At 40.9% G+C, this 72,089-nt stretch overlaps 2 protein-coding genes across 3 annotated transcripts; one reads left to right on the top strand and one right to left on the bottom strand.

The window, feature by feature from the left end:
* The first annotated feature begins 22,688 nt into the window (after positions 1–22,688).
* Positions 22,689–42,161, top strand: LOC108710087 (ligand-dependent nuclear receptor-interacting factor 1). Of its 2 annotated transcripts, XM_018250486.1 has the most exons (5): positions 22,689–23,051; positions 31,264–32,647; positions 37,339–37,497; positions 40,592–40,798; positions 41,765–42,161. In XM_018250486.1, exons 1-5 carry the CDS (start codon positions 22,993–22,995, stop codon positions 41,852–41,854), a joined length of 1,899 nt encoding a protein of 632 aa, XP_018105975.1. In that variant the 5' UTR covers positions 22,689–22,992; the 3' UTR covers positions 41,855–42,161. The 2 variants fall into 2 exon arrangements, with proteins under 2 accessions (XP_018105975.1, XP_018105974.1); XM_018250485.2 differs by having other exon boundaries at positions 40,592–42,161.
* A 6,962-nt stretch (positions 42,162–49,123) lies between these two features.
* LOC108709061 (short transient receptor potential channel 2-like) lies at positions 49,124–55,560 on the bottom strand (the record flags this gene model as incomplete). Its single annotated transcript, XM_041584772.1, has 12 exons — positions 49,124–49,518; positions 49,772–49,904; positions 49,987–50,056; positions 50,595–50,722; positions 51,032–51,224; positions 51,715–51,807; positions 52,345–52,507; positions 52,878–53,078; positions 53,324–53,498; positions 53,791–53,955; positions 54,153–54,356; positions 54,853–55,560. Coding segments are annotated over 12 exons (2,577 nt in total), but the record flags the coding sequence as incomplete, so codon positions are not given.
* Between the last annotated feature and the right edge of the window lie 16,529 nt (positions 55,561–72,089).

The raw sequence follows: 72,089 nt of genomic DNA on the forward strand, positions 1-72,089 counted from the left end.
GGTGATGTTTTGTCAAGAATTGATTTTTGTTTTTTTTCTAGGTCAATAGAGATTTTAAGTTTTGAAGTGGAGAAAATGTCCTTCACAGATCATGGATGTGTGAAAGTATGTATAGATATAGATGGTGAGAAAGAATTTGGAAGGGGCGTATGGAAGTTAAATATTTCTGGTGGAGGATGAAAATATAAAGAATAAATAAAAGTGTGGTTTGGGAAATGGGAAAAAAAGGCGTGGGGATTTTTATAATGTGTGTGAATGGTGGGAGTGGGTAAAAAGAGAAACAAAACATTTCTTTGTAAAAAAAAGGGGGTGAAAGAGTGAGGTGTGAGAGAAGTGGCAAAAAAGGTTACAGTATTTGGAAGAATTATGTGCTTTAGGTGAGGATGTAAAATATGAGATTCAAGAGGCCAAAGAATGTGTTAAAAAATATTTTGATGCTAAGTGAAATATAATAATTGTGCAAGCTAGAATGGTGGTGAAAGATTTGGATGAAAAGTGTACAGATTTTTTCTTTAAAAAGGTTTATGGAAAAAGGGTTGGTATGACATGTTTGCTGAGTGATAGTGGTGATGAAGTACATGGGAATACTGAAGTATTTAAAACAGTAAAAGATTTTTATCAAGATTTGTATACCGGAAAAAAACAAGATAAAAGTTTGGAGAATGAGTGTTTGTCAGTGATTGAAGATGCTTTATCTATCGAAGATAAGGAAAATTTGTGTGAGGATTTGGGAAAAGAAGAAATTGAGGAATGTATGAAAAGTATGAAAAAAAAGAAGGTGCCGGGGAAGGATGGTTTGCCTGTTGAGTATTATTGTGAATTTTGGGATATGATTAGTAGGTATGTGTTTGAAATATGTAAGATGTTACTAGAGGATGGAAGGTTATCTGAAAGTATGAGAGAAGGTTTGATAGTGTTATTGCATAAAAAGGGTGATAAAAAGAATTTAAAGAATTGGAGACCTATCACGTTATTAAATACTGATTATAAGATTATTGCTAGGGTGATAACAAATAGACTAAGAGGAGTGATTGGTAAGATGATAGGTGAGGAACAGGTATGTGGAGTGCCAGGGAGACAGGTTGGAGAATGTTTGTGTTGTTTGAGAGATACGGTATGGTATGCGAGGGAAAGGAATCAAGCTGTGGCAATTGTGACTGTGGATTTTGAAAAGGCATTTGATAGGGTTGTGCATGATTTTATGTTTAAAGTTTTGGAAAGAATGGGGTTGCCTGAGAGGTTTTTGGCATGGATTAAATGTTTGTATAGAGATTTGGTAAGTATGGTTCAAGTTAATGGTTTTTTGACTGAGGGTTTTGGGGTTGAATCGGGTGTAAGACAGGGATGTCCTTTGTCCCCAATGTTGTTTATTTGTACAATTGAACCCTTGTTGCGTGTGATTATGAGGGATAAAGTTTTGCGTGGGATTGAAGTGCCAGGAAGTGGTGGAAGAGATTTGCGTGTGATTGCGTACATGGATGACGTTACTTTGGTGTGTAAGTCGCAGGCTGCTTTGAGAAGAACAAGGTTGCTAATAGGGATGTAGCGAACGTCGGAAAAAAAGTTCGCGAACATATTCGCGAACTTGCGCAAAAATGCGAGCGGTTCGCGAACGGTTCGCGAACCCCATAGACTTCAATGGGAAGGCGAACTTTAACATCTAGAAAAGACATTTCTGGCCAGAAAAATGATTTTAAAGTTGTTTAAAGGGTGCAACGACCTGGACAGTGGCATGCCAGAGGGGGATCAAGGGCAAAAATGTATCTGAAAAATCTGCCTGTGTGTGCTTGGAAGAGATAGTGTAGGGGGAGAGCTGTTAGTGATTTCAGGGACAGATGATAGTAAGTTTGCTGGCTAGTAATCTGCTTGATACTGCTCTGTATTGGAGGGACAGAAGTCTGCAGGGATTTGAGGGACATTTTAGCTTAGGTAGCTTTGCTGGCTAGTAATCTACTGTTCTCTTTAAACAACTGCCATACGTTGACCTTGTAGGCATTGTTTGGTGTTTTTTCTGGAGACGGTAATATTATGGATATTTAGACAGAATGTGAACAAGGTCACACAGCTCGATGGCGGGTTGAAGAAAACAGTGTGCAAATAATGCCTACAAGGCCAACGTATACACTACTACAGCGGTGGATACGGATTACGTAAAATATATTATGGCTGCTTGAAAAAAGTGACTCCGGTGTTTTTTCTGGAGACGGTAATATTATGGATATTTAGACAGAATGTGAACAAGGTCACACAGCTCGATGGCGGGTTGAAGAAAACAGTGTGCAAATAATGCCTACAGGGCAAATAATGCCTAAAAGGTCAACTTATACACTACTACAGCGGTAGTAAAATAAAAAAAGTAAAATAAAAAAAAAATGAATATTAAAAAAAAAAAATTAAAGTTGGTGCTGCTGAACTACTAGGAGCAGCAGATTAGCACACCAGTCCCACTCCCCAACACTGCTAGACTAATAGCACTGGGCTCTTATAGTAGTAGTAGTAGTAGTAGTAGTAGTAAAACAACAAAAAAATAAATAAAAGCAGTCCTTACAAGGACTACTGTTATTGCAGCAGTCAGCAGATGAGATCAGAAGCAGGACAGCTGCCCACTGCAGCTACATACAGAGCACTGCAGTAGAAGGTAGATTACTAGCCAGCAAAGCTACCTAAGCTTAAATGTCCCTCAAACCCCTGCAGACTTCTGTCCCTCCAATAACAGAGCAGTATCAAAACGATTACTAGCCAGCAAACTTTCAACTGTCCCTGAAATCACTAACAGGCAGCAGCTCTCTCCCTACACTATCTCTTCAGCACACACAGGCAGAGTGAAAAAACGCTGCAGGGCTTCGGTTTTTATAGGGAAGGGGAGTGGTCCAGGGGAGAGCTTCCTGATTGGCTGCCATGTACCTGCTGGTCTGGGGTGAGAGGGCAAAAAAAAGCGCCAACAATGGCGAACCCAAAATGGCGAACGTCGCGCGACGTTCGCGAACTTCCGGCGAGCGCGAACACCCGATGTTCGCGCGAACAAGTTCGCCGGCGAACAGTTCGCGACATCTCTAGTTGCTAATAGAATATTTCTGTATGGTAAGCGGTTTTAAAGTAAATCTGGATAAAAGTGTATGTAAAAGTTTTGAAGCATGGGCAGAAATTGATTTGAGTGGTTGGAAGGTATGTAGAGGTGGGATAAAAGTGCTTGGAGTCGTTTTTGATTTAGATATGAGAGGATATGAAAGTTGGCAGAGGGTAGATGAGCGAATTAAACAAAAATTAAATTTTTGGACTGTAAGGTCTTTAACTCTGGAAGGGAAAATTTTGATTATAAAAGCGGTTATTATGCCTATTTTGTTATATATTAATATGGTCTTTCCACCTACAGATAAAGTTTTACGTAGAATTATTCGGTCCATTTTTTGTTTCCTGTGGAATTCCAAAATGGAAAGATTAAAAAGAGAGAAAGTGATGAAGAAGAAATTGAATGGAGGAAAAGGGATGGTTAATGTGGAACTTTTTTTGGCTGTCAAGTATGTAAGTATGTGTGTGAACTTGAGTAAGAAAGAAAGTTTGGCTGGGTGTATGGTGAGATATGTTGGGGGAGTGTTTTGAGAAGATATAGTTTATGTACTGTTGATCTGAGGAAGCCCCTATGTTTTGAAGCACCTTGGTTTTATGTGAGAGTGGGAAGATGTATAAGACGGAATGGTTTGGAAAGTGTAAGTGCAGAATCTTGGTGTGAAAAAAAAAGGGTTTTGAGTTTACTGGATGCTAAAGAAGAGATGGAAGGAGTGGATGGATTGACATTTGATAAAAGTAAGACTGTATGGAAAAACGTTTGTAAAAAAGAATTGACAAATAGACAGAAAGATTTGGCGTGGATGTGTGTAAAATCTTGTCTTCCAACTAGAGTGTTTCAAAGAAGGAGGAACCTTATAAATAACTAACAATGTCCCAGAGAGACCTGTGGAGGAACAGAGCATATACCACACATATTTTGGGAGTGCGGATACGCAAAAGAAGTGTGGAGTCGTTTGAAAAATCTGATAAAAGGTTTAACAGATGTTGAATGTCTGACGTATGAAATGGTTATGTTTGGTTTGTGTGGACTGAATCATGATAAAGCTAGAGTGTTATGGTTCTTAGTGAATTGTGTGAAAGAAACTTTGTGGGATTCTAGAAATCTATATGTATTTAAACAATGTGAAATTAATGTGAATGATTGTATAGGTTTGATTTGGGCAAGACTTTTCCTTTATGTAATTAGTGACAAGAGGAAACTTGGTTATGATGCTGAAGGAATTTGGAAAACAAAAAAATGGAAATCATGGATTTTTTCTTAATGTCCTTTTGCTTTTTCCATGTTTTGTTCAAAGACTATGAAAATTTTGTGTGAAATGTATTATTAATTTTGTATAATTTTTAATAAAAAAAAAATTAAAAATCGCTTGTCGGTCTATCCAGTTTCTGGTGTGCTTCCCTTCTATGCTGTATTAGTGATTCAGTTTCTCATGCTGCAAACTTTCTCTCACAGCGTGTCTCTCTCTGGGCGCTTCCTGGATGACATCACCAAGCTCCGCCTGACGCGTTTTGTCACTTCAACTTCATCAAAGGCTTATCCTCCCCCTACAGCGCATGTCCTATTTAGCTTCCTCCGTGTCCATGGATACGTGCTTATAGTCCTTACAGCGCATGCTCAATTCTCCACTCTCTGTAACATGGACACGCATCTCCTTTGTCCCTCACCAGACACGTAACCATGGTTTGTGAGTACCTACCCTTCCTTGGTGTAGGAGTGATTTAAAGGGTAAGTTAACACTGTCTTTAAAAAAGTCGCTGGTGCCTTCCCGTTCCGAATCTGCCTTCCTGTTCCAATGCCCTGCATCAATAGGAGCAGTGCAGTTGCATCTAGGAAAAAAATACTCATTGTGGCAAAGGCACATGGCAATTGTGGTGGAAATTGCACTTTTCTCACTACACTTATTGTTGTCAATTCAACCATTACATTTTTTAATAAATCCTATTTCTAAACCTAGTTTCCAGGGTTATTCAGAAATTCCATCCAAACCAAACCCTCTTATTTCCAGTGTGACTCAAAGTACTTTGATTTTAGCAATTTTTATGGCTGAGCTAAAGTTGGCCACAGACGCAAAGATCCGATCGTATGAATCGTGGACCAGTAGTGGAAGACTGTGGAGCCGCGGCTGCAGCAACAAAATAGCCTCCAACGTATGTCCAACATAGGATTGCCGAGCTTCCTCAGTGGGCTCCATGGCCCAATTATAATGTCAGGGGGCCTAGCAGCTCCCAAAGGGAGTAGTCCGGACCAAGGAGGAAGCCAGGAACAAGAGTCCAAGATTGTGGTATCCGAGGGGTTAAACAAGAGAATAGTAAAAGTCCAGGCAAAGTTTCAGGAGGCAGGCAGATCAGGTTCAAAGTCAGAGTTTCAGGCAGGAATCAGGATCAGGATAGCAATAGCAAAAACACACCCAGGTTCTATAGCACAAGAAACCTATAATTGGGCAGGGTTTCAGTGTCCAGGGTGCCCTTTTGTGACAAAATCCCGGCACCAGTGAAGCTGAACACATGTGATCAACATGGGCGCTGCCATCTTGGATTTTCATTGCAACCGCTGGGAAGGTGAGCAGCGCCGTCAGGTGCTTCTGGCAGTCCTGACATATAGGAGGTTTCAGTCAGTCTTTGCTTTCATATCACTCTTGTCCTTAAGGGAAATCCTTTCTATCCTTATCAGACTTTGGTCCTCCCTTAAATACAAACTGGATACATACAGTGCATCATTACAGGAAAGCTGGCTCCATCTCCCCAGGCACATTATCAGACTGTAAATGACAAAGCATTTGGTGCTTAATGCTTATAATAGTCAAAGTAACCATAGCCTCTCACTGTTGTTTTCTCAGTCTCCACCCCTAATCTCGTTAAAGCCAGGTGCTAATTATGTTGCCATCAAGTCCCTATATAAGCCAGTACCGACATCCCAGCTATCATTGTTCTAGCTCCTTGTGTCTGAGTTCCTGATTGGCCCAGTCCCTGCTTATCCCTCAGTCATGTTAGTTCCTTGTTCCTGCTACCCATCCTTTATCTGATCTCCTGGTTCTGACCCCTGGCCTGTTCCACAGACTTGTATTGCCTGACGTCCACCAAAGTCCTCTCGCCTTGCTTCAGCTTGCAACCAGCCCTGACCTCTGGCTTGTTATACTTCTCTTCTATTGTCTTCTGCCTCATCATTGTCATCCGTTTAAATTATTAAACCAAGTTATAAGTGCATTTACGTATTTTTGTTTCTTATAAACACCAAACATGGAGACATCATGTTACCAAGCACGTAGGCTCCTACCTGCCAGCCACTCACCTGTGGCCCAGCCTGAGAGATATTTATCAGCTTTCATCTGCATTATTCCTCCAAATACAATGTCCCCAGACTGGTACAGATGATGATTTCAAAACTAACCACTTAAAGAGCATTGGGGATTCACTTTTACTTCAACAGTGGAGACATGTAAGATGATTAACAGATACAGGAGTTGGGTTTCCCGGAGCAGCAGCTTCATACAAGGAGCATAGGGATCAATAATGTAATAACAGTAATCTGTCTGTCTGTCTGAGCAATGGGAATTATTAAGAGTCAGATGGAAGTCACCTGCCTTTCATACTAATCATGTTTGTCAATTCAGTATAAGTAATAATTATAACTCAGCCATGGCTCAGAAACATCCATTTATATAACAGATTCAGTGCATTATTCTCTCTAACCTGTACATTATAATAACACTGGTTTGTATTTCTAAACAAAGAAACTTCCCTGAGCTGTTGCCAAAAGTGTCTCCTGTAATAAAGGTTTAATTGCTGCTTAGCATCTGGAGCCACACATTTCTCTAAGGAAGCAGAAATTAAATCATAATTATTAAATAATAATAATTAAATGATTCCTCCTTTTTATGAATATAGTTTATCTGGTTTTTTGGTAGACAAGAGTTTAAGTCTAGAGTACAGACTATGATGACGGCAGGGAGGGCTTAGAGTGCAAAACATTGGAAATCCCCACAGAACAGATTCTAGACAGAATAAAATGTGCACGTAGGATTGGGATGGCTGACTGCCATACGTTGGTATCACTGTATTGGATCCCATTAATGATTATGTTCAAGCATTCTACTGTTGGCTTGTGAAACAACAAGATCCACTAGCATCAAAATATCATTATGTGGGGGTGAATCTGATGTAAGATTCCTTAAGAAGTCCAGCAGGAACAGGATATTGGCCAACAGCTCTGTAGCCTGACTGAATCTCTACATGGGATTATACTTGTATTCAGAATTGGGGGAACCCAAACTTGTGTAAATAAATAACCACTTTGCTGCATCATTGAAGCAGGTGAGAACTGCGTTGAAGTGTTTGTGAGAGAAGGTTTAGGTTGTCCAAAAGGTTCACCATATTTTTTGAATTTCCCATTGCGGAAAGGATAGGCAAAGTAGAAGTCAGTTTGGTCGCTGATGAAGGATACACTAGATTGTGTACATCTGTATTTCCAACATACTCCTCTTCTAGCTTAAAGGGATACTGTCATGGGAAAGTCACATGACATGGGGCAGCTGGGAAATTGACAAAATGTCTAGCCCCATGTCAGATTTCAAAATTGAATATAAAAAAATCTGTTTACTCTTTTGAGAAATGGATTTCAGTGCAGAATTCTGCTGGAGTAGTACTATTAACTGATGTGTTTTGAAAAAAGCATGTTTTCTGATGACAGGATCCCTTTAATTGGAGAGAGTCTCCAATTGATTGTGCTTGCCTTGGAACTTGTTCTAGGTCCAACTGTGCTCCATGCTTCAAAGTCATCATTACTCTGTGAGCTAGGGCTTCCAGACCATTGATCCAGGGCTATCACTACTGCCATCCTGGCCAATCTGCATTGATGCCCTTTTCTTGGCAGATCTTGCACTACTTTTGGCAAATTTGCTGTTGTTGTCCATAGAAGCGGCACTTCTTATGTATCAGATTTACAATTTCCCCCCATCAGGGTTGAGGATGCACCAAGTTCCTTCATTTTGTTCTCTCACAAATTTACTATGCAGGGCTAGATTATGGCAAATAGAATCCAGTAATGTCCAGAATAAAAATGTAATGTACAATTATATAAATATATATATGCTTGTTATAGTTTTATCTTTGTTATGCTTTTATCTAAAATGTAAAAATGGAATGATATAAAAAATCCTGTGATCAAATTAGTTGGACAAGTAAAATTATAGATCATTATAGAGATGTAAACATTCTAGAACAACTTTACCATGGAAAAACTAGACTGGTTTCCTGGTATGACATTCATAGAGGAAAAAAAACGTTTTTGGGTACATCAGGACAAAATTTTGATGTAAAATCCGGGAAAACATTACTTAAAATCAGGGAAATGCACTCATCAAAATGAATTATAAATTGGTAGGACCACAAATAAAAAATGTAAAATGCGGGAAAACTTAAAATCAGGGGACTTAAAATCAAAGTTTCCCTGTACAATTCAACATTTTGACTTCAAAATTCCACCAGCCTTTTCGTCATAATAAAGGCAACAAAAAAGCAGACAAATCATGTGATTTCATGCAAAAGAGCTTGATGTGTTTTTGCTATTTTATCATTTATTTTAGACTAATGTCCAATGTCATATTCGTACTGTACTACTAGGTACCTCTGCCAGATACTGGGGCAATGAAGCCACAAATGAGTCCATGTTTAGGTGACAGAGTCCTGCAAGAGAAATGTATTCTAGTGTAAAGTTAAGGCACCATAAAGAATCTCCTCATGGGATTATACTTGAGCTTTTACCTGACACACGTTCAAACAAACCTGAACAGAATAACAGTTAATGGGGTGAAGCAGGCCCGGACTGGCAATCTGTGGGTTCTGGCAAATGCTAGAGGGGCTGCTGTAAGGTGCCATAGAAAGTCAGTATTTAGTGGGCTGGTGGGGGCTGTTTGGGCCTCTTTGTGGGCTGATTGGGCCTTTGTGTACCTGAAATGCCAGGGCCTATTTTAATTCTCAGTCCGGACTTGGGGTGAAGGCTGCGCTCAGTCCGAGGGTGGGGGGAAGAGCTGCACCAATGTTCAATAAATGGATCCACTTATCCACATGTCAAATAATTCGGAAAGGAAAATGAAAGGTGCGCTGGAGATACCTATAGAAAAAGGAGATAAAGCCTCTATGGTGTAATATCCTCTGTACACGGAGCCGGTATTTTGTATTTAAGTCTACTCACATTCGTGAAGAGATCGTGTCACAAACAAGAAATCCAATCGCGTCTGTTATCAGTCAGTCTTGCGCCTGTCGGGTGAGAATGCGGGATAGTGTAGTAGCGTCACGTAAGGTTAGGCTGTTAGCCGCTAATGCGCTTACCTGAGGTTAGTGTAATGCTGGCGTATAGATCACTGTCGGTGCGCTCGCTGTTTAGGAACGGTTCTATTTCAAATCAGCCTCTTCAAAGCAGGTTCAGTAGCACTTTCGACTGTGATAGAAGGAATACGATCCTTTGTGTCAGACGGCTGTCGGATGTTTCTGCGCTGGAAGGAATGCAATCCTTTCTTGCGGACAATGATCAGGTGTTTCTTGTAGTCCTTAATGTCGGCGTTCTGAGACACGTTTCATTTTGCCAATAATTTGCCGCCAGCAAAATGTCACCGACGCCAATTAAATTCTAAGGGAGTCAAAAAAATTTTGACGCGCGTCTTTTCGGTGACAAAACAAGGTGTAAAAATTCACCCATCCCTACCCATTACAAGCAAATGATTCTAGTTTTTAACAATGATTTCCTTTTTCTCTGTAACAAAACAAAAGCCTGCACTTGACCCTAAATAAGATGAATAAATTCATATTGTTGGCAAAACAATAATATTGGGTTTATTTTATGTTTGAATTTTTTTTTAGCAGACTTAAAAGTATATAGATCTAAATAATGAAAAGATCACTTATCAGGAAAATGTTAGGTGCCAAGCATTCCAGATAATAGATCCTTCTTACTAACTGCCATTCAGAAAGGAAGACTTTGCCCTATAGCTCACCCTTCTCTTTTTTTCAGGTGCTATATCATAAAAAGAGCAGAAATAAAGAAAAGGAATCTACTGATATATCTATTTATTTATACTGTGTCTGATGTGCAGTGATTACCAATAACTACAGTAACAAGTACAGGGGAGGTGCCATTAACCTTTCAGAGTTTGGGGTGTATTAATGTCCCACGTATAAATAGACTTTTTTTCAATCACTTTTTTTCAATATTGGCCTTCAGGCTAGGTCCCCTTAACTCTTGCTCCTTTATGTGAATTTCTATATATCTGTAACCTTGTTATGAGCTAAGGGGGTCCAGTCTGAAGGTCAGTTAGGAGGAGATTTGGGGTGAGTGTTTATTTGTACCCTGGGTACCCCTGGAACTATAGCAGGGTGACTGTCACCCCAATGTTTCTATATATCTGTAACCTTGTTATGAGCTAAGGGGGCCCAGTCTGAAGGTCAATTAGGGGGAGATTTGGGGTGAGTGCTTATTTGTGCCCTGGGTACCCCTGGAACTATAGCAGGGTGACACCCCAATGTTTCTATATATGTGTAACCTTGTTATGAGCTAAGGGGCCCAGTCTCAAGGTCAGTTAGGGGGAGATTTGGGGTGAGTGATTATTTGTACCCTGGGTACCCCTGAAACTATAGCAGGGTGACACCCCAATGTTTCTATATATCTGTAACCTTGTTATGAGCTAAGGGGGTCCAGTCTCAAGGTCAGTTAGGGGGAGATTTGGGGTGAGTGTTTATTTGTGCCCTGGGTACCCCTGGAACTATAGCAGGGTGACTGTTACCCCAATGTTTCTATATATCTGTAACCTTGTTATGAGCTAAGGGGGTCCAGTCTGAAGGTCAGTTAGGGGGAGATTTGGGGTGAGTGATTATTTGCACCCTGGGTACCCCTGGAACTATAGCAGGGTGACACCCCAATGTTTCTATATATCTGTAACATTGTTATGAGCTAAGGGGGCCCAGTCTGAAGGTCAGTTAGGGGGAGATTTGGGGTGAGTGCTTATTTGTACCCTGGGTACCCCTGGAACTATAGCAGGATGACTGTTACCCCAATGTTTCTATATATCTGTAACCTTGTTATGAGATAAGGGGGCCCAGATTATCAGAGCTTTATTGATTGTGGATTTGTGGATAAGAAATTTCACATTGGTAGTATATGTATAACATCACTCCTTACTGATAGTTTCATATAATGAAAATGCCTTTATTCCTGTAATTGGCACAGAGAAGCACAGCAACATCTCCTATTGGCACACGTGCTGCACATGCCATTAGTTATAGTGTGGAACACAGCGCCATCTAGTGGCCATACAGTTAGTTGCAAAAACGGACAAATCAGACACAGTAGCAATTTGTTACTATTTTACATCAATCCATTTATTTTGTACAAACAGCTTCTCACTACTGCATTCAACACCTACACACTGGTATACAGAAATATTTCACTTATCTACAAATAGAAACAAAATCATACTCTTTATTCATCTCATGGGGAGTTTGGGTTTCAAGTCTCCCAATACACATCACCTTATGGCATTGAGATCTTTAGCCCTATTTGCCTCACAGTGCAATTCATTTATCGCATCAATTATTTGAAATTTTAATTGATTTACCCCATGATTATATTCTAAAAAACATTATCTGAAGCTGCATTAATAGCTGCATGTCCTATTTATTTGGCATTAATAGCAGATTTATGTCCCCTAATCCAGATGCAGACGCTGCTTGTGGTTTGAGCCACATATAATTTGTCATATGGGCATTCCATTACACTGCAATAGTTGTACAGGTATGGGATCCATTATCCAGAAAGCTCCCGCTATCCAGAAAGCTCCGAATTACAAAAAGGCCATCTACTATAGACCCCATTTTATCCAAATAATCCAAATTTTGAAAAATGATTCCCTTTTTCTGTGTAATAATAAAACAGTCGCTTGCATTTGATCCCAACTAAGATATAATTAATCCTTATTGGAAGCAAAACCAGCCTATTGGGTTTACTTAATGTTTATATGATTTTCTAGTAGACCAAATTAGGTAAAGATCCATTTTCCAGAAAACTCCAGGTCTCGAGCATTTTGGATACCAGGTCCTATGCCTGTATCACATGAGCCATGCATGCGGATCCCCATAGTTGTCCTTTTTCAAAGGTGATATACATTCAATTAAATGATGGCAGCATGTGGAAAAATATGTTTTACTCCTCCTTCTGCCCCTAACAGAATAGTAACCAGCTCCCCCAGCCTCACAAACAATCTCACACACAACTCCCTGAACCTTTACCCTAATGTACAAGTCTCAATTCTTTTGGTATGAGATAAAATGTTTCATCTTTGTGTAGAGGGAATGGAGGGGACAGCTATGGGGAAAGACAAGTTGGGATTGGTTACACTGGAGAAGAGACAGTTAAGGGGGATATGATCACTATATATAAATATATAAGGGGATATGATCACTATATATAAATATATAAGGGATATGATCACTATATATAAATATATAAGGGGGATATGATCACTATATATATAAGGGATATCATATAAAAAAGGGGATATGATCACTATATATAAATAAATAAGGGGATATGATCACTATATATAAATATATAAGGGGGATATGATCACTATATATAAATATATAAGGGGGATATGATCACTAATATAAATATATAAGGGGATTATGACCACTATATATAAATATAAGGGGGATAATGATCACTATATATAAATAGTATAAGGGGGATATGACCACTATATATAAATATATAAGGGGACTATGATCACTATATATAAATATATAAGGGGGATATGATCACTATATATAATATATAGGGGGATATGATCACTAGATATAAATATATAAGGGGATATGATCACTATATATAAATATATAAGGGGGATATGATCACATATAAGGGGATATGATCACTATATATATATATTGGATATGATCACTATGATATAAATATATAAGGGGATATGATACTATATATAAATATATAAGGGGATATGATCTATATGGGGGATATGATCACTATTATATAAAATATATATATGGGGATATGAATATTATATAAATATATATAGGGGATATGATCATATATAAATATATAAGAGGGATATGATCACTATATATAAATATATAAGGGGGATATGATCACTATATATAAATATATAAGGGGATATGATCAATATATGTAAATATATAAGGAGATATGATCACTATATATATAATATATATTGGGATTATGATCATTATATATAAATATATAAGGGGGGATATGATCACTAATATAAATATATAAGGGGATATGATCACTATATATAAATATATAAGGGGATATGATCACTATATATAAATATAAGGAGATATGATCACTATATATATAAATATATATGGGGGATATGATCATTATATATAAATATATAAGGGATATGATCACTATATATACATATATAAGGGGATATGATCACTATATATAAATATATAAGGGGATATGATCACTAGATATAAATATATAAGAGGGATATAATCACTATATATAAATATATAAGGGGGGATATGATCACTATATATAAATATATAAGGGGATATGATGCACATATATAAATATTATAAGGGGATATGATCACTATATATATAAATATATAAGGGGATATGATCACTATATATAAATATATAAAGGGGATATGATCACTATATATAAATATATAAGAGGGATATGATCACTATATTTAAATATATAAGGGGATATGATCAATATATGCTAAATATATAAGGAGATATGATCACTATATATATAAATATATATGGGGATATGATCATTATATATAAATATATAATGGGCGATATGATCACTATAATAAATATATAAGGGGGATATGATCACTATATATAAATATATAAGGGGGATATGATCACTAATATATAAATATATAAGGGGGATATGATCACTATATATAAATATATAAGGGGATATGATCACTATATATAAAATATATAAGGGGATATAATCACTATATATAAATATATAAGGGGATATGATCACTATATATAAATATATAAGAGGGATATGATCACTGTATATAAATATATAAGGGGGATATGATCACTATATTAAATATATAAGGGGATATGATCACTATATATAAATATATAAGGGGATATGGATCACTATATATAAATATATAAGGGGATATGATCACTATATATAAATATATAAGGGGGAATATGATCACTATATATAAAATATATAGGAGGGATATGATCACTATAATATAAATATATAAGGGGGATATGATCACTATATATAAATATATTAAGGGATATGATCACTATATATAAATATATAAGGGGATATGATCACTATATATAAATATATAAGGGATATGATCACTATATATAAATATATAAGGGGATATGATCGACTATATATAAATATATAAGGGGATATGATCACTATATATAAATATATAAGGGGGATATGATCACTATATATAAATATATAAGGGGATATGATATGATCACTATATATAAATATATAGAGGGATATGATACTGTATTAAATATATAAGGGGGATATGATCACTATATATAAATATATAGGGGGATATGATCACTATATATAAATATATAAGGGGATATGATCACTATATATAAATATATAAGGGGGATATGATCACTATATATAAATATATAAGGGGATATGATCACTATATATAAATATATAAGGGGGATATGATCACTTGATATAAATATATAAGAGGGATATGATCACTATATATAAATATATAAGAGGGATATGATCACTATATATAAATATATACGAGACAGTTATGAAATAGAGAAAGTACAGAGAAGAGCGACTAAGCTGATAAAGGGAATGGAAAGTATCAGTTATGGGGAAAGACAAGTTGGGATTGTAAATTTGTACAAAGAAAGGGACTTAATCTCCAACTACTAGCCCATCAATATGTCAATGTTGCAATTAATCAGAACATCAATATGAAAATAAAGTTAAAAGGCAATATTTATACACCACCATGCCTATGTAAATTAAAAACACCTAAAAACAAGCAGCGCTGCATTTAAAATGAGGGATCCCTCTACTCTGAATATTAGATCACTAACCGATTCATTGAATGCATGCACAATTGTGATGTAATATATGCCCAGCTGAACAAGCTCATATTCTTCTTGTATTTAACATTCTCCTGGTTCATAGAGATTGGCCCACCCAGACATCTCACTATGCCACATAAAGAGGCCCTCACTTGTAGTGACCATTTACTGTATGGACTTCTACTAACTGACTATGGCAGAGATGGTTGCACTGCTTGTTCAGACTGTTGATACCATGTAAAACAAGGCAGCTGCTTTCAATAACAATTGTTTTATATAAATAGCTAAAAGAACATTGACATATGCATATTGAAAAGGTGCTTAGAATTAGGTTTTCTTTTACTAGCCAATTTTTTGGTTGGGGTTGACTTGCCCTTTAATTTATAGATTGAGACCTTCATGAAGATTATGGCCTGAAATCATTATATATATATATATATATATATATATATATATATATATATATATACACTGTATATACTCGAGTATAAGCCGAGTTTTTCAGCACCCAAAATGTGCTGAAAAAGTCTAACTCGGCTTATACTCAAGTCAATGGGCTTCCGCCTATAGTTAGCTGCCTGCTGCCAGTACTTTTGGTTGGAGTTGAGGCTGCTGAGGACCCTGCTATGCATTCCCGCTGGCGATTGGCTGCACTGCGCCTGCACAAAAACGTAATGCTGTCCGCACATGCGCATTCTATTACGCGTGGCTATTACGATGGAGCGCAATCAGGACTGGTACTTTCCGTGTCTGCACCCCACCATGGTGAAGCTACAAATCTGCTCCTGACTCCTAGCGTCCGGTAAGTGTGACTTGTAAAGGTTTTGCAACTATCCCAACTTTGCACCTGTGTTACTGCGGCGCTATCCGGGCGCATTTTCATTGCGCATACTTGCGCTGGTTGCCGCTTTCTCTTGTCCCACTCGGGTCTGGTGCGGGGCTTGGGGTGACAGAAAAGGGGGGCAGGCTGGAGCACTGCTAGAAAAGTGGCACGCCAGCAGCTGTGTGTTAAGGAGCACTAAAGGGGAAGCACTGACCCTGTTCACCTAGGTTCCCCTGTCACACACCCGCACAGTGTGCCCGCTCACACTCCTGTGCATAGGAGGATGGCTCTCTCACTTGCACAGACGGTCCAAAGCCCAGTCCATAGCAGCAGCAGCAGCGCCCTCACTTACACCAGAGCCCTTAGGGGTGTGATAGTTAAGAAGAGGAAGGAAGCCAACAGAAAAGCAGGAAACGCTAGCGTGGCTAGTATAGTGCAGCACTAGCCCGACCCTTGCTGTATGTTTGTATGTATGTGTATGTAATGTATGTATGTATATATGTATGTAAATAATGTATGTATACCCTTTACAAGAGCAAGTGTGGGCAGCACAGAGCTGTGACTGCAGCCTCTTCAGATCAGTAAGTAAGAGGCGAGTTCTTCCCTAGCAGAGCGCACGCGGGAGCATGTGTTCTGCTGAAGATGTCCTAAAATGCATTTCTCACCCCTAGGCTTATACTCGAGTCAATAAGTTTTACATGTTTTTGTAGGTAAAATTAGGTACCTCGGCTTATACTCGGGTCGGCTTATACTCGAGTATATACGGTATACGGCACTCACAGGGACTTGATGCAAAAACAAAAAATCTTTATTATGTAACCAGTTATTATCATACAAAAGCTTTCATCCAGCAGCGGTGAAGAAATCCATTCCCACTAGTCAATTTACTAGGGTACATTGGATTACAAATGAGCCAGCCCAATTATAACAGGATCTAGATAAAATGAGAGGCAAATTATCAGATAGAGGTTACCTACAAGAAATTTTGGATACTAGCCTAACCAAAGCCAGAGAAATTTTGAGAAGAACATCTTATAGAAACAAAACTGGAGACAGACAGCTATTGGTTTTTATTGGGCAATATCATTCACAAAGTGATAATTTTCAACATATTTTATGGAAGCATTGGCATTTGCTGAGGGATGCCTATCCCACAATTTCAGAATTTGAACAAAAGATTATGATATCGTTCAGAAAGGGTTGTAATATAGGCACAAAGTTACACAGGCAGAAATAACACCTTCACCCAGACAATACACCCTTATGGGGCCCCCAAAGGTGGGTATGTTTCGATGTAGGGGATGTGCACAATGCCGGTTTGTTTTAACTGGAGCTATTTTACCAATCCAACAATGAACAGGGAAAATATAATTTGGGGATATTATAGCTGTGACACTAATTTTGCAGCGTACATGTTAGTCTGCCCTAGCAATCTTGTATATGTGGTTGAATATTGTATAAGCTGGCTGCTTATACACTTCATTTTTGGGGGAATTAGCTATGGTAGGTGGATAAGCATCTTTAGACAAAACACAGGTTTATTTTCCAAACTTTTCAACAAAAAGTATGTTAGTGTTGCATCAGCACACATTTGTCTTTGTCATTTTCACTTAGTCAGTTTAATCAGACACAGGGATGACAATTTCAGCACAAAACATAAAAATAAAAAATAACTCCTGCCCACTGGGCGCTGCCTTCCCTCACCTTGTGAACTACCAGCAAAACCAGATTAGTTGGGGTCACATTAGCTAATTTTGTTTTATGGCTTTATAAGCTTTGTTTTGTACTTTTGTACCTGCACTTTTTGTACTTTGTTTTTTTAGGCAAATATCAATTTTTACCCGATTTTTTGTGATTGACTAACAAGTCCTAAGTGGTGATAACCTACGAATGGTGCTTTTTAGGTTTTTATATTCCTATATCTGTGATATTGAACAAACCTATGGCTGTGTGCTATAGCACAAAACGCATAATGCTTTTTGTATCTAGTGGGGCTCATTTATAAACACTGGGAAACCTGCACCAGGGCAGTAACCCACGTAATCAGTGTATAACAGTACATTATAGTTTTTTTGCTTGAGGGTGCCAAACGTTAGGCACCCCAAGTGATTGTATTTACTTACCTGACACCCCCTATAAGCAGAAAACTGCACTGGCCATGTTCTTCCAGCAAGCACCACAGAGCCATCCTCTTTCTTCTCACAGCTGGGTATGGGCAGTATAGCGAGATGCAGAATTTTAACAAAAAAGCCGACTTTTCATTGTACTGTGCAAGCTTCTGCCCTGGGAAATTTGAAGAACGAAGAAGTGAAGAAGACAATCACTACGTGGTACTTGGTAGCAGAACCCAGGGTAGGTGCAGTTTTCTGCTGATAGGAGCACCGGCCCAGGGTGTCAGGTAAGTAAATTCAACCACTTGGGGTGCATCCTCATGTTAAAACGACTTTCCTTCTCCTTTAAAAAACTTTTTAGATGTTACTGTTCCTTTAAGTTGACCACACACTGACTGTTCCATTGATGTGGTGGGGTAGCCAAACTAGCAGATCTTTATCTGATTTGGTCGATTGCACGTTAGTCAGAATCAAGCTAATTTGGTTTTATGGCTTCCCACAGGAGCCCTTTGGCGATCAATTGCTACACCCACATCAACATTCATTTTTTATGGCTGTCACATCAATAACATGATCTGTATTATGAATGGCACTTTTGTAACTCTCTTTTAGTACTGAAATCATAACTTTTCAAATGTAATATTTATTAAGATGTTTCATAAATAAATTCTATGTTACCTTTTGTTGTTGTGCTACTTGGGTCACCTCCACTGTATTTTGTAAAAAGTATTCAGCCAACGCAACTCTAGAAGCACATTCTGCAATGACAAGGTGGAGCATATACTCTGGAAATGAAGAGACCAACTTCTCTTTTGGGCATGTTTATGGAATACGGGGATCATCATGATACACCACCAAAATGGGAGACACAAGACTATCTATTGGTCATTTTCATGCAGTCCACAGTACAAAGCTATGACTAAGATCATAAAAAAAATCATTTTAGACACAATCTTAAAAAAATATCTTGAGAAAAGAATGAGATTCGTTACGGGAACATCCAAACTTTAAGTGAAATCCTCACTCTAATTAGTGAAGAGAAAACAACTCTTGGCTCACACATAAAGGTGACTATAAATGTGGATCTGATAGATGCATTGCATGCAAACACCATTGTATCACATATACATGACAAACTCTATATGGTTTTAAACTGCAAATGCTTTGAGACTTGTGGCTTTGGAAAGACTCAAAATCAGACTCCACAATCATCCGTTCCTTTACCCCAGATCTTCCTCCCTTTTCCTTTTCTCCCCCTTCTGCCACAGACAAGATTTTATTTTACTGTGTTAATTTTTGTTTTTAACATTACTCAAAATCCTCAAAAAGATATATTGAATTTTAAAAAATTTCTTTGTTGAAAACCAAAATTTAAACTCAATGCAACGGAAGGTATCCCAAACCCAGAACAAAACCCTAGGTCCCGGCCTTGGTTCACACTCCCGCCTATAACAGCCACCTTTTTCTTTGGGAGGAGCCCGCTGCTACTCTGAAGCCACCAGTTCTTATAGTGAGAGGACCAAGGAGTGAGTTCTGGACGAGAAGGGAATCAAATGTGTGCTGAAAGGACGGAGAACAAGGAACATGGTCAAGGAACAGGTTGGGTCAATACAAATCAGGTAGAGCAGTACTAAATTGAATGTTAGGAACATAGAGGTCACAGGCCAGGGTCAAACCAACAGTAGCGGAGTACAGAAACGGGATCCAAGAGGATGGTCAATAAACAGGAATAGGTCAGGACAGGCAGAAAACTAGGGGTCAGGAAAAGACAGGAGAGACCAAGGAACTATTAGAAAAAGACCTACGTTGGATGATTGGAAATAGGACATTGCTACTTTAAATTAGAAGGAAAGGCTTTGTGCACTTGGGGGTGACAAATGTTAGGCATCCCCAAGTGATTGTATATAGTTACCTGAAACCCTGGGCCGGTGCTCCTATCAGCAGAAAACTCTACTTGCCTGGGGTTATACCAGTGAGCACCACGGAACGATCCTCTTCTGTCTTTTACTTTCTTCATGCAGCTGTGCATGCCCAGTAGAGCGAAAAGCCAAACTTTAACTAAAAAGTCGCTATTTAGTCCTACTGCGAATGTGTTTGCCCTAGGAAATTTGAAGAAAGAAGAAGCTGGATGAGGAACGCTCTGTGGTGTTTATTGGTATTGGGAGCACCGGCCCGGGGGTTTCAGTTAAGTACTATCACTTGGGGGTGTGTAACATTTGGCACCCCCAAGTGCAGCGTGCCTTTCCTTCTCCTTTAAATACTTTATTTTGTGCCAAGTCCGTTGATGATCTGCATGTCAAAGCTGGAAGAGACACTATTAACACTGCACCCTTAAAGTGGACCTGTCACCCAGACATCAAAAGTGTATAATAAAAGTCCTTTTCACATCAAACATGAAATTCAAATTCTTTTTTTTAGTAAAGCATTCATAGCTGTTGTAAACTGATTTCAGCTGTCAATCAAATATTGTCTGCCCCTCCTCTATGCGTTAGGCCAGGGGTGTCCAAACTACGGCCCGCGGGCCAAATGCGGCCCGAAATCCATTTTTAATTGGCCCGCAGCAATTGAATTCAGCGACTCTACTGCACATGCGCCGGAAAGGACTCTAACCTGATAGCGCAGCCTTGCAAACTTCAGCCCACATCCGCGCTCTTCAGTGTTAATCCCTTTTTCATGAGCGGAGGGCAGAGATGAGGCAAAAGCCTAACAACAACAATAATAATAATAAAAGCCCTGGAAGCCGATGAGGTCACTGACTGCGCATCATGTGACCTGGCTGTGCAAGAGGCTGAGTGGAGCTTGGCCAGGAAGGAAATGTTCGCTCCCGAAACAAAAGCCATAGCGAGAGGGTGAGCAGGGAAATTAGGCGCTAAATGTCCCGACATTTTTCACTGTGTCACTGCTAACAACACGCACCCTCACGCACGCACAGTCATTTATCTTTATCTCTGGACTTTGGGAGCCATTACTACCCCCCAAAACGAAAGGCTTTAGTGAGCATCCTAATCATCCCACCCCCAGGCAGCATTGAGATCTTCCCCCCTACGTCCAAATGATGCTGCGGCGGGTTGCACGCTGCCAGTCTGCTGCCTGATAAAACTTTTCTGCCCGTCATTCCCTGGCAGCTTCCCCCTTGTTCTGCAGGTAATGGCTCTCTGGCATGTTACAGGCATATTACAGACATTCTAAACATGCGCACGATACGCCTTCAGACAGGCTCCGTTGTACCCGCATCGCCTTCGCATTGTCTAGGTCTATGACTGCCAGTGTAGAGAATGTCGTCTCAGATATTAGTTTGGAAGCGAGGCATTCAAAGTAAATTGTCCTCTAGCCTGGTAGTAGTGCGGGTCTCCCTTCAGCGGCTTACATCTGCTTTCAGTCATTACAGAGACACATAACAGGAAGTATCGTACTTCACCTCGAGTGAGTGGCCGTCTGTTTAGTATGGCCCTTGATGAAAAAAGTTTGGACACCCCTGCCTTAGACAATTACTTTCACTTTCCATTCAGCACTTCCTACATGTCACTGCTCTCCTCACATTCCCCCCAATCTCTTCACCATTTAATTGTGTAACCAGGACACGGGGATGGACATCAGCTCCCCCATTCTCTTTACCATTTAATTGTGTAGCCAGGACATGGGGATGGACATCAGGTCCCCCATTCTGGTGCACAAACAAGATTCTGAGATGATACAAGACTTAATAACAGTGTCCCACAATATGGCTGCTGCCTGCTTGTTATAATTATGAATTCCCAGACTGAAGGAAACAAGATTCAAATCATTTATATAGTGTAATGTAAGTTCATTTTGCTTGACTAACGTGATAACATAGGATTTGCATTTATAGTTTTGGGTGATGGGACCCCTTTAACCTTGGGGACCATGTGAAACTGGAAGGGGAGAGTTTTAGTCCAAAATGGCAGAAGAGTCCCTGGATGAACATTTTACTGACAGGATTCCTGGGGCTTTGGATGCAGAGGGCAGAGCATGTTCTGGAGAGACAAGAGCAGGCCCAGATACAAACAAGTCACATGTTGCCCTTATAGGTTCTGTGTCTGGAGACAACCCTGTGTCTGTTCCCTATGAATATCACTGACAGGCAGCAGCCTCTCCACACAAGCCTCAGAGCTAAGCCAGGGCTCCAGGAATAGGGAAAACCCCTTCACAAGTAAATATTGAGGGAACAGGAGGAGGAGCCCTCAGGTCTGACACTTGAGAACATTCACGTGTCAAAAAGGAAACACCAGTGATGCTCAAATCGCTCAGACCAAGTGCAATTAATCTTACAACCAACTCAGTTCAATTTCAAAAACAATGGCTCGGACTTCCAGTCATTTGGAGGCATCATTGATACCATAGACTTCTATCAGAGAAAAAAAGATCTACATCCGTTCAGCAAACCGGAACTTCGATTTTTTTTCCACCGCTTCCCGGAAATTGCGTTGGCGGAAATGGAGACTAAAAGCGAGGTACTATTGGACGTGACGACAAGGCGCTCGCTCAACAGCCAATGAGACCGTGCAACGAAGGCGTGGCTTCCGGTAGGCTGCGCTCGGAGCCCAGTAAGTGTTACGTACGTTACAAGGGGGTTGGGGTTAGAGCTGCGGGCTTTTAGCGACGGCTTTTACGGGGTGTTGAAGAGGCGCTGAGCGGGTGTGTGAGCGTGAGGCGGGTCCGGAGTGGGTGGGACTAAACCCTGGGCAGAAAGGGCGGGAATTTGTGTCTCTATCAGGGGGCGCCGTGTTATTGTCTGTCAGGGAAGTGGGCGGTGCCGCTGTCAGACCTATAGAGGGCGCTGCTGGGAAATGTAAGTGAGGGGAAGTCTTCAAATTCCATTGGATCTCCTGCGACTCCTCAAAACTAGACCCACCGATGTCTCAATTCCAGCAGCTGGTGCTGAACTCCACAGAGCAGACCAACCCCGCCCAGAGGTAAGTGTCAGTCTACTGACCCCGCCCCCTGCGCTCACTCTTACACCCGCCCCCTGCACTGACACCAAAGCACCGCCAGGGCGGGTTCTAAAGCCAGAGAGAGAGAGAGAATATGCGCCTCAGGGCTGCTCCGTGTGGCTCCCACTGTCTCTGCGCTCTACGACCCTGTCACTGAGACACTGTGATTGGCGGAACCGGGGGGCGGGGCTTCTCTGGGCGTTGCCTTTAGTTTGACACACAAAGAGAATGCGACTTCCTCATGGTTCGCTGGAGGTTTGCCTTGTACCATGTGACGCATAGACTGATAGTTGGGGGAGGAGCCTGTAATAAATAATCTGTTCATCATGTCTATAATTGTGTGTCTTTAAATGAACTATTAGTATAATGTACAGAGGGACATTCTGAGACAATTTGATTTTATTATTTCTGGTTTTTGACTTATTTAGCTTTTTATTCAACAGCTCTCCAGTTGTAATTTCAGTCATCTGGTTGCTAGGGTCCAAATTCCCCTAGTAACCATTCACTGATTTGAATAAGAGACTGAAATATGAATAGGAGAGGGCTGAATAGAAAGAGGAAGATTAAAAAGTAACAATAACAATACATTTGTAGCCTTACAGAGTATTTGTTTTTTAGATGGGGTCAGTGACCCCCCATTTGGAAGCTCGAAGGGGTCGGAAGACAAATAATTACAAAGATATTAACAGATATAATGAAGACCAATTTAAAAGTTGCTTAAAATTGCCCATTGTATAACATACTGAAACTTAACGTAAAGGTGAATCTCCCCTTTAAAGGAAAACTATATCCCGGAAATGAAACGGTTGATATCATACCCAAGGGGCATGTTGAATCTTCCCATTCTGGAATATGTATTTGAAATATTGCCATTTTCCTTCTGCCCCAATTTCATGATGGTCTGTGATGCCTCAGAGATCACCTGACAGGAAGTGATGCGACCATAACAGGAGTTAACAATTGTCAGATCCCAGGGGGTTGCGCTTAGTTCTTAAAGAAACACTTCGGTATAAAAATAATGCTGGGTAAATAAATAGGCTGTGCAAAATAAAAAATGTATCTAATATAGTTAGTTAGGCAAAAATGTAATGTATAAAGGCTGGAGTGAGTGGATGTGTAACATAATAGCCAGAACACTACTTCCTGCTTTTCAGCTCTCTTGCTTTCCACTGATTGGTTACCAGGCAGTAACCAATCAGAGACATGAGGAGGGGCCACATGGGACATAACAATTTACCTGGTTTTTATTTTTACACTTGTTGGTTCTGCTCTATTTTGGGGTGCCAGGCTAATGACTTGAGACAGACTGATCTTTAAATATGTGGTATTTATTTACAAAGGAACTAAAAGTTATAACATAAAAAGGGAACTAACTAAGAAGGAGGGATGTAGAAAGGGATAGGGAAAGATGCAATGGAAGGGAGTGGAAAGTGACCAACTAACAAAGTATTTACAATGCTCTTTATATACACGTAAGGAAGACCATTCAAACCAGCATACTACCCTTTTCACAGTACAGCCACACCCAAAACACAGTCCCAGCCAATCAGGTCGATGTTAGCTGTTCTTGAACATGGTTCATCTCTTCTTAGATAGACAAGGGAGTGAAATCAAGTTAGGATGCACTGTGGAAGAAATCCCATAATCCAATGCTCCAGGTATCCCTTTGTTGATCCAGCAGAGTGTCATTCCCTTGGGAACTCTTGCTATCCCTGCACCCACACCAGTGTGTCCAGTTATTTGCATCTCTTTGATATGGACATTACTGTAGCTGCAAGGATTGCTTTATGGCAGGATGGCTGTTGTCCAGGCTTGCACCTTCACAGTTGCCATTGATGGAAAGGCAGATATCTGTTAACCCATTGTGTGTATGGGCTTATTGTTGCATATCCAAAATTCAGTACTACAACACTGAACAATTACTTTAAGAACTAAGTGCTGCCCTCTGGGATCCGACAATTTTTGCTTCCTGTTATGGTTGCATCACTTCCTGTCAGGTGATCTCGCAACACACAGACCATCATGAAATGGGGACACGGAAAAGGGCAATATTATTTCAAATATATATTACGTTATTTTACATCAATTTTTGTGGTCCCACCAATATATTATTCGTACTTCATTTTCTCAGATTTTACATCTTTCTTTTCCAGTCCCCAGAAAAACGTAAAATGGGGGTGGTACTGTCCATATATTGGTGCTGTTGTGCTGACTGTATACAAGTCATTTATTCCATAGATTCCCATAAAACAGCACCCAGTGCAGGTGATTCTAGGAGGATGCTGCTGTATGACTAATTGAATAATACATTAATGCCATATATGCCACATTCCCCTAGCAAACATGCATTGTGAATAAGAGACTGGAATATGAATAGGAGAGGCCTGAATAGAAAGATGAGGAATAAAAAGTAACAATAATAATACATTTGTAACCTTACAGAGTATTTGTTTTTAGATGGGGTCAGTGACCCTCATTTAAAGGCTGGAAAGAGTCTGAAGAAAAAGGGAAAATAACTATAAAATTATAAATAATGAAAACCAATTGAAAAGTTTCTTAGAATTAGCCGTTCTATAACATAATAAAAGTTACCTTAAAGGAGAAGGAAAGGTTGAAACTAAGTAAGCTTTATCAGAAAGGTCTATATAAATACACCAGTGAACCCTCAAAGTAATGCTGCTCTGAGTCCTCTGACAAAACAAACAGCACATTTCTTTCCTTCTATTGTGTACTCATGGGCTTCTGTATCAGACTAACTGTTTTCAGCTTAAACCTCCAGGGCTAGGGCTTGAGCATGCTCAGTTTGCTCCTCTCTCCCTCCCTGCTGTTATCTGAGCCCAGAGCTATGAGTGAGCAGGGAGAGAGTCAGGCAGGAAATGATGTCACATCAAGCTAATATGGCAGCTGCTATCCTAAACAAACAGAGAGAGCTTCTAGAGCTGTTTACTCAGGTATGGTAAAGCATTCCACAGAATAAATATAGCATTCTAGCTTGCACTATTGCAACTAATCTATTGGCAATAAAATGCCTCCATAGCTTTCCTTCTCCTGTAAAGGTGAACCACCCCTTTAAAGGGGACCCATCACCCAAACAAAATTATCCAAATCCTATTTTATCATGTTAGTCAAGCAAAATGAACTTTAATTACACTGTATAAATTATTTGAATATTGTTTCCATCAGTCTGGGAATTCATAATTATAGCAACCATGAAGGAGCCATTTTGTGGACACTGTTATTAAGACAAGCCTTGTATCATCTCAGAATCTTGTTTGTGCACCAGAATGGGGGACCTGATGTCCATCCCCATGTCCTGGCTACACAATTAAATGGTTAAGAGAGCTGGGAGAATGTAGGGAGAGCGGTGACATCTAGGAAGTGCTGAATGGAAAGTGAAAGTAATTGCTTGCCCCGCCTCTATGCCTAGGCATAGAGGAGGGGTAGGCAATACTTGATTGACAGCTGATATTTTTTAATGAGTTTACAACAGCTATGAATGCTTTAATAAAAAAAAGAAATTGGATTTCATATTTAATTTAAGAAGGACTTTTATTATACAGATTTTTATGTCTGGGTGACGGGTCCACTTTAAAGGGGACCGGTCACCTTAAGAAATAATTCCAAATTCTTTTCTATTGTGTTTGTCAAGCAAAATCTTGTAGCATCATCCCAATATCTTGCCTCCGGATAGTGGAGTTGAGACCCGTGACATGTAGGAAGTGCTGAATGGAAAGTGAAAGTAATTGGTTGCCTAAGGCATAGAGGAGGGGCAAGCAATATATGATTGGCAGCTGAGAATTTTAAATACCTTTATGGGTATGGATGTGTTCATTTAAATGGGGAACTAAAAAAAATGAAAAATTAATAAAAGCTTCCTCATACTGAAATAAGTAACTAAATACAATCAATTAAATATTCTGCATTGTTTCTGAAATAATCAAGTTTATGTTAACTATTCCTCTCTCAGCATCTGTTTCTCTTCATTCTCTCTTCATGCAGCAGTTGGGTGTCAGATATTCACTGACAGTTACATCCAATATATCTTATAGGGGGGCTCCTTTCCTAGCAGATTTATTAGAGCTCACTCAAATAACTGATTCTAGTACAAACAAAATCTAACAAAACAACTGCCTTTTGCACAAATCCTGCATGTAGAGAGACATGATGTCTGGTGAGTTTAATAGAGTGACCTCTAATACATCTTCTAGGCAAAAGGAGCCCCCCTATAAAATATATTGGATCTAACTGTCAGTGAATATCTGACACCCAACTGCTGCATGAAGAGAAACAGATACTGAGAGAGGAATAGTGAAGATAAACTTGATTATTTCAAAAACTGTACAGAATTTTTAATTGATTGTATTTAGAAAGTTTCTTATTTCAGTATGAATAAGCTAATATTTATTTTTGCAATAGTTCCCCTTTAATGAGAGTCTGGCCCTCCCCAACTTTCAATGTCCAAATGTATGCTTACTTGGGTCTATCATCATACCAACGGTTATGCTATCTCCAGCTGCTGTTTTATGTGAAAAAACCTATATTGTTGACTTGGAAATCTACATCGGCTCCAGCATTTGCAAAAGTTGGTGTAGAGAATGCCCAGCTAAGTTCAATGCAATTTGGGACACTTGGTTGATCCGTATAAAAAGACATGACTCTCAAAGGCTTAGTTAGCTATATTCTCTTTTATCTCTGCCTTTCTTTCCCCGTTTTACTAATTTTGTAACTTAAAAGCAATAAATAAAAACTTTAAAAACATTTTTTCAATAGTTCCCTTCAATTTTAAAGAGACGTGTATTATGCAGTTTTTATGTTAGGTAACCGTTCCCCTTTAATATTTTGCTCCTTTTCAAGAATTTTGGAAGTTTAGACAACTGTCTACCTACGTTTTCGTCCTCCTGATATGTATTTATTTGTCACTTAAATAATCGGGAGTATTTTTTTGTGTTTGCAGCTTTAGAGCTGGATAGTTCCACTTAGTATTCCTTTTATATATTGCTTCCAACCTAAACTTCTCTTTGTTGAGTTTTCACCAGGCCCTTTAGAGACACTGATTTTGCTTGAAGACGGGTCCCCAAACTTTTTTGAGCCACATTCAAATGTGAAAAAAGTTGGCGAGCAACATACATATGCAAAAAGTTCCCGGGGTGTTCCAAATATGGGCTGTGATTGACTATTGGCCAACCCTGTGTTTACTGGCAGCTACGGGAGACTGTTTGGCAGTACAAATTTTATTTATTTATGTACCAAAACTTGCCTCCAAGCCTGGAATTCAAAAATAAGCACCGGCTTTGAGGCCACTGGGAACAACATGCAAGGGGTCGGAGAGCAACATGTTACTCATAATCCACTGGTTGGGGGCCACTGCTTTAAGAGTACATTTTTGATAACGCATACATGAAGAAGTGAACATGGCCGGTCACTTCTTATCTGACCCAGGGGGAGTGGGGTTTATACCATTTTACTGGTGTGACATTGAGAATGGAGTCCCTACCCTGAGCCTCAGAGTCTACGAATGAAACCTTGAAAATAGGTTCTGTTGTTGCCTGGGAAGGATATATGGCTCCTTTTTGTAATAACACAGGGATCCACAGTCAGTTTCAGAACTTATAACAAAACTTTAGTTATTAAAGGCCCATTAAAGTTGTACTTGCAGTATATGATTACACAAATCAATAAGTAAGGAGTATTGGGGAGCACCTACCATCAAATAGAAAATAACCGATGGTGTGCAAGGTCAAATAATTAAAGGAAAACTATACCCCCCAAACAATGTAGGTCTCTATTAAAAGATACTGAGTAAAACAGCTCATGTGTAAAACCCTGCTTCATGTAAATGAACCATTATCATAATAATATACTTTTTTAGTAGTATGTGCCATTGGGTAATCATAAATAGAAAATTGCCATTTTAAAAAATAAGGGCCGCCCCCTGAGATCGTAGGATTCACTGTGCCCACATACAAACCACATGTAAGGTCACATGAGTCAATTAACAGACAGAGTTGTGTCTTTTGCTTCCTCACTTCTTCCTGTTACAGTTAGAGCTGCAGTATTTCTGGTCAGGTGATCTCTTCCTGTTACAGTTAGAGCTGCAGTATTTCTGGTCAGGTGATCTCTTCCTGTTACAGTTAGAGCTGAAGTATTTCTGGTCAGGTCATCTCTTCCTGTTACAGTTAGAGCTGTGGTATTTCTGGTCAGGTCATCTCTTCCTGTTACAGTAAGAGCTGCGGTATTTCTGGTCAGGTGATCGCTGAAGCAGCACAGATAGAGTCACGAAATGGTGGTTCAAGGCAAGAGATATAAAATTTATGTAAATATATATTCCAGTTTGGAAAGATTCTTTAATATGTCATTCAATTTGATATAAACTATCTGTTGCTTAAGTATTCATTTTGGGGGTATAGTTTTCCTTTAAACAAATATAGAAAAGAAAAAGAATTGACCTATTGCTTTGCACCTTCCCATCCCTCTTAGTCCAAAAACACAGTCCTATGTCTACCCCACAACATGTGTTAAAACATAACTTTTAATAAATATCATTAAGAAAGAAGTCCAGATTAACACCATTAAAAATACATTAGGTACAGGGAGGCGAGATGCCACAGGATAGTGGGTTTAAAACAAATCTCTGCGGCAATATATATGCCGAACAATCCCACAAAATAATATGGTGGTGTGTTGTTGTGTACTGATATCAGCCTTATATACATAGACAATGGTAATCCACCATGCATAGCATCTTATACATTTAATTTGATATTACCGCAGCATATAACTTCTAAAATATTAATATCATAGCAGACTGCTGCGTTTAGACCGAAAGAGGCACTATCTAGGTGCGACTCTTAGATTTATTGTGGCGGTAGCAGAAGTAGCTTCCGTTTCCCAACCATTCCGAACCAACCCCTTCACCCACAGTATAAACCCTCCCAGGTACTGAAAGAGGTAATAAGTAAGTGCAGCTCTAAGCTTGCTGCGGTGATGAACTTATGATTCCATTTACCCACTGTTGCCAAGCTAACCCCTTCTCCCGCAGTGAACACCCTCCCGGTCGTTAAATAGGAGCAAAAAATGGACTCAATGGTAAAAACATTAAGGGGCTGATTCACTAAGGGTCGAATATCGAGGGTTAATTAACCCTCGATATTCGACTGGGAATTGAAATCCTTCGACTTCGAATATCGAAGTCGTAGGATTTAGCGCAAATAGTGCAATCGTACGATCGAAGGATTATTCCTTCGATCGAACGATTAAATCCTTTGAATCGAACGATTCGAAGGATTTAAATCCAACGATCGAAGGAATATCCTTCGATCAAAAAAAGTTAGCCAAGCCTATGGGGACCTTCCCCATAGACTAACATTGACTTTGGTAGCTTTTAGATGGCGAACTAGGGGGTCGAAGTTTTTTTTTAAGAGACAGTACTTCGACTATCGAATAGTCGAATGATTTTTAGTTTGAATCCTTCGATTCTAAGTCGTAGTCGATGGTCGAAGTAGCCCAAAAAATACTTCGAAATTCGAAGTTTTTTTACTTCGAATCCTTCACTCGAAGTTAGTGAATCGGCCCCTAATTGTGTTGTAGGATATAAAAGAAGCCGGTCCCAGCACCACAGCCACACCAACCCCTTCACCCACAGCGTAACAACCTCCCAGTGGTGATAATTATCCCATTTCTTTCAGGGAACTTGCAACGCCCTGCCTAACGAAATTAAAATCTTGAAAGAGTATGCGCCTATGATTACACAAATAAGATGATTCTGGAAAGTCCGTATACAGTAGAACCCCGATTTTACGTACTCAGACTCCCGATTTCCCAGAATTGACATTCTCGTGTGGGCAAGTGGCATTACCTCTTGCCCCACACACCAAATTTACGGACAGCGCACTCTCAGGAACCACATCAAGGAATCGCATGCTCATCAATTCATCGATAAAAAAAACTTCATTTTATTTGTTAAACATATTGACAAACTGTTAACCCTTGAGGTCTGATGCGTTTCGTGTCACGGCACTTCATCAGAAACCTCTTGCCCCCCCAACCCCGTTTTAGTTTTTTTCTTTTTCCCAGAATTTACACCATTTTGATGAAGTTAAATCTGGGTTCCACTGTATATTCGTATTAAAGACCAACTTTTTGTGTTTTGGGCTTCTTTTTTTTATTTTACTGATCATGTACATTTCTTTTGAAGCCTTACAGGTTGTGTGTATCACGTCATTCAAGGTGTTGGGCTTCCTGGACAAAATGTTCTAAAACTGATACCGGTGTCCAAGCCAGCGAGCAATTTAATCCCAGTGTTTCAGCAGCCTGTGATCTCCGGTATATCGGCACAAAAGCTAGCGGTGCTGCCTCCTGTGCTTTCAAATTCCACCTTGCCCACCCCAGTAACCTTGCCCGTGTTACAGCAACCTGCTTTTGGCAATTATATCATCACCGCAAATAGCAGTCTTCCAGAAAGTGCAAAAACTCTCCGCGTTGACCAGACATCTCCCCTTCAGAACGCAACTGTGATTCTTGAGAAGCCCCATGTGACTGTTCCATCGAGCTTTCCTCAGACAGCAGCACCAACATTTGTCATGGTGAAACCGACGCCAGCCGTGGTTACTGTAAATTCACCCCCCATGTTGCCTTCGGGACATCATCTCCAAATTCCTGCCAATGCTGAAGTGAAATCTGTCCCAGCTTCTTCCTTGCCTATCGCTATTCAGCAGAAGATCATCACAGCAGCTAGCCGCGGAGATGTCAATAGAAACCCTTCTGTTATATACGTTTCCCCAGTTAACACTGTGCGGACCCTGGCTGCAAAACCATTGAGCCCTCTGAGCCCCAAGACTGACACAACAACCCCAGCGCCAGTAGGCGTTATGGTTCCAGCTCCTAAACCTTTTCAGTCAACTGCAGAAGCTCCAAATGCACCAATGAAATGGATTGTGCAACAGAATACAGAGTCGGCAGCCTGCCTTGTTCCAGTAAAATCCTCCAATGACACTGCTTCAAAGATTCTAAAACTGCTTTCAGGGGCTCAAAATGACCAAAACAACCTTGCAAATGTTTTGCCCGTGTCCAACAGCCCTGCTAGTTCTACTACAAAAGCTATTAATATTAAAGATAATGCTCTTGTTATGTACAATAATAAAATTTACCTGCTGGCCAAACGGGGGTCTGAAGTTTTCGATTCAGAAGCTAAACAACCTGTGTCATCAAGTCAGGTTTCTCCGGAAAAATTAGTGTCAAGTCCTGACAAAGATATCTCCAATAAGGTGGTGGAAGTAGTACTTTCAAAGAATAAAACTTCCGGGTCGTACGGCAATCAACAAATAAGTTCTACTGCAGAGAACACTACTCAGAACTTGAACATAAAACAGACCTTTACTCCCAAACCTTTGCAAGGGAACAGGGCTATGACCAATGGCATTTCTGTAAACAATGATTCCATCAAAGAAAAGCACTTGATTATTCCTAGATCTCCACAACAAGATCGCATTTACACGCCTCCAAAGCAGACGCCTGCAATTAACATGAACTGTGTGAAAGATGAACCCGAGGATCCTGTTCCCATTGCACAGACGAACCAGGTAAATGGAGCGTAGATGCTAAATTTGAGTTTCAAATATTTAATTTTTCACCACTGTAGAAAATAGGTAAAATTGGTGACTGTTCTGAAGTTCAAATAACTGTCCGCTATCTTCTCTCCACTGACCCAGTATTCTCAAATCCAACCACTTTGAAATACTGTGTTTTGGTATTTTTGTTTATTTGGTTTGGTTTTTCTTTTATTTCCTTGGGGGGCATCATGGAACCTTGGGATTCTACCAGCAGATCAAATCAAATTCTTGTACTTGAGAATGGCTCCTGAATTTCAAATTGTGCATGCAGGTTATTACATAATTGGTTGAGAACCCCAACTAGGTTTGCAGGCAACTGTTGCACCACCATAGACCCATGAATTTGGAGTGCAGAAGTAGCAGCCAATATTATACTAGTTTTACTACCATTGGTCAGGTAAGTTGGAAATCTTGGACATCCCCATTCCCTGGCCTACCTATAGGCTCTCCAACCCTTTCCATGCACAGAATCTGATCACATTGAGTGTCCCATGGTATTTACCAAGAACTTTAGTCCAGCAGGCACATTGTTAGGGACAGGACTTGTAGTTCCCACAGACATACTTCAAACATAATCACAAATGTGTCACCTCCTTCTTACCATCCCCACTCATTTATAGTCAACTACAAGAGGTCCTCTGCACTCAACCCATTATCAATATATTTAAGACAGAGACATTTTGTGCTACTGCTACTAAAAAATGCCTTACCCTTTAAACAGCACAGGGATTGTTTGTCCATATATTGCAATATATTTAAGCTGAACAACTACGTCAAAGTCATCCCTTATCTGGCCAGTCCTACGCTCAATTTTCATCTGATTCATTAAGAATTCTATTGCTTCATTATACATTTTACAACATTTATAACCATTAAAGGGGAAAGAAACCTAGTCGGCGTAAACTAGATGCAGACAGTATTGCATGTTTTTCTTGCATTACATAATTTTTGCATGTGGCCCACAGCTGGTTTAGTCATTGACATAAGCAACCAGATCTTCACAGGAGGAGCCTTCTGAGAGTTCTTTCTGTAAGGACCTTGGGTCACTTGATTCAGCTTCTGCTTGGGAGCCACAGACATTCCAATCATAACGTGCAAAGCTTATCTTTCCCACTCATGTTTTTGGAGCAAATATCAGAGGCTGTGCGTTCTAAGCATTATATACACTGGTCATCTTATTATAAGCAAGTATCCACTATCATCTTAAAATACACTGGATAATTGGGGATAGTCCAATCACAGAGAAATCATCATCCTTCAGAAGTCATCGAGGACTATTCGATTGGCTTAATAAAAGATTTTAGAGAATCCTCCAAATACAAAGGAAACCTTGATATCTTCATCTACCTTTAAAGGCCTGTACAAGACAAAAGGAAAATGCTATCATACAGTCATAACTTGGGAACATTGTGCAGCATGATTTTTTTTTCTCCTTCCACCGTCCAAATCATGTTCAACCATTCAATCAATACTCCAAGATCAAAGTACTGGCACTCCATAGCAAATGCAAAGGGATACAAAAACACAACGTTTCAGGCGCTTGCCCCTTCATCGGGTCCCGAAACGTTGCGTTTTTGTATGACTTAATAAACACGTAGGGGATTATCTTTTTGCATTTGCTATTGAGTGCCAGCACTTTGAGCTTGGAGTATTTCTACATTGTGGCAATTGCCGTATCCACCAAGGACTGGGCACCTAGCAGAATCCTTACAGGAGGGCCAGGGAGTGCAAGCGGATTCGTGTTCTACAACCATTCAATCAAAGCATGGAATATTTCTTTAAGATCTGATTGTGATTTCATTCCTCCAGCGGTTGTTCACCAACGTTCTCACCAAACTCCAGTAGTTTCACTTCAAGCAGATAACTATGTTACAGTCTGTAGGCCAGGTAATTGTGCTTCATTGCTTCAAATCCAAAGAATGATCAGGAGAAACTCCATTCTCTGTACATATTGAGGACCTGTTTGAAGAGTCACTTTTTGTTGATCCTTTCTGGTCCTATAATGGGTTCTGTAACATCCACTGCAACTAGTTCAAGATGGATGAAAAGTCTTTTGTGTCAGAATAGAGTTTACTGTGCCAGGGCTGTGAGCACCTCTTGGGCTTGGGGAAATGACGAATCTGCTGAGCAAAAGTGCAGGTCCTACGCTTAGTTATCAGTTGTGTCTGTAAAGTAGAGGGATTGTATTTTCCTTTACAGAAGAACATTTAGTAGGAAAGTTCTATGGAATGCTAAAAGCTTTTCTATCCTTATCATTTACAGTAGGGGGTACATTATACCTTATAATACATGAGTGATACTCAAAGTTCCCTGTATAACTCAGCCTGCAGCCTTGTGCCTTTATATGGTCACAGAACAACCCCTCAGTGACTTCTACTATCCTTATCATTTACAGTAGGGGATATATTATCCCTTATAATACATGAGTGATACTCTGAGTTCCCTGTATAACTCAGCCTGCAGCCTTGTGTCTTTATATGGTCACAGAACAACCCCTCAGTGACTTCTAATATCCTTATCATTTACAGTAGGGGGTACATTATCCCTTATAATACATGAGTGATACTCAGAGTTCCCTGTATAACTCAGCCTGCAGCCTTGTGCCTTTATATGGTCACAGAACAACCCCTCAGTGACTTCTACTATCCTTATCATTTACAGTAGGGGATATATTATCCCTTATAATACATGAGTGATACTCAAAGTTCCCTGTATAACTCAGCCTGCAGCCTTGTGCCTTTATATGGTCACAGAACAACCCCTCAGTGACTTCTAATATCCTTATCATTTACAGTAGGGGGTACATTATCCCTTATAATACATGAGTGATACTCAGAGTTCCCTGTATAACTCAGCCTGCAGCCTTGTGCCTTTATATGGTCACAGAACAACCCCTCAGTGACTTCTACTATCCTTATCATTTACAGTAGGGGGTACATTATCCCTTATAATACATGAGTGATACTCAGAGTTCCCTGTATAACTCAGCCTGCAGCCTTGTGCCTTTATATGGTCACAGAACAACCCCTCAGTGACTTCTAATATCCTTATCATTTACAGTAGGGGGTACATTATCCCTTATAATACATGAGTGATACTCAGAGTTCCCTGTATAACTCAGCCTGCAGCCTTGTGCCTTTATATGGTCACAGAACAACTCCTCAGTGACTTCTAATATCCTTATCATTTACAGTAGGGGGTACATTATCCCTTATAATACATGAGTGATACTCAGAGTTCCCTGTATAACTCTGCCTGCAGCCTTGTGCCTTTATATGGTCACAGAACAACCCCTCAGTGACTTCTAATATCCTTATCATTTACAGTAGGGGGTACATTATCCCTTATAATACATGAGTGATACTCAGAGTTCCCTGTATAACTCAGCCTGCAGCCTTGTGCCTTTATGTGGTCACAGAACAACCCCTCAGTGACTTCTAATATCCTTATCATTTACAGTAGGGGGTACATTATCCCTTATAATACATGAGTGATACTCAGAGTTCCCTGTATAACTCAGCCTGCAGCCTTGTGCCTTTATATGGTCACAGAACAACCCCTCAGTGACTTCTAATATCCTTATCATTTACAGTAGGGGGTACATTATCCCTTATAATACATGAGTGATACTCAGAGTTCCCTGTATAACTCAGCCTGCAGCCTTGTGCCTTTATATGGTCACAGAACAACCCCTCAGTGACTTCTAATATCCTTATCATTTACAGTAGGGGGTACATTATCCCTTATAATACATGAGTGATACTCAGAGTTCCCTGTATAACTCAGCCTGCAGCCTTGTGCCTTTATATGGTCACAGAACAACCCCTCAGTGACTTCTAATATCCTTATCATTTACAGTAGGGGGTACATTATCCCTTATAATACATGAGTGATACTCAGAGTTCCCTGTATAACTCAGCCTGCAGCCTTGTGCCTTTATATGGTCACAGAACAACCCCTCAGTGACTTCTAATATCCTTATCATTTACAGTAGGGGGTACATTATCCCTTATAATACATGAGTGATACTCAGAGTTCCCTGTATAACTCAGCCTGCAGCCTTGTGCCTTTATATGGTCACAGAACAACCCCTCAGTGACTTCTAATATCCTTATCATTTACAGTAGGGGGTACATTATCCCTTATAATACATGAGTGATACTCAGAGTTCCCTGTATAACTCAGCCTGCAGCCTTGTGTCTTTATATGGTCACAGAACAACCCCTCAGTGACTTCTAATATCCTTATCATTTACAGTAGGGGGTACATTATCCCTTATAATACATGAGTGATACTCAGAGTTCCCTGTATAACTCAGCCTGCAGCCTTGTGCCTTTATATGGTCACAGAACAACCCCTCAGTGACTTCTAATATCCTTATCATTTACAGTAGGGGGTACATTATCCCTTATAATACATGAGTGATACTCAGAGTTCCCTGTATAACTCAGCCTGCAGCCTTGTGCCTTTATATGGTCACAGAACAACCCCTCAGTGACTTCTAATATCCTTATCATTTACTGTAGGGGGTAATCAGTGAGGTAGAATTTTGACTTAAATCATTTACAGTAATATTAATCTGTCTCATATATTTAATGTGTGGTGTGTCTGTTGGAAAGTTTTGTGCCATGTTTTATTCATTTTTCAAATCTTAATTCCAGGTACAGAGACTGACAATACCTGTTGTTAAACGCGAGAAAACTATAACTCCGATTACTCCGTGCAGCGATAAAAATTTAAGACGGAAATTTGGTTTGATTAAAAAAGAAAAAGTAATATTAAGGAGGCTTCCTTTACTACAGGCTCAGACCTCATCAAAGGCAAGTAGGAAAACCCCCAAGAGGCATTGCAGTTGTATCTATGGCTCCTATGTATATGTAAAAAAATGTAAATTATATTTGTGTATGTGTCGTGGCAGCTTGATTGGGGATTTTTATATCAAGAACATGGTGATGTGGTAAAGCTTTTGGTATGAGCAACATGCAGTCCCTAAGAACTTGTTTTTGTAGAATGTTTTAAAATCTGCCATTTTATTCCTGTATAGCAGATACTGACTTCTTAGGTTTTAACATAATTTAATTCTTCATCAAAATATGCCTATATGTCCTTTAGAGTATAGAAGAAATCGGCAAGCACTTTCGGACTTCATACGTAATCATATCGTATATATACGAAACGCGTCAGGACATTATGGTTTTAATGCATTTGAAATAAAAGTTGAATTTTACCTATTTGAAGTGGCGTCCGGAAGTGCTTGCCGATTTCTTCTATACTCGAAAGTGTACACACCCCCTGCTACGGGTTCGGGGCGATGCACCCGGACCACTCAAGACTTCGGGTGAGTGTCTTTCCCATTTGTTCATGAGCGACTTCTATTTGAACATTACATTTAAGTGCCGGACCTGGGGTCTTTACACCCAGGTCACGTCTGTTACAGGGTGAGCAAGGTTTTTTACTTTTTACAATCCATTATAGGACTGTGCAGCTTTAAAATTTCGTTGTAAATCAGTATATGTCCTTTAGACCAATCCCTCAATGTGATCTCTTTCTATGTAAACTGGAGATAGGTCACTTCTCCTTTAAGAGAGTGCTGGACTCCGACACGGAAGCTTTTATTTTTTGCAGGGGTGGGTGTGAGATAAGAGAGGCTGAAATCATTAGTACTCCCCCCTACAGGAAGTAGTATCCTTCCCCATATTAAGAAGTGGAGTGTTTTTGTAAAACAATATATTTTACTAATTAGTGGGTTTACATCAGTAATTTTGTGATTAATAGTTATTATTGCCATCAAAGTTGAGATCAAAGCACAAAACTTCAAAACTACAAAAAGTAGACAAAGAACTCCGGAGGGAAACCTATTTCTCACATGCTGTGGGTGGATCTTTATTTGTTCTGGTTAATTATGTGACATTGGAAGATATGAAGTGGTGTCAGGTGGGTTCCGAATTTGATACTAGTTGCTGTTCCAGAAGACGGGGCTCCTTCCTTGTGGTGATACCTTTATTACTATAAAGAGAGATTTTTCTATAGAGAGAAAAGTATCCCGCAAAAAAAACTTGTTTAGATTATCGGTCACTAATATCCACCAGTCAGACACACGTATTACTTATAGGATCAGTAGTTAGTGATTTGTGCAACACCAGTATATTAAAGGGATACTGTCATGGGATAAAAAATATTTTCATAATGAATCAGTTAATAGTGCTGCTCCAGCAGAATTCTGCACTGAAATCTATTTCTCAAAAGAGTAAACTGATTTTTTTATATTCAATTTTGAAATCTGACATGGGGCTAGACATATTGTCAATTTCCCAGCTGCCCCAAGTCATGCGACTTGTGCTCTGATAAACTTCAATCACTCTTTACTGCTCTACTGCAAGTTGGAGTGATATCACCCCCTCCCTTTTCCCCCCAGCAGCCAAACAAAAGAACAATGGGAAGGTAACCAGATAGCAGCTCCCTAACACAAGATAACTGCTGCCTGGTAGATCTAAGAACAGCACTCAATAGTAAAATCCAGGTCCCACTGAGACACATTCAGTTACATTGAGAAGGAGAAACAACAGCCTGCCAGAAAGCATTTATCTCCTAAAATGCACATGCCACAAGTCACATGACCAGCGGCAGCTGGGAAATTGACAATATATCTAGCCCCATGTCAGATTTCAAAATTGAATATAAAAAAATCTGTTTGCTCTTTTGAGAAATGGATTTCAGTGCAGAATTCTGCTGGAGCAGCACTATTAACTGGTTTGTTTTGGAAAAAAAAAATTTCCCATGACAGTATCCCTTTAAGCCAGAATTGTAAGTACCTCTTAATTGGCTGGTCTGTGATAAAAAGTGAAAACTGCTTATCATGTAAATAGCAGTTTATACTTCGTATATTTAGTAGAGAAAATGAATTACTTCTAATGCACAGTGTGTAAATTAGTTCATTTCGTATCCATCAATTAGCTCTAAATGAAATTAGCTAAAGTGCTGTGCAAACAATTATCGATGAGCCAATACTCAATTATTGTAGAAATTATATAAAGTAAATTAAATAACACGTAGTATTAAGTTACTTCATCCCAATTAATTAATAAAATAGAAATTCATCGGTCTAAAGTGCAGTGCAATAAATATTGGTGCAGTTAATAAAAAGTAGGTGGGTAAAACTATTCTGAAGGTAGTAGGGAACGGAAGTAAAGAACAGTGAAGTTGTCCCAAAACTTAATACCTAATATTTTTCTATCCCTGGGACATCACAAAGTAAAGGCAGGCAGGGTAACCGTGACTCTGGTCTCGTAAATTACCTTATCTTATACTTATAAAGAGTTTGGCTTAACCTATAAAAGCACAAATCATCCGCTCCTTGTAGTCGAGTAAACCGTAATAAGAGATAAAGAGTGAAGTGAGCTGTGGGCTGTAACAAGCCAACCCTCTAGGACCAATTCCGGACTGAGTTAGTAAAATGCTCCATAGCTAAATTAAAACCGGTTAACGAGCAGAAAAACTATTTTTTTAAAAACTCAGTCTGGGGTACTTTTCTCTTTTTCTCTCTGTAGAAAAATCTCTCTTTATGACTGATTTTACTGACCTGGGTCAGACCTCTGCTACAACTAAGTGGATATAATTATAAGTAAGCAATCAAGGCTACTGTTCCATTCTCTTCTCACAACCTTTGTTACCATACCAACAGTACCTAATAATAAGTAATTGATAAAGTTGGCCAGATTTAAAGATTCGGTCCCCAAGTTGGCAGCTGTGTGCCTGTGTGTAAGTCTAGGTGTCAAAATGGCATTGGCACAAGGACTTCGTCGGCTCGTTGATGTGCTCCTCTCCCATCTTAACCAAATGTAAAATTATCAGCTTTCTAGATTGGTGTGATAACATGTATGTGAAATGCATTTCTTTGTTCTGAAATAAAAACAGGTGGCAGTGGAACAGCATGGGATGAAAAGAAAATCTGCATCTCCAGACCCTGCACATCAGTTGAAGAGGAGAAAGAGCCTTGATGAATCTGTTCTTAGACAAGACTTTGCCCCGGTCCAGAGTAACAATCCTAATTCACTTTCCTCCACAACAAGTCGCCCTCTTTCTGCCGGATCCTTGCGAGCAGCATCGGTGCCCCCTGTAACAGTAGGTTCTGTCTCGTCCTTACTATTAACTTCCAATACCCCTGCCAATCCCTCGGCCCAGATTAAAAACCCAAACCCATCATCAAATCCCCCAGAACAAAGTCATTCTGATGAAAGTTCCTCCCAGTCAAATTCAGAGCCTGCGCCTCCGGGCCAGTACTTTCCAACCGTCGCTCCGGTTTATTTTGAAGATACAATTCGAGATGAGAAAATCCGCAGACTTAAAGAGCTGCTCAAGGAACGGGAACAAGAACTGGAGGCAATCAGAACACAAATGAGAACTTGATTTCCTTACAGATCTCAACCGGTGGTCAGAATTCCTTTCAGATCCCACTCCGGTGGTCAGAATTCCTTGTAGATCCCACTCCGGTGGTCAGAATTCCTTGCAGATCCCAACCGTCGATCATCAGTTGGAAGCATTAGGTCTTTCTATTGCAATGATTGCAGGATGAAAGATTCCTACAAAGCTTTCTTAGCTACAGTTTATTCTATAAAGGGAGGAAACAGACATTCCCACCACTCAAATTAAGTAGGACTCGTCCCTATTCAATGTCAAGTAGAGCCAATATGGTACATGTACAGAATTTAGCTGCCTGCTCTATATCTATTTAGATATGTGGATTTTTGTTTTTGTAGCAGTGAGTGCAAAACAGGTTTTTAGTGTGGCGGAATATCTATGATGTACTTGTGTGCTAGAAGCATAGATGTACTTTGCTTTATGCTTTAGCTGTAAATTTGTCCTGGGTAGATGTCTAATATAGAGGGGAGCATGAATTATCCTCCAGGGGCACACACACTATCAAGCACCTAGTTTACTGTACATTTATATAGATTTCTATACAATTTTAGCAAACGTGACATGAGAATTCTTTCTTTTTATTTGTTGGATATGAAAACTGTATCTGCTAAAACGCCAAATCCTCTCAACGTGAATTTAGTAGAATTCTACTTTTTTTTTTTTTTTTAGTTTCTGCAGAACCAAGAATCCATGCAGCGTGCTTCCCACAAAAGTTCTAATTCTAAGAAACATTTAAAGGGGTCGGAACCACAAACATAACATTTTTTTAATAAAATCTTGTTTATTTCTAAGCAACTGTCCAATATGTATTTGTGTTAAAACTTTTCACTGACTTTAGAGTTGAAAATGCAGTGGCCGTGGAAAGCTTTCATTAGTATACGCAGGATTGGAACCTCTGGGAATTTGCAACGACCCCATTGTTGTTAATGGAACACGTAGTCCTGAAGAGACGGAAACAGCAGCTGTACAATTGTTGACAATTTGTAATTATAGGAAGATTGCTTAGAATGAATGTGTTTTTATTATGCAAAAATGTTATATTTGAGATAACTTCCCATTAACTGGACTTTATTGTGTGTTACTTTATTTTATTGGGTGGGATATGGATGCAACTCTCTAGTTTTACTTAAAGGAACAGTAACATCAAAAAATGAAAGTAATGAAAATATCATGTAGTGTTGCCCTGCACTGGTAAAACTGATGTTTGCTTCAGAGACACTACTATAGTTCATATAAACAAGCTTCTGTGTAGCAATGGTGGAAATTGAAAAATGGCTATATGGCACAGGTTAATTAATGGATAACAGATAACACCATTAGACAGACAGAGCTTATTTGCTATCTGCAGTGTAACCTGAGACTTCTCCTTTGAATGGCTGCCCCCATTGCTACACAGCAGCTTATTTATATAAACTATAGTAGCGTTTCTTAAGCAAACACAGCAGTTTTACCAGTGCAGGACAACACTGCATTATATTTTCATTACTTTAAAACACTTTTATTTTTTGATGTTACTGTTCCTTTAAAGGGCTCCATGTTCCAGAGACAGATTGTGAAAGGCAATTGATGTGAGAAAACATTGCAAGTTGGTCCGGATACGTTCCCTGCTCTTGAGTTCTTGCAGCCAGTGCCCCAGCCTCAGGGGATCCAGCACCAAATTAAATTGGTTACAGCAGCCAACAAAGAAGCCCTAGATGTTGTCCTGAAGCTGCTGGGACCTCATTCCTCTTCTGCATGCATTGCTCCTATAACTGGGTCACCATTTTCCCAATACCCAAGCGCTCATACCAACATGGAAACACAAACACTGTGTAGCTGTTAGAATATGGGTGCTTGTTTCATTCTTAGTGGGGCAACTTATGGGCAATTTTGTTCAGTTATAGCGATAAAATGAGGTGGGGGGATAGATTTTTCATAGACCATTCTTGATTTTGACTTGGGAAGATAGCAGAAACAAGTGCCACGTGTACTTTTGGCCTAATATTTAATACCAACAGTAACATGCAATGTACACTAACACCGTATTGTCACACACTACTAATATCACAAGTGTGGTGCAGTATTACCTTCTTATAGCAACAACATTTAAAGGTTGTAGAGAGGCTCGAAATTTGGCTTGACCCAATACCCATAAAGAGGTGGTGGGGAGACCAGTGCTGTCCAGCAGATGATGAACCCCAAGAACAAATTGACCATCTGGGGCAATGCTGTATTTTTCATTTACAAATTAGAACTTCTGTTAAATCCTCGTTGACCGGAGCAGATACATTTGTGTGGGCGTCTCCCTGAAATGTCAGATTTACAAGGAATTTGGTTTGAGAATGAAATGGAATTTTTCACTTTGGAAGCTGAAACCTTGATATTTCCCTCCTCAGAGTCTCATTTAATGAACAAAATGAATGCTACAGTGTTTAATGATACCCACTCAATAAAGGTGAGATGTCTACAGTCCGCTCAGACTTGTTTATTATAGCATGCATAATGGGAATTCCCTGGCTGCTGTTCTATGTCAGACCCCAGTGTCCACATAGGAAAAGAGAGGTTAACAGAATAATTTTCCTTTTACAGCAGTAAATAAAAGCCTTCATCTGTTAACAGTAAAATTTTAATTTTTCCTGTAATGTCTTATGAAGTTAACAGTACGATGGAAATACAGTTAACTGCATCCATAAGGGTGCCATTTTTATTTGATGCCATTCAGCATATTTGGAGCATTTTTACTCTTACTCAACAGGGCTGGAACATGAATTCACTGAATAGCACAAAGCATGGCAACTCATACTGGGAACTTGGTAGAAAGGAAGACGAGGCACTAAGGTGTTGCTGGGACTGGCAGAGGTTATTTAATTGGGAATTGAGGTGTTAAATATGAGTGAGTGCTGAAGAAATAGAAGTATTTCTAAGGGGAATTCATATCTTTCTTAAGGACTGGAGCTCAAAACTGCCCCCATACTCCAGGGACCTATAAAGAGGCAAAATTATGTTTCATTCCTTGAGTCAGAACATTATTTGCTTTAGTGGCCACAGAATGGCATTGCCTGGAATTAGACAATGTGTTATCCACAAAAACCCCCAGCTCCTTCTCAATTTAAGGGATTATGTACACTGTTTATATTACAAACAACATTCCTGAACCAGCAAATGTTTATTTTGGTAGTATTGGTGTGTAGGCACCATCTCTTGTCATTGTGCCCGAGCTTTCAGAAAGAAGCAGCACTTCATGATGGAACTGCTTTCAGTTAAAGGAGAAGGAAAGCTCCAAGACAGTTTATTGCCAACAGATTAGCCACAATAATGCAAGCTAGAACGCTATATTTATTCTGCAGAATGCTTTACCATACCTGAGTAAACAGCTCTAGACACTGTCTCTGTTTGTTTAGGATAGAAGCTGCCATATAAGCTTGGTGTGACATCACTTCCTGCCTGAGTCTCTCCCTGCTCACTAACAGCTCTGAGCTCAGATTACAGCAGGGATGGGAGGAGGGAGGGGGAGAGGAGCAAACTGAGCATGCTCAAGGCCGTGCCCTGGAGGTTTAAGCTGAAAACAGGAAGTCTGATACAGAAGCGCATGTGTACACAATAAAAGCAAAGAAATGTGGTGTTTCTTTTGACAGAGGACTAAGAGCAGCATTACTTTGAGGGTTTACTGGTGTATTTATATAGACCTTTCTGATAAAGCTTACTTAATTTTAGCCTTTCCTTCTCCTTTAAGCTATTGTTTCTCCAACTTAATGTAACTGAAGGAGTTGCAGTGGAACTTTAATTTTTACTATAGAGCGCTATACTCATTTCAACCTCTGGGTATAGCCCATGGGAGAATTTTTAGCAATGCAGGTGTCCCAGAGCTGATTATTTTCCCATTGTTCTGCTGATGGGCTACTGGGGGAGGGGGAAGGAAGGGGTGATATTGTTCCAGTTGACAGCATTAAAGAATGACTGCAGATCAGAGCACAAGTCACATGGCTGAGGTCACCTGAAAAACTAACAGCATGTCACTGTGTTTGCTCTTTTGAAAAAAATTTCATTGCAGAATTCTGCTGGAGCAGTGCTATTAACTGATGTTAAGAACATGTTTTTCTATGACACAATCTCTTTAAGGAAACTCCCAACACACTGCCATTTAGTGTATAACTTGAATTTATATTATTTTTGCCAAAGTGCATAACCTGCATTTATCAACATTGAACCTCATTTTCCAGTTTGCTGCCCAGTTTTCCAGTTTAGACAAATCACTGTGCAAAGTGGCAGCATCCTGCATGGAACCTATAGTTCTGCACAATTTAGTCTCATCTGCACAAATAGAAACAGTACTTTCAATGGCCACCTCCAGGTCATTAATAAACAAGTTGAAAAGCAAGGGACCTAGTACAGAGCCCTGCGGTACTCCACTAACAACACTGGTCCAATTAGAAAATGTTCCATTTACCACCACTCTTTGTAGTCTATCTTTTAGCCAGTTCTCTATCCAGGTACAAATACTATGTTCCAGGCCAACATTCCTTCATTTAACCAGTAACCTTCTGTGTGACACTGTATCAAATGCTTTAGCAAAGTCTAAGTAAATCACATCCACTGCCATCCCAGAATCAAGGTCTCCGCTCACCTTCTCATAAAAAGAAATTAAGTTAGTCTGGCAAGATCTATTACGCATAAAACCATGCTGGCACACACTCATAGTATTATGATTTGCTATGAAGTCCAGTATCTTATCCTTTATTAACCCTTCGAAAAGCTTTCCTACCACTGATGTCAGACTAACTGGCCTATAGGTCTGAGGCTGAGAACAGGCTCCCTTTTTGAATAGTGGCACCAAATTAGCAATTCACCAGTCTCTCTGCACTATGCCAGACCTGAATGAATCCTGAAAATTAAATGAAGAGATTTGACAATCAAGAGCTAAGCTCGCTAATTACCCTGGGATGAATACATCCGGCTCTTTGTTTACATGTTATAGTCTCTTCTGAATTTCCTCCTGAGTGACCCATGGATCAACAGTTGTATTGCTAGAATTGAGACTAGAAAAAAGGAAGCCTAACAAAGGGCTAAGTAGGCCAACAATGTTGTCAGTAGGAACCAGCAGAGCAATATATTCAGGTTGCCCAAATACAGTATACTGAACGCACCTGACACCAATGGAATATTTAACCTAGTGCAGGAGTGCTCAGACTTTACTAATGTGAGATCTACTTTTAGTGATGTTGTCCCATTATGATCTACATCTATAATGGAAAATATTGCTTAAATATTGATTTATTGGAAAATGTATATTGTTATATTTCTGATGTAACCATAACATAATAAACATAACATCATAAATAACTGAATGAAAATAATGAAATAGGAGAGTGATATAGACAAGCTGTTTGTTGATATTTGAGATCTACTGATCACCAGCTAAACGTCTACCGGTAGATCCCGATCTTTTTTTTTGGGCACCCCTGACCTAGTTGAACAATCCCTGGCCAATGCTGACAAGGTTCAGATATGGGATCCATTATCCAGAAAGCTCTGAATTATGGAAAGGCCTCCCATAGACTCCATTTTTTCCAAATAATCCAAATGTTCGAAAATAATTTCCTTTTTCTGTGTAATAATAAAACAGTCGCTTGTACTTGATCCCAACTAAGATATAATTAATCCTTATTGGAGGTAAAACCAGCCTATTGGCTTTATTTCATGTTTATATGATTTTCTAGTAGATTTAAGGTATGAAGATCCAAATTATGGAGAGATCCATTATCCGAAAAGCCCAGGTCCTGAGCATTCTGAATAACAGGTTCCATACTTGTACTTGATCCCAACTAAGATATAATTAATCCTTATTGGAAGCAAAACCAGCCTATTGGGTTTATTTACTATTTATATGATTTTCTAGTAGACGTAAGGTATGAAGATCTAAATTACAGAAAGACCCGTTATATGGAAAACTCCAGGTCCCGAGCATTCTGGATAACAAGTCCCATACTGTCCCTGTTTTCGGCTTTTGGTTTTTCACGGTCGCACCAGTATTTGCTGAGCTATTTATAAGGTGCACAAAGTGTTGGAATAGCGGCAGCTGTGACTGCAGCTCATGAATGGGTATAACACAAACACACACACACTACTAATGCCAACATTGAATCATTTTCAATTATATGCTACTGTTTCTTTAATAAACTGTTCCATGAATCTGGATATATAAATCTTTTAGCCACTTGCCTGCCAGAGAGAGTGAAATCGGTGGTGCCGGGTGTCTGATCTGTGCCGCTGGTTCTATTTAGTGGCACCGACAAAGGAGTAGTTATATAAAGTCAATAACCGCTATTCTATATGCTCCGATACATAATAATAGTCTATATGCTGCTAAATGAGGCGCACTTACTGCAGCACTCCATTGTTCCCAGTGAAACCTTAAAGGGGACATAACCATCAAAGCCCTAATGTGACGGATCAGAGCCACACGGGTGCTGCAGGGGCCACATTTGCAATGACCTTGCATTGTCTCTAATTCTAATATTACTTGTTAATTAGGAGAATGTTCCTGCGCGTCATCGTTATACACCAGGGAGCAGCAAGTGTAGACTTGCCAGCCTGTAATTAGTGGCCAATGTGTAACGATATCCTGGTACCTTCCTTCTGTTACCTACCAACTGAGCCTGTCTATATACAGTATATATATATATACTATAATCAACAGTGCCTGGCTATTCACAACATATATACTGTATATAGACGCAGAGGAATGATCTGAAATAAACATTCAGACTGATACAGGTAAAGGAAAATATTGCTATATCTGTCGTCCAGCCATATTTCATTGAATATTTAGGGAATCAAATATCATTTCATCTCAAATGTTACACTAATTGGATTTCATGTTGGGATTTCCAGGGTATATAGGAAATAAATGGCTATTTTCCCTCATTTTTGCTCCTAACCGACCTACAGACTGAGCTGCCCTCGAGCAGGTTGCATTTTGGGCAGGACTGGTCTAGAAACTATGCCATAAAGCAAGACTGGTCTACAGACTATGCCATAAAGCAGGACTGGTCTACAGATTATGCCATAAAGCAGGACTGGTCTACAGACTATGCCATAAAGCAGGACTGGGCTGCTGCTGTTTGCCAGACAGGAAATAGAAAGGGTCACATGGTTAACAGGAAGTAGAAAATTCCACTTTATGACTTAGAATTAAATGAATATTTTTGCTGCACGTTACAGAACCTGACAGTATATTTCAAGGCAGAAATGACAGTTGTTACTGTGCTGAGTGTTTCCCTTTAATGAGAAGCAGCGGCAGTAGCGCATCATTCCCATCGGCCCTTCCCCTGAACACTCGGCTTTACTGAGAAATTCATTTGGGATTCCCATGGGGGCCCCTGACAAATAAATTGATAATTTACAGTTTCACCCAGGCCAATAAATTGCTCCCTCTGCTTCCCTGACAAATCTGTGAATGTAATGATACAAACTGAGAATAGGAAATCACTTAATAGAACAATAGTTATTATCCCCATTTATTTCTGCAGCTTTCTTTGGGTGCATTCATTGTGCATTAAATCTATCTAGTCATACCTGGGGTCCAGCAACAGGAGAAGAGTAAGTGAGTGGGAGGGGTGTGTGCGTGTGGGAGGGGTGTATAAATGGGAGGGGTGTGTGTGAGTGGGAGGGGTGCATAAGTGGGAGAGGTGTATGTGAGTGGGAGGGGTGTGTGCGAGTGGGAGGGTGTATGTGAGTGGGAGGGGTGTGTGCGAGTGGGAGGGGTGCATAAGTGGGAGAGGTGTATGTGATGGGGAGGGGTGTAAAAGAATTTGGAGTTCATCAAGCCTGAGATTCCCAGTGGAAATACTATTATACACTACGTGTGCAACTGCCAGTTTCTGCCACATTTCTTGATTTGTTGTTATGTGACACTGTAGAGATGGAGGACCAGCCATGATAACCTATAGTGGTGGCATTCCTATATATACCTTATATATTCTCCTTATACATGGACAAGCCATGGAATGGAATCATTGGAGATTACCAGCTATTTCCTTGGCACAATGATGTCCATGCACTCTCTAGAGTCTCTCTATGCACCTACTGGATCATTTATTCCTACATAGCCTCATTCTCATGCAGATGATTGGTTTCCCCATTCGCGGCCACTCTGTTGGTAAAGACCTCCTCGGGGTAGGGGGGACAGTCATCCTCTGGCACGAGGCCCCGGTCATTGTTCTGGTGGACGGTGACTTCTGGTGATTCCTTACTGGAGTTGATGGACTCTTGGTCGTAGCTTTGGAAGCTGTCCTTCACCTTCATGATGTACTGGCTCAGCATGTTCTCATTGCTCTTGTTTGTGCCAGACCCAGCCTGATCCACCACCGAACGTCTCAGGTTTTTCACTTCTGACTGAAGGCGGATCACGTTCTTGTTCAGCTCAGTGATGCGGTTGCCCAGATCTAAGGAGATAAATTGTACAATTATATCTAGACATAGCATGATATTGTTGCACCTATATACACAGTAGTTCCAGCCTATTGGGCCCAGAAATGTATGTTTTGCTTGAGTATCATAATAAAAGGCTTCTGCCAGTGGAAGCACCATGAGTGCACTGGGGAGGCCACCATCTGGGAGCACTTGAGTAGAACCTTCACTGTACATTAACTAGACACAAATTAGTTGTGTAGCCAATCCATGACTGTATCTCGTTACCTTTCCTCCTGCTCTCCTCAAACTCCCTCCTGGCGGTGTCTATGTATCTCTGCACCAAGGCCTTTATCACCTGCAGGCGGTACGACTCCCGACTCTCTCCAGCAAATATATCTCCACCTACTGCTCTGTTGGACTGAGACAAGAAAGGAAAAAGCTGGAATGCTGAGATTCTTTCCTTCTGGATTTCCTTCAAGCCCTACAAGATTTTCACTTACAATGCTGGCAATTGGGGGGTACTCTTGCTTTTTCTTGGGTTTGTAACAGCATATAAATCTGCACACTCTCCTATAGGACAAAAGAAACCCAGTTATACACCTTCCTGTATACACAATCTGTATAGGTAATGCCTGGCTCGCTGTTACTTCTCATCCCACCCATCAAATGTACCCACTGTCAGTAGAACCCTTCTGTATGAGTCAATAATGGCGGATTGGCACCTGATTGAGGAAACCAGAAATGCAATAGGCTGTTGGTGAAGGTTCTAGGAATGTAGATGAACAATGGATAAACAACTTGATGGTGGGGACAAGACATGATAATGGGGTGGCAGGAATGCCACCTGCATACCTCTTCCCAAGTCAACCCAAAGAGATCATTGAGCAGGTGGCATTTGCTGCTGTAGTACAGTTAGTATATTGATATCAGATATCTGATTGGTTGGCATGTTTGGGACAAACTTTATAACTGTTATTCCCTTTTAATTGCCCCCAACTCTACCTTCTGCACTACAGACCCAGCTGCACATACCCTAGGAACTGCTCCATCCAGCGACCCCACGTGTGAAGCTAATAGAGGCGACAGTTGCATTCTCATGTCTCCCTACCTTATGAAGTAGAAGAGGGCTTTAGGTGTGGGGATGATGTTGAAGGGCACGGGGAGCGTCAGACCTTCTCTGAAGTAGGAAAGATACAGCTTTGAGCGAGCGAATTTCCACTCCACGTCAGCATCGTCCTGCGGTGGGGCACAAGGGCACATTTGTTTAATGTTCTGGCAGTTACAGAATGCCCACAGCATGACTATGAGATGGACACATTGACTCCCACACACATTATAGAGGATGAAGAGCTTGGGTCATGTCCATGCATTGCTGGCCTCTAGCACTGGGTGCCACATGCAACGACGCTGGAATTCTGGTTAAACACAATGTACTATGAGTAAAACCACATCCCTGAGCTGTTTGCCTGTTATTAGAGAATGAGTCCCCGTAGGCTTCATCCCTTCTAACAGCCGCTAGGACAGACGGATGTTTAGGGAACTGACCTCGATCTTCTGGAAGGAGTTGGTGATCATGGCTATGAGCATGTTGAGCAGCACAATGACCATGACGATGGTGAAGAGACCATACAGAGCCCGACCCACAAATTCAGCCACGACATAGTGATTCATGTCCACCGTCGTCCTCTCCACCATCTGGAACATTGTCCAGAACAGGAACTGGAAGGTCTCGTTGAAGCTGCCAGGGAAGAGATCAGAACAACATAACAGGTCCAGTTTGCTTGGACCCAGGCCAATCTTAATACTATAGTACTGGAACCCAGTGTGTCCATAGCAACAATATCCAGATGGGATTACACAGACACCTTAGCAACGTACACCCAGTTCCACTTGTGTTAAGAGGGGGGATATTTGGCTTTATAGAAAGGGGTGTGAACAATTTCAGAACCATCAGGTGAAGCCGTCTGGGTTGGTGCCAGTGGGCCCCATGATCCAGGGTGACACATCGCAGGGAGTGATTTATATAAGCGAGAAGATATCAGAGAAGGGAACAGAGAACATTGAGAATTGAGGCTTTATGGGGGTCTCTTCTGAAATACAAGTTAACAATTCAATGGGGAAATGCCTGCAACTTTTTCCACCTCTCTGGTTCGTTGCAGGGAAATACTCAGTTTTATAAATACAGCCCTGGGGTTATTGGCAGAGAAACTGCAGGAGAACAAACTCACTTTCCCAGTGTTTGGGAGTCGGGGTAATTCACGTAGATGTTGTTCAGTCCACACAGAAAGGCAGTGAGAATAATCATCAGGATAAACATGAACCTAAGGACGAGAGAATGTATAATCAGATTAACCACTAAAAACTAAAAATCATTCATCTCTAAGGCCAGTTAGGGATACTGTGCCCCCTAGTCTAAATGATAAGGATATTAGAAGTCACTGAGGAATTGTTCTGTGACCATATAAAGGCACAAGGCTGCAGGCTGAGTTATACAGGGAACTCTGAGTATCACTCATGTATTATAAGGGATAATGTACCCCCTACTGTAAATGATAAGGATATTAGAAGTCACTGAGGGGTTGTTCTGTGGCCATATAAAGACACAAGGCTGCAGGCTGAGTTATACAGGGAACTCTGAGTATCACTCATGTATTATAAGGGATAATGTACCCCCTACTGTAAATGATAAGGATATTAGAAGTCACTGAGGGGTTGTTCTGTGACCATATAAAGGCACAAGGCTGCAGGCTAAGTTATACAGGGAACTCTGAGTATCACTCATGTATTATAAGGGATAATGTACCCCCTACTGTAAATGATAAGGATATTAGAAGTCACTGAGGGGTTGTGCTGCTCACCGTATCATATCATCAATCATTTTGCCAATAGAAATCTGTAGAGTCCCCAGAGTCTCGTGGGCAGGTAGGATGTAGGCCAGGCGAGTGAAGCTGAGCATACTGGTCACCGCAAAAAGAACCTCAGCAATGAACTGGGGGTCCTCTGTGTTCCACTCATTCCTTTCTGCAGGAGTTCATACAAATACAAGTCTCACATTATCTAGAGACCAGAAAAGTGTCGTTCAATTGTTGTTGCCATTAAATGAAATCACCAAGTTTTACCCCAGGATGGTGCTTCTTTTTGGAGGAAATTGATCCCAAGGAACAAGAAGCACCGTGCCGCCATGTTACCTGCCCCCCACAATCCTCCCTCTCCCAAACGACTTACACACATATCACTGCACAAGCCCAGCTCTTCCCAAGGAACACCTGTAAGGAGCCACTTTGACCAGAAAATGTCCTTGATACGGGTGCAACTAATTTATTATGATTCCAAGTGACTGAATTGCAATGGATTCAACGCTTTACATTAACCCTTAGTTCTGAGCACTCACCTGATTTGGTGAAGTAGAAACAGACGTCGGAGTCAGGGAGTTCCAGGCAGGCCAGGTAGCCCTTCACAAAGACCAGAATCCTGAGGGAGAAGGAGGCCAGATACATACTAATGGTCACAATGTCCAAGAAGTTCCACCAGTCCAAGAAGTAACTGCGCAGCCCTTCGATCCAGACCTCCTTGCACTCGTGCCATAGGAAACCTGCCGCATTACACATCAGTAGTGAGTGCAAAAGCCATGGGTGGGTCACCCTTCAGCAAAGGTTTCCATTGTTACCTACTAACACATTCATTCATAGACTGGAAATCAGAGCCGTCCTTAGGGGTAAGCAAATTGCTTTGTTGTTTAGGGGTTCATAAATACCTACCAAAGCAAAACTTGGGGATTCGCATCACCCAACTGTACCCCCTTAATAGGAACCTGTATGGAATCATCAATGTACCAACCTGCCACCCAGATCATGTGAAAGGAATTCTGCCAGATGGCCTGGTTCCTGCCCTCGTAGATGTCATGTCTCTGCTCCATGATCATCGACTCCAGCAAGAGGAAGATGAGGAACCACAGATAAGAAGCGGAGTGAAGAAGGAACTTAATTACTGGGATTTTTAAGATTTTCCCAACCTAGGTGACAAGTAGAATTGTCAGAGCTATAGCAGCTCCCTCGGCACAGTAAACACAGATTTCAATAAAAGTTTAGGAAACAGAGGGTGGAACAAGGGAAACAGACAAAGAGGACTGGGGCTAAACCTGATAACTTGGAACAGTAACTTACACCCCCGGGTCTCACCAACGTTAGAGATAGTGGGGATGGGACATGAAGAGTTTTTGTATCTGTCGAGGGGGAGCAGTTTCAAGTTGCTGTGCCAGCAGACACGCTTTACGGCATGGGTAGTGCCAGGGCTGATGTGGTTACCTTGGATTTGGGTGCCAGCCAGTACACCATGCACAGGAGGGGCATAGAAATAAAGATGGTGCAAGCGATGAAGATTTTCCAGATGGTGTTGCTGCCCCTCCAGCCAGAAAGTTTCCCACTCCAGATGGAGGAGAGGACCTGCTGGCAGATGGGGTGCGCCACAAACTAACAGGAAGGAAAGGAGAACACAATTAGCTTCTCAGGTACAGACACAGAGCCTCACCCCAAAATCAGTGGAGCACATTGCCCCAGTCCAGTAACCCATAACAACCAATCAGCAGTTTGCTTTTAATTGCCCTGTGCAGTTATAGGAACAAAAGTAAACACTAATTGGTGGGTATGGCTCATTAGGGTGACTCTACCCTCTTTTGGTTGTGATGAACAGCGAGACGGAGCCGGGCAAGGTTAGGGATCCCCTCCTCGAAGGCTTGATTGTCCAACTCTTCTTCATCACCGTCATCGCCACAGTCATTCAGCACCGCTGTCACCTCACTCTGGTTCCTGCACATGCCCAAAAGTTCCACAGCAAATTCCTGGCTCAGGTTCTCCAGGCTCAGATATTCCGGCTGCACAAACCAAAATACATGTTATGGTCTCAGCTCTCCATGGTCAGCATTGGCCACAGCCTAACAATCCAGGGGGTAGGATCAGTGGATGTATGTTATAGCCAATTAAACAATTAATTTGATAGGCAATCAATATCAGAAACACCTATAAACTTATTCAAATGTAAAAAAAAGTTGGGGAGCAACTCAAGCAAGAAGAACGTCCCAGGGGATGCAAATAAGGGCTTTGATTGGCTATTTGGTAGACCCTTTGTGAACTGGCAGCCTACAGGAGGGGTTACTTGACAGTACATCTGTTTTTTATACAACCAAAACTTGCCTCTAAGCCTGGAATCCAAAAATAAACATCTGCTTTGAGGCCACTGAGAGCCACTGGTTGGGGATCACTGCCATAAACCATAAAACTACGGCATGATAGATATTCCCTGTACAAAGCACAATTCAGCAGGGATGATGGATGTAGTGAGTCCTAAGAAAAATAAATACTTGGACAAACCTTAAATTCAGGTTCCTTCCTAGAAAGGCGCTTCAGCTCACGGCTTAGTTTGAAGGCACTTAGCATGGCATCCTCATTGGCAATGGACAGGTAAGCCCTGCTGGCAATGCCCTTGTAGGTGTTGATGCGGGAAAGGGAGAATTTGAGGAGATCATACTTGCGCCCATTGCTGCACTCCATGCATGCGCAGGAGATCTTGTGCGGGGTTGTGATCACATGACCCTTCTTCATCAGCATCTCAACAATCTCATACAGATCCTTCTCACAGGCCAAGGTCAGAGGGGTCACCCCAGGGGCAAAACGGGAGTTGTCAATGGAGTTGTCAAAAAAGGCCAAAGAGAAGGACTTGATGTCCATCTTAATCCCTTTCTCCTGGTCCAGCCGATCCAGTAACATCTTGACCACATGTGGTTGGTTGGTGTCTACTGCCACCAGAAGGGCCTCATGGATCTGCCGGAAGTCAAACTTCACACAGTGCAGCAAGGTCTTCATGATCTCCTCGTTCCCTGTGCGGATGGCCAGGTTGAGGGCCTCTCGCCATGACCGGTCTTCTGTGTCGTCCAATTGGCGCAGCATTCCATCGCCCACCTGGAGCAGCTGTTGCACCTGTAGGAGACTTCCATCATGGATGGCATTGACAAGATTGACAGGGAACTTCAGCTTCTTGTTGACAATCTCCCTCCAGTTGGCTTGCTGGGAATGCAGAATATATCACACATAAATATATTAAACAGGTGCTTTAAAAGCAAAAAAACACAAGATAAGATAAAAGCCTTGACACAAGATAACAGCTGCCTGGTAGATCTAAGAACAACACTCAATAGTAAAATCCAGGTCCCACTGAGACACATTCAGTTACATTGAGTAGGAGAAACAACAGCCTGCCAGAAAGCAGTTCCATCCTAAAGTGCTGGCTCTTTCTGAAATCACATGACCAGGCAAAATGAGCTGAGATGCACCTACACACCAATACTGAGGGGCCGATTCACTAACTTAGAGTGAAGGATTCGAAGTAAAAAAACTTCGAATTTCGAAGTGTTTTTTGGGCTACTTCGACCATCGAATGGGCTACTACGACCTTCGACTACGACTTTGAATCGAAGGATTCGAACTAAAAATCGTTCGACTATTCGACCATTCGATAGTCGAAGTACTGTCTCTTTAAGAAAAAACTTCGACCCCCTAGTTCGCCATTTAAAAGCTACTGAACTCAATGTTAGCCTATGGGGAAGGTCCCCATAGGCTTTCCTAAGTTTTTTTGATATGCATTTGATCGTTGGATTAAAATCCTTCGAATCGTTCGATTTAGGATTTTATCGTCCGATCGAAGGAATAATACTTCGATCGTTCGATCGCACTATTTGCGCTAAAATCCTTTGACTTCGATATTCGAAGGATTTTAATTAACCCTCGATATTCGACCCTTTGTGAATCGGCCCCATAGTGTCAGTAATATGATTGGCTGCTCATGTGTGGGTGCTGCAGACATGACTGGGTGCTACAATGGAGTTTAGGCCCATATACAAATTTGTGGTTCTTCTTATACTCAGTTGGGTCAGTCCGTTTGACCCTGATGGTCTCTCCGGCAGCTCAGGAGGGAAGGGGAAACGTCACATACACTTTTATATCTGAGCTACAGAACCACAGTGACACCCGCTCACCACTAAACTGCCAGCTTTCCTGCCACTGCCACTATAGAGGGACGAGACAATAAGGAAGGAGTCTCAGGCTTGTGTACAACTATAACTCACAGCAGCCTCTGTGTAGAACCCACAGCTCAGACTAACAAACCATTAGGCATCCAGTCAGGAATTCTGGGAATCATTTCTCTTACTAAAAGGAACATTTCAAATGTTTTTATTTATTGTATTTAATCCTCTCCCAAAAACTGCTCATGTGACCTTCTTCTGCCCATTGATTCCTCTAGTCTCTATTTATCAATAGTCATTACTGCCATCTCCAAGTGCCACCTTCTTCCTGTCCAAGTGCCACCTTCTTCCTGAGTGCCTCCCCTGTATTGTGCCCCATACACTGCAATTAACCCTTAGCACTAAGGACCGTGACACAGAACCAGTGAACCCCATTTAATCCACTTGTGAGAAATATGAGGTCTCTCTTGATCCCAGGGGGGCAAAGTATCATGTTGCACCCAGGGCGGCACAGAGATCCGGGGCCCCAGCTCGTTACTTTGTGCATAAAACAAGGACCCCCCAGCACCGGCAGGTTACACCCAATCCAGAATGAGCCCCCGGTACTTACAGTTAAATGTTCCATGATGATGCAGGAGCCTCAGGGTCAGCCCATGGGAGGGTTGCAGGGAGTTGCTGTTGTGCAGAGACAGGGAGTTAGAGGGGCAGCAGCGGAGCAGAACTGAGTGATTCCGAGGGAGGGAGGCGGCCGCTCTATCTCCTGCTCTCTAACTCCCTGCAAACAACTCCCTGTAGGCACCAAGAGCCGCGAGTCATTATGGAAACAACCTGCTCCAATCAGCAGCCTCCTGGGACTCCCGGCAGGTAAAGGTGTTTGTCTCCTGCTGATCTTTTCCCACTTTAACCCTTCAGCCTCCTCACAAGAACTTGCATGAAAGCAGAGAAAAAACAGCTTCTTCATTTAAAGGGCAACTTAGCAGTTTCTTTTGTATCACCTGGAAGCAGCAGAAATTATTGGGCTGCAGCCTCCAAACTGCCTACTGAAGGTGGTGCAAGATCCTGGGAGTTGTAGTATAATAAATAACTGGAGGGTCACTTGAAAAATATCCAGAATCATTTCTGCAACCCACTTATTTAAGCACCTACCCCCCCCCCAGGCATCTGTTCCCCAAATACCCACTGCATTTACCCTGTGTGTCCCAACCCCCCACCACTGACTGAGGGAGTATCTGGGCCACATCCACATGCCACACAGTTCCTGCCGCAGACTCCAGTGCTTTCTGTGCCGCCATGCAGAATTCATCTAAATCCATTGCTTGTGGACTGAATATGTGGCAGCGGGGGAGGATGATGCCCCTACATGTAAGTGAGACCCACTGGGTAATTCTCTTTCTCTGTGGTCCCTGCACTGGTGCTGAGCTCATGGAATAACCCTGAGGGCCCCAGGGAGACTTTCCTTATAATTATCAAACCTGACAGACACGTCCTGCACCAGGGGCCCCAGTGATGCTCTGAAATAGAATCACCGACTGCCACAGCTTGACCCCTCCTGCTCTCTGTACTGCTGTATCTGTGTCACACTGGAAATGGGCCCCTGAATCACTAGCAGGGGCCACAGGCATTGCAGGCAAGTGAGGGGCAGCAGGGAGTTGCACTTGTGTATGGGCCCCTCAGTGCAACTAAGGAAGGTGGGCGGTACTGACCATTCAGGCCTCTGTATTCTCCCACCAATGGGAGCGCCAGACTATTACTATATATTATTATACAAATTATTATATATTATTATACCAGTTATTATATATTATATTATTATACAGATGATTATATATGATATTATTATTATTCAAGTTATTATATATTATATTATTATACAGATTAATATATATTATATCATTATACAGGTTATTATATATGATATTATTATACAGGTTATTATATATTATATTATTATACAGATTATTATATATTATATTATTATACAGATTAATAAATATTATATTATTATACAGATTATTATATATTATATTGTTATACAGGTTATTATATATTATATTATTATACAGATTTATAAACATTATATTATTATACGGATTAATATATATTTAATTGTTATACAGGTTATTATATATTATATTATTATACAGATTAATATATATTCATACAAGTTATTATATATTATTATACAGGTTATTATATATGATATTATTATACAGGTTATTATATATTATATTATTATACAGATTATTATATATTATATTATTATACAGATTAATATATATTATATTGTTATACAGGTTGTTATATATTATAGTATTATACAGATTAATAAATATTATATTATTATACAAATTAATATATATTGTTATACAGGTTATTATATATTATATTATCATACAGATTAATAAATATTATATTATTATACAGATTAATATATATTATATTGTTATACAGGTTATTATATATTATATTATTATACAGATTAATATATATTTATACAGGTTATTATATATTATTATACAGGTTATTATATATTATTGTATTATACAGATTATTATATATTATATTATTATACAGATTAATAAATATGATATTATTATACAGATTAATATATATTATATTGTTATACAGGTTATTATCTATTATATTATTAGACAGAATAATAAATATTATATTATTATATAGATTAATATATATTTATACAGGTTATTATATATTATTATACAGATTATTATATATTATATTATTACACATAGTAATAGACACCAGGGAAATAATGGTGCCCGGGGGGGGGCAGATACACAAAGAGCTCAGGCTGCAAGTGCAGATTATTTTACTTCTGCTTTGAGGTTTTTTTTGACAGAATTGAGAAAGGGGAAACCAAATGTTTCTTATCATCTTCCTTCCACACTGGCGCCTGAGCCACCCATTATCACCCAAGAGCTTACAGTCTAACTCACGAGTGCCCCAATACCCTTGCACTGCCAGATGATGGCAGAAGAACACCATCTGCCTCCATGTACCACTTACACCTGTATCTACCTCCATGCACCTACTTACACCTGTATCTACCTCAATGCACCGACCTACACCCATATCTGCCTCCATGCACCTACTTACACCTGTATCTGCCTCCATGCACCTACTTACACCCGTATCTGCCTCCATGCACCTACCTACACCCGTATCTGCCTCCATGCATCTACCTACACCCGTATCTGCCTCCATGCACCTACTTTCACCAGTATCTGCCTCCATGCACCTACTTACACCTGTATCTACCTCAATGCACCTACCTACACCCGTATCTGCCTCCATGCAACTTCTTACACCTGTATCTGCCTGCATGCACCTACTTACACCTGTATCTGCCCCCATGCACCTACTTACACCTGTATCTACCTCCATGCACCTACTTACACCTGTATCTACCTCCATGCACCTACTTTCACCAGTATCTGCCTCCATGCACCTACTTACACCTGTATCTACCTCAATGCACCTACCTAAACCCGTATCTGCCTCCATGCAACTTCTTACACCTGTATCTGCCTGCATGCACCTACTTACACCTGTATCTGCCCCCATGCACCTACTTACACCTGTATCTACCTCCATGCAACTTCTTACACCTGTATCTGCCTTCATGCACCTACTTACACCTGTATCTGCCTCCATGCACCTACTTACACCCGTATCTGCCTCCATGCACCTACTTACGCCCGTATCTACCCCCATGCACCTACTTACACCCGTATCTGCCTCCATGCAACTTCTTACACCTGTATCTGCCTCCATGCACCTACTTACACCCGTATCTACCCCCATGCACCTACTTACACCCGTATCTGCCTCCATGCAACTTCTTACACCTGTATCTGCCTCCATGCACCTACTTACACCTGTATCTGCCTCCATGCACCTACTTACACCCGTATCTACCCCCATGCACCTACTTACACCTGTATCTACCTCCATGCACCTACTTACACCTGTATCTACCTCAATGCACCGACCTACACCCATATCTGCCTCCATGCACCTACTTACACCTGTATCTGCCTCCATGCACCTACTTACACCTGTATCTGCCTCCATGCACCTACTTACACCTGTATCTACCTCCATGCACCTACTTACACCCGTATCTACCCCCATGCACCTACTTACACCTGTATCTACCTCCATGCACCTATTTACACCTGTATCTGCCTCTATGCACCAAGGGTCCCACTACGATGAGTCAGTTCCACTGATTCCCACTTGGGGTCAATGTAACACAGGGTCACTTTATGATGAGTCAGTTCCCACTGTAATACAAGGGTCACTCAATGATGAGACAGTTCCCCTGATCCCCACTAGGGGTCACTATAACACAACGGTCACTCTATGATGATTCAGTTCCCCTGATCCTTTTTGGTTCAGTTACCCCACTAAGGGTAACTGTAACACAAGGGTCACTCTATGATGAGTCAGTTTCCACTGTAACACAAGGTTCACACTATGATGAGTCCCCACTAGTGGTCTCTGTAATACAAGGGTCCCACTATGATGAGTAATTTCCTCTGATCCCCACTAGTGGTCTCTGTAACATAATGGCCCCACTATGATGAGTCAGTTCCTCTGATCCCCACTAGGGGTCACTGTAACACAAGGGTCACTCTATGATGAGACAGTTCCTCTGATCCCCACTAATGGTCACTGTAACAAAGGATGTGTAAAAGAAACGGATCCGCACACACACCGATTAGTGCAGTCGGGGATTATCCCCTTTTATTCAGCCACCAAACATCAACGTTTCGGGGGGGAACACCCACCCATTCATCCTGATGAAGGGTGGGTGTTCCCCCCCGAAACGTTGATGTTTGGTGGCTGAATAAAAGGGGATAATCCCCGACTGCACTAATCGGTGTGTGTGCGGATCCGTTTCTTTTACACATTGGTTGCTAAGGGACCCGGCCGGGTCAACGGAAGGAACGCACCACCAGCTTGCAGGATTGGTGAACTACAGGTGTGCGGTAGGATAATTACACTGTAACAAAGGGTCACTTTATGATGAGTCAGTTCCTCTGATCCCCACTAGGGGTCACTGTAACACAGGGTCACTCTATGATGAGTCAGTTTCTCTGATTCCCATTATAAATCACTGTAACACTAAAGCCACTCTATGATGAGTCAGTTCCTTTGATCCCCACTAATGTTCACTGTAACACAAGGGTCACTCTATGATGAGTCCGTTTCTCTGATCCCCACTAGGGGTCACTGTAATGCAGGGTCTCTCTATTATGAATCAGTTCCCATTGCAACACAAGGGTCCCACTATGATGAGTCAGTTTCTCTGATCCCCATTAGAAGTCACTGTAACACAAGGGTCACTCTATGATGAGTCAGTTCCTCTGATCCCCACTAGTGGTCACTGTAACACAGGGTCACTCTATGATGAATCAGTTCCTCTGATCCCCACTAGGGGTCACTGTAAAACAAGGGTCACTCTATGATGAGTCAGTTCCTCTGATCTCCATTAGAAGTCACTGTAACACAAGGGTCCCACTATGATGAGTCAGTTCCTCTGATCCCCACTAGGGGTCACTGTAACACAAGGGTCACTCTATGATGAGTCAGTTCCTCTGATCCCCATTAGAAGTCACTGTAACACAAGGGTCCCACTATGATAAGTCAGTTCCTCTGATCCCCACTAGGGGTCACTGTAACACAAGGGTCACTCTATGATGAGTCAGTTCCTCTGATCCCCATTAGAAGTCACTGTAACACAAGGGTCCCACTATGATAAGTCAGTTCCTCTGATCCCCACTAGGGGTCACTGTAATGCAGGGTCACTCTATTATGAATCAGTTCCCACTGTAACACAAGGGTCCCACTATGATGAGTCAGTTCCTCTGATCCCCATTAGAAGTCACTGTAACACAAGGGTCCCACTATGATAAGTCAGTTCCTCTGATCCCCACTAGGGGTCACTGTAATGCAGGGTCACTCTATTATGAATCAGTTCCCACTGTAACACAAGGGTCACTCTATGATGAGTCAGTTCCTCTGATCCCCACTAATGGTCACTGTAACACAAGGGTCACTCTATGATGAGTCCGTTTCTCTGATCCCCACTAGGGGTCACTGTAATGCAGGGTCTCTCTATTATGAATCAGTTCCCATTGCAACACAAGGGTCCCACTATGATGAGTCAGTTTCTCTGATCCCCATTAGAAGTCACTGTAACACAAGGGTCACTCTATGATGAGTCAGTTCCTCTGATCCCCACTAGTGGTCACTGTAACACAGGGTCACTCTATGATGAATCAGTTCCTCTGATCCCCACTAGGGGTCACTGTAAAACAAGGGTCACTCTATGATGAGTCAGTTCCTCTGATCTCCATTAGAAGTCACTGTAACACAAGGGTCCCACTATGATGAGTCAGTTCCTCTGATCCCCACTAGGGGTCACTGTAACACAAGGGTCACTCTATGATGAGTCAGTTCCTCTGATCCCCATTAGAAGTCACTGTAACACAAGGGTCCCACTAAGATAAGTCAGTTCCTCTGATCCCCACAAGGGGTCACTGTAACAAAGGGTCACTCTATTATGAATCAGTTCCTCTGATCCCCACTAGTGGTCTCTGTAACACAAGGGTCACTCTTTGATGAGTCAGTTTCTCTGATCCCCATTAGAAGTCGCTGTAACACTAAAGTCACTCTATGATGAGTCAGTTTCTCTGATCCAGCACCATCAGATTGAGCACAGGAGCTCCTCAAGGATGTGTTCTCAGGCCGTTGTTGTACACATTGCTGACACATGACTGCACAACTAGACACAGCTCAAACCACATCATCAAGTTCGCCGATGACACAACTGTGGTGGGGCTCATCAGCAACAATGACGAGTCGGGGTACAGAGATGAGGTTCAGCAGCTGGAGGTCTGGTGCAGTGAGAAAAACCTGTCACTGAATGTGGATAAAACAAAAGAGATGATTGTCGACTTCAGGAGAACTCGCCCTGCTCACACACCACTCAACATCAACGGCTTCACAGTAGAGACAGTAAAGAACCCCAAATTCCTGGGAGTCCACATCTCTGATGACCTCACCTGGACCACCAACACCGCCTCCATCACCAAAAAGGCTCAGCGGCGTCTTCACTTCATAAGACGACTGAAACGGGCCAACCTTCCGCCTCCCACCCTCACAGTGTTCTACAGGGGCACCATAGAGAGTGTCCTGACGAGCTGCATCTCAATCTGGTACAGAAGTGTCAGCTCTGCTGACTGGAAAAGTCTAGAGCGACTGTCAGAGCAGCTGGCAACATCATTGGAGCGGCTCTTCCATCACTGCAGGAGATGTCCCACAAGTGCTGTGTAAGAAAGTTCTCCTGCACTGGACTCCACACTCCCCTCACACGGACTGTTCACGCTGATCCCATCCGGCAGACGCTTTCGCAGTATTAAAGCCCCGAACAACCAGGCGAAAGCTTTTTTCCGCAAGTGATCAGACTCCTCAACTCACTGCCTGTCCTCCCACTACATTCCAGACTCACCTGATCTGTGAACTGAACTTTGTGAACTGTTATTTGCACAATTCTAAAGGTTTACACATGTATATATCTAATTCCTGCCAATATGCATATTTCATGTTTTACATATTAATTGTGTATTTTTAAGTGCCTTTTTGTGATATGTACTAACTGGAGCCACGTTGTCTCTCTCACTGTATATTCATATACTGCTGAGATAACAAGTTAACTTTGACTTTGACTTTAGAAGTCACTGTAACATTAAAGTCACTCTATGATGAGTCAGTTCCTCTGATCCCCATTAGAAGTCGCTGTAACACAAGGGTCACTCTATGATGAGTCAGTTCCCCTGATCCCCACTAGGGGTCACTGTAACACAAGGGTCACTCTATGATGAGTCAGTTGCCCTGATCCCCACTAGGGGTCACTGTAACACAAGGGTCCCACTATGATGAGTCAGTTCCTCTGATCCCCACTAGGGGTCACTGTAACACAAGGGTCACTCTATGATGAGTCAGTTCCTCTGATCCCCACTAGGAGTCACTGTAGCATAAGGGGGTGTGGCCTATCTGTGAAATTCGAAACATATAGATTTTCAGAGCAAACCAATTCAGAGTAGATTTGGGGTCCTAGAAAAGTTTTTTTTTACAGATTCATATCATGACAATCCCCTCCTTTATTAAGGGCTCATTTTACTTTTTGGAAAAATGATCAGGATAGATCCACAGACATATACTCTAATTCTACTAGTTACGCTGGACATCTCTAGTCTCTATACTAATATTCCACGACTTGGGGAAATCCACTATTTGCAATTTGCTAACTGAAATATTTGACAATCAGGAGTTTGCTTCTTTTATTTTTGGACTATTGTGCTTTATCCTGGATCACATTTATTTTAGTTTTGAAAACACAAAAACAAGGGACAGCAATGGGTAGTAATGTGGCTCCATCATATGCTAATTTATTTATGACTGAATACGAGGACAAATATATATATAAATCACCTGTAATAAAAACTCACCCAGGTGGTCTAGTGGGGGGACGGCAGGAACACCCGCCGCGCTAGTCTTTTCGCCACAGGCGCAGCTTCTTTAGGGTGCGCACGGCGCTCTCCTCTGTTATTTAAAGGCGCTGGCGTGATGACGCCAGCGCACATTGGTGCAAAATTCAAATAATATTTAAGGCACAATTGGGCTTGTGATCATTGCCGCTATAGGAGTTTGTTGCTGGTGCTTTGAGCGTTGAGCTATTTAGCGAATCTTGATTCTGTTTCCTGTTGTGCCTGGCTTTTCGACTATTCTGACTTCTGGATCCTGACCCCTGCCTGTTATTCGACTACCCCTTCTGTTGTACCGTCCTGATTGACTTCCTGGTTTGACCCTTGTCTGCCTGATTACGTTTGTTCTCTGCCTGCCCCGACCCGACCTGATCTGATTACGATTCTGTCTCACACCTTGTACCGCGACCTTCTGCCCAAAGACTTTGCCTTACAGTTGAGCCCCTCTGCCTGTCTAGAAGCCCTCGCCTCGCACCTCTCGTTATAAGACCTGGAGGCATCTGAGTAGCTGAGGGCTCCTCCCAAGGCCAAAGTCGGCTGCTACAGGCGGAAGCACGAGCCCAGACCAGGGTGCTTGGCATTGGTTCTGGGTTTTTTGGTGCCAACCGTTACATCACCATTCTGGAACTATATTTTCGGTTACTATCGCTAAATAGATGACCTTTTCTTTATTTTGTGGGTGAGGAATCAACCTTAACTTCTTTTGTGGACTATCTGAATTCAATTCCATCTACTAGACCTTTTACTGTTTCTTGAAGCACCTCATCAATATCTTTTCTGGAGTTCCTTATCAATTAGGAATCCGGCAAATTTCCCCACAGGTATATTTCATAAGCCCACAGATCGAAATACATCACTTCATGTCACTAGTTTTCATTCTTTATCATTAATCAAAGCCTTACCCTATTGCCAGCTAACCAGGGTTAAACGCATTAAGGTCTTAGCGAAAAGAATTGGATTGTTCTGTACAATTATTGGCTGACAGATTTAGGGAGTGTGGCTACACAGGTACAAACAGGTGTGACCAAATCAGAATCAGTTAAAAATAGTCTGTTTCTAAGTTCACGAGTGCGAGTTGATTTATTAAACATTCTATTCCCAAACATTGGCACCATGTACAGACTGATGATATTCTGGGTACGACTGTCAGGAATCCCCCATGTTCACATAGAAACGTGACAAGAATCTGTAGGACCAGCTTGTTTTTTTTTTCCAGTTTTTGCAATTTTTCTGATTTTTTTGTAATATATTTAGACTTTTTTATTATTTAACAAGCCGTTTGAGGGATTCATGGGCCAATAAAAAATTCCTAGTGATACTTGTATACATTTGTAGGGATGTGAAAATCTTAGACACCCTTACACTTTACAGACAGGCACATCCCTAGTAATATGGACACCTCAGTGGGTCCTTATGGGGACCTTGTGCTTATGTAACCCCTGCAGTTCTCACAGTGGATGCTAGATGGCACTGTGGTATAATATAAAAGGGCTTGAAAGCCATGAGGTAGGGGCCATTGCTGCTGAACCTTTCCTCTGTTAGGCCACAGAGGTTATGAGTGGTGGAACTCATCCTGCGTTTAGTGAAGTGATAGTTATAACCTTTAATAGATCACTCTAGGAGTGATAGATAGGGTATTTAGTTGAGCAGCTCAAGGCTCCACCGAGGAGATTAGAGGGATTAAGATCCCGGGTATTACTGACCCCATAGTAGGGCCTAACTGTTAAACTCAGGGAATTAAGAGTTTCTGAGTTCCACTTAAGGTAATCCTGAAGATTGGGGAAATACCTTCCAACAAGCTGCATTGTTTTCTACATGTACTCCTTACTCTTCAGAGAGTTGTTCTATATTGATACAGTGAGTATACCGTGTTACCTTGATTGATCTCTGTTTTACTCTATGTTTCATGCTCCATGGCGAACTCCGTTTATTGATTAAGCAAATAAAACTACTGGCGCCCAATCTCTTGTGCATTGCACCCAGTTAGAGTTACACTACACCCTGCCTCCACCCCGCTGCGAGGGCTTACCCCTGAGAGAGAGAGCTCATCTGTGGTCTCAGCCCACAAAAGAAAGTAGCTAAAACTGCCCTCATATAAAGCAGTTTACTATAGCGCTACACATTCATTCTGCTTATCCTCCTCCTGATCCTTTTAGTGGGCATTACAGCATCAGTCTTGACAATATATCGACTCTGAGATCTATGGTGCCTATTTAATATTTAGTTAATGTAATGTAAATTTATATATTTATATTTGTCATAATTTCCTCAGCACACGGATGTTAAACATGTTTCAGCGCATTTGGTTCCAAGCGATTACCCAGAGGGCATCTTTCTGCTCCTTCGACCTCAGAGGAAGTGGAAATGACATCAGACGCCCATATCCCTGGGTATAAAACCTCTCTGAACAGTAAGACTTGTTCTGCCTTTTTGATGATTTATTATTTGTGCCCCAGATGAAGACCAGTATGGTGGAAACGCATTAGGCTCACCAATTAATTTTGTAATTTTGGTAACCACCCTTTTTTGTCTTATGTAATAAATACATTATATATTTTATTGTAAATTGAGTGTGCGCTCCATTCTTGGTTATTTGGGGAGCCTGGTATGGATAAGCACCAAGCATTTCAGTTGAAGGGTCAGGGCACACAGTAGATTCAGGGAGATTAGTCGCCCGGTGAAGTCTCCTTGTGAGGCCATTTTGGGGGACTTCAGAAAATGAAGTGCACCGACTGCCATCCCACTGATGATTTACATTCTAGCCGTCAGGAGGCAGTTTGGGGAGATTAGTCACGTGGAAGAAGAGGAGATTTGTCGCCAGGCGACTAATCGCCCCAAAATCTGCCTGTGAGCCCTGAGCCTAAGGGTGTGCGCCCTCTTTCTTGACATTTATAGAAAATTAAGTGGTGGGAGAGATAAGTCTCCATCATTTCCCAAGGCCACGCCCCTGCCTCCATTACTCTGCTTTGTTCCTCCCACTTACACACCCATTGGAAGGCAAAAAATGTTACCATAGAAATGGCAGGTACCCCCTCTCTGTCTGACCTTCTCCCGAATACCTGGATTTCCCGCGTTTCGCACCAGGACACGCCCCTCCCTGCAGCACATCACCGTAGGAAGAAACGTCAAATAGTGGGAGGGGTCAATTACATCGGAAATAGTCATGTGCCGCCCGACCCGATACCAGCGTGTTTACTGCTGTGTGAGGGGAAGGAATGTAGGGTGGGACGAGGAGCAGGAGGAAGTGTGGGACACAGAAGGGACTGAGTGTAAGGGGGACACTGATGGGACAGTAGTGAGCTGAGGACGGGGGGGCAACTTCTATTACTTGTGTCTGCTGGGACTTTATACTCTGCACTCTAACTTGTGACTGCACAACAACTGTATCCTGATGATTAGTAGTGACTAGTAGTGATTAGTAGTGATTACTAGTGACTAGTAGTGATTAGTAGTGATTAGTAGTGAGTAGTAGTGATTAGTAGTGACTAGTAGTGATTAGTAGTGAGTAGTAGTGATTAGTAGTGATTAGTAGTGAGTAGTAGTGATTAGTAGTGACTAGTAGTGATTAGTAGTGAGTAGTAGTGATTAGTAGTGAGAAGTAGTGATTAGTAGTGATTACTAATGACTAGTAGTGATAAGTAGTGATTAGTAGTGACTAGTAGTGATTAGTAGTGAGTAGTAGTGACTAGTAGTGATTACTAGTGACTAGTAGTGATAAGTAGTGATTAGTAGTGACTAGTAGTGATTAGTAGTGAGTAGTAGTGATTAGTAGCGATTACTTGTGATTAGTAGCGATTAGTAGAGATCAGTAGTGATTAGTAGTGATTAGGAGTGATCAGTAGTGATTAGTAGTGATTAGTAGTGGTTAATAGTGATTAGTAGTGATTATTAGTGGTTAATGGGGAGGCTGTGCTATTGATAGAGTTCTGCTGCCTGGAGGAGCCTGTGTTGTTCAATGTGACCCCCTGTCATCTCTCCTTTCATTTCTTCTCTATCCCTGCACTTGTGTCCAGCAGCTCTGGTTAAAGGGGAAGTTCACCTTCAGACACTTGTTTCACTTCCGTTAGTTTCAGACAGTTTATCAGAAATAAAGACCTTTACAATTTCTATTTGTGACTGTTTTTCTAATATTAAATTGTAAAGTTTCATTTTTCACCTTCTACACCAGCTCTGGGAAGAGGAGGGGTCGCCGACTCTTTAACTGTTCTAAATTGACCAATTTTTTTATGTTTGTCCCTGCTGAGCAGAATCCCTGAGTGTCATTAAAGGCAACTGTCAGACTTGATACAATAGTTACACTTATATTCCCCATAGATCCTACTGAGAAATGGAGCAACTAATGGATCAACTAAATGTAATAAATTGTATCAGTTCAGAGGCTCCTGGATCACTGAGTTGCCAGACTGAGACACCAGAGACACAAACATTAAACTTTACACTGACATTTTGGGAAAATGGTAAAAAATAGAAATAATTGGGGAAAAAGTATTTGTTTATTGCAATTAGGGATGGGTGAATTTGACCCGTTTCACTTCACCAAAAATCTGCCGCCGGCGAAATGTCGCTGACACCCATTAAAGACACAGAGATTGTCAGTGGAGAGAACATGTCAGAACGAGTGGATTCTGATCGCACATCTTCAATCTTTGTTCCTTTGCACATTCATCCAGTTGGCTGCCAGTGATTGACATACATAGAAAGGTTTAAAGACTTTGTTTCCCTTTAAATGAACCATTAATATAATGTAATGTGCACTAGTGATCCCCAGCCAGTGACTCATGAACAACATGTAACTCACCGGCCCCTTTGGATGTTGCTCATCGCAGGAGATTATTTTTTAATTAACTCTATATTTCACAAGGTCTCAGAGGGGCTACCAAATAGCCAATCACAGCCCTAATTTCACATCCCCAGGGACATATTTCAGGCTTGTGTTGCTCCTCAACTCTTTTACATTTCAATGTGGCTCATGGGTAAAAAAGGTTGGGGGCCCCTGATGTACACAGTGATATTATGCAATTGGTTTTCATTTTTGTTGTTTTTTTGTTTGGTTTTTGTTATTTTGCTTTTTATTCAGCAGCTCTCCAGTTTGTAATTTCAGCCATCTCGTTGCTACGGCTAAAATTCCCCTAGCAACCATGCACTGATGTGAATAAGAGACTGGAATATGAATAGGAGAGGCCTGAATAGAAAGAGGAGGAATAAAAAGTAGCAATAACAATATAATTGTAGCCTTTGTTTTTATTCTTTCTGTTTAAATGTAAAGCTGCGCCAGGGAAAGGGTAAGTTCATTCTGTAACAGCATTTTTCCATAGGCTGATTTCTCAGAAAGGGGGGGGGCACTCACACTGGAAAAACCTTAGTGGTTTATTTCACTGGGGGGGGGGGTAATTCTTTACAGAAGAATCAGACTATTTTTTTTTTATTGAATATGCAAACGAGGCTTTATGGATTGGCTGCATCACTAATATTTTCTTAGTATTTATCCCTCCACCATTGTGATTACAGGTATGGGATCAGTTATCCAGAAACCCATTATCCAGAAAGCTCTGAATTACACAAAGGCCATCTCCTATAGATAAATCACAATATGGACAATATATTGGCCAAATACCTGTAAAGTGACAACAAGGAAGTGCTTATTACCCATGTCCTGACTTAAATGATATATTTGAAAATTAGATGGAAAAGTCCATATGCACCTGTGAAATAGGGGGGGACATGTGTTGAACATCCATAGAGTATTGGAAAGAAGGAGAAGAGGGAAGGAAAGGAGAGAGGGAGGAGGGAGAGAAGGAAATAAAAATGAGAAAAAGGTCATAAGAAAATATAGTTTTTTTAATGATTTTTTTTTTCTTTGCCTTTATCTTTTTTTTTTCTTTTTTTTTCTTGTGTACTTTGGCCTTTGGATATATTTTAAGTGTATATGATGTATAGAAATTGTTCATATGTAATCATGATTAATATTCTAATTTCATAAAAATACAAATAAAATGTTATTTTAATCGTAAATAAAGAAATGGGGGGACTATAACTGACTATGACATAAAGAAACCATATAGATGGATTAAGTGAACACTATGGCTCTAATGGGACTTAATGAAGATCTGAATTAATCTCGCTTCTGATGCCTTTTTTAAGTTTAATTTGGATATTTAGTGACTTGAGTGTAACCCCAGTGGGGATATACATTCACTTAAAGGGATACTGTCATGGGAAAACATGTTTTTTTTCAAAACACATCAGTTAATAGTGCTGCTCCAGCAGAATTCTGCACTGAAATCCATTTCTCAAAAGAGCAAACAGATTTGTTTATATTCAATTTTGAAATCTGACATGGGGCTAGACATATTGTCAATTTCCCAGCTGCCCCTGGTCATGTGACTTGTGCCTGCACTTTAGGAGAGAAATGCTTTCTGGCAGGCTGCTGTTTTTCCTTCTCAATGTAACTGAATGTGTCTCAGTGGGACCTGGATTTTACTATTGAGTGTTGTTCTTAGATCTACCAGGCAGCTGTTATCTTGTGTTAGGGAGCTGCTATCTGGTTACCTTCCCATTGTTCTGTTGTTTGGCTGCTGGGGGGAAAGGGAGGGGGTGATATCAGTCCAACTTGCAGTACAGCAGTAAAGAGTGATTGAAGTTTATCAGAGCACAAGTCACGTGACTGGGGGCAGCTGAGAAACTGACAAAATGTCTAGCCCCATGTCAGATTTCAAAATTGAATATAAAAAAATCTGTTTGCTCTTTTGAGAAATGGATTTCAGTGCAGAATTCTGCTGGAGCAGCACTATTAACTGATTCATTTTGAAAACATTTTTTTTCCCATGACAGTATCCCTTTAAATGTATTTTGTTGATTTTCACAGCCACAGAGGAAGATTTATTTCATGGGTTCAAATGGTCTTTTCCATCTTTAATTTTCAAACTTATGATTTTGAGTCATAAGTTTGAAAATGTACAGGTAATTGGCCAATATATTGTCTATATTGTGATTTATGTATATGCACTTGGTG

This window comes from Xenopus laevis, chromosome 2S (assembly GCF_017654675.1).
Source record: "Xenopus laevis strain J_2021 chromosome 2S, Xenopus_laevis_v10.1, whole genome shotgun sequence".
NCBI lineage: Eukaryota > Metazoa > Chordata > Amphibia > Anura > Pipidae > Xenopus > Xenopus laevis.

Bases quoted from the DNA above. Each gene is read 5' to 3' on its own strand.
- LOC108710087 (XM_018250485.2), top strand. From the start codon at position 22,993: ATGTCTCAATTCCAGCAGCTGGTGCTGAACTCCACAGAGCAGACCAAC. The intron at 23,052-31,263 runs GTAAGTGTCAGT...TTTCTTTTGAAG, and splicing joins CAGACCAACCCCGCCCAGAG to CCTTACAGGTTGTGTGTATC. The intron at 37,498-40,591 runs GCAAGTAGGAAA...AAATAAAAACAG, and splicing joins AGGCTCAGACCTCATCAAAG to GTGGCAGTGGAACAGCATGG.